Raw genomic sequence first — 72,089 nt, 5'->3', positions numbered from 1 at the left:
AAGAACAGGCCATATACTACCTTAGCAAGAAATTCATAGCTTATGAGGTTAAGTATACTCATCTGGAAAAGACATGTTGCGCCCTAACGTGGGTAGCTCAGAAGTTGAAACACTATTTGTCGTCCTACACTACTTACCTCATTTCGCGTTTGGATCCGTTGAAATATATTTTTCAAAAGCCTATGCCAACGGGAAGACTTGCAAAGTGGCAGATATTGCTCACAGAATTTGACATCATCTATGTGACTCGGACTGCAATGAAAGCCCAAGCACTGGCCGGTCATTTAGCCGAAAACCCGGTCGATGAGGAATACGAGCCATTGAAAACCTATTTTCCTAATGAAGAAATAATGCATATCGATGAGACGGAGCAAATTGAAAAACCTGGTTGGAAACTTTTCTTTGATGGGGCCGCTAACATGAAAGGAGTCGGGATAGGAGCTGTAACCATTTCTGAAACAGGGCATCACTATCCTATTACGGCTCAACTATGATTTTATTGCACCAATAATATGGCTGAATATGAAGCTTGTATTTTGGGGTTAAGGCTAGCCGCAGACATGGTTATCCAGGAAATCTTAGTCATGGGAGATTCGGATCTTCTGGTACATCAAATTCAAGGAGAATGGGAAACACGCGACTTGAAGCTCATACCATACCGACAATGTCTACATGATCTTGTCAGCAGTTTCGGTTAGTGGAGTTTTGGCATATTCCAAGGATCCATAATGAGGTTGCCGATGCATTGGCTACCCTGGCATCAATGTTGCACCATCCGGACAAAGCTTATGTAGATCCACTACATATTCAAGTCCACGATCAGCACGCTTATTGCAATATGGTTGAAGAGGAATTTGACGGTGAACCGTGGTTCCACGACATCAAGGAGTATATCAGGATGGGGATATATCCAGCACAAGCCACATGGGGATCAAAAGAGAACCATTAGGCGATTGGAAAATGGATTCTTCTTGAGCGGAGGAGTTTTATATAGAAGAACACCAGACCTTGGATTGTTAAGATGCATAGATGCCCGACAAGCTACGGCTGTCATGTCGGAAGTACATTCGGGAGTTTGCAGACCCTACATGAGCGGATATGTGTTGGCAAAGAAAATCCTCCGAGCTGGTTATTACTGGCTTACCATGGAGCGAGATTGTATCAGTTTTGTGCGCAAGTGTTATCAATGCCAGATACACGGAGATTTGATTCATTCTCCACCATCCGAGTTGCACACAATGTCAGCACCATGGCCCTTCGTCGCCTGGGGCATGGATGTGATTGGACCAATTGAGCCGGCAGCATCCAATGGGCACAGGTTCATTCTGGTAGCCATTGATTATTTTACCAAATGGGTTGAGGCCAAAACATTCAAATCAGTGACCAAGAAAGCTGTGGTCGATTTTGTCCACTCAAATATCATATGTCGATTCGGAATCCCAAAGGTGATCATCACAGATAACGGTGCTAATCTTAACAGTAACTTAATGAAGGAAGTATGTCAACAGTTTAAGATTACACATTGCAACTCTACCCCATATCGGCCCAAGGCGAATGGAGCAGTCGAGGCAGCCAACAAAAACATAAAGAAGATACTTCGGAAAATGGTAGAAGGATCAAGACAATGGCACGAAAAATTACCATTTGCGTTATTGGGATATCGCACTACTGTTCGCACTTCAGTAGGAGCAACTCCTTATCTGTTGGTATATGGCACTGAGGCAGTAATTCCTGCAGAAGTTGAAATTCCTTCCCTTCGGATCATCGCCGAAGCTAAGATTGATGATGATGAATGGGTAAAAACCCGTCTGGAACAGTTAAACTTGATTGATGAAAAACGATTGGCAGCAGTATGTCATGGCCAATTATATCAAAGAAGAATAGCAAGGGCATACAACAAAAAGGTGCGTCCCCGGAAGTTTGAAGTGGGTCAACATGTGCTGAAGCGTATTCTTCCACATCAGGTTGAGGCAAAAGGCAAATTTGCCCCGAATTGGCAAGGACCATTCATTATGACCAGAGTATTATTGAATGGTGCACTATGTTTAACAGATATCGAAGGAAAATGCATAGACATGGCTATCAATTCTGATGCGGTAAAAAGATATTATGCATAAATGTTTGTATTCGGCATTATTTCGAAGATTGGAATGACAAAGGCAATTTATTCTGCTATCCAAACATTATACCCTTTGCTTCCCCTTTGAACCACCTTTGTTTCTTTCCTACCCTCTCTTGGAATCAATGAAAATCAAATATGAACAATATAATTTTAAAAAAAAAACATTAAAAAAAATCACTATTATTGTAGTGAACTACGTTTGACCTGATTCCTCAAAGAAGGATACGTAGGCGCCTCACGGCTCGGTCATAAGGTGCACGATATGCATAATGTTCACAAAAAGAAACATCAAGAGACCCCAATCAAGAAACTGGGGCAGGAATTGTATTAGAAATAAGAAAAAGATTCCAAGAGTTGTAATTTTAAACCCATATCAAAACTATTTAACTTTTTGATACCTTTCCATTTCCAACCACATACCAAAAAGACCTTTCGATCAATCTTAGAAAAATGCTGAGTCAAGCAAATGAAAATGGTTCATAACACTCTGGTCCAAACAAGAAAAGAAAGTAAAAATGAGAGAGTCTTATAGGTGAAAACCCACACGGGCACCGTAAAACAACGGAAGATGAGAGAAAGTAAAATGAGAGAGTCTTATTGGTGAAAACCTTCGCAGGCACCATAAGGCGAAAAGGAATTAAGAAATGAACAAATAAGGAAGGTTTGTCGGTGAAAACTCTTTAAGATATTGCAAGTCAAACAGGTCTGTAAAATGAAAAGATGAAGTTGGGTTATGGAAATTTTGGGAAAACAAAATGAGACAATTGAAAGGAGATTGATTAAAAGACTGGGTTGATTAATCCAAAATGCATACCATGATCATTGGCGCCAGTGACTCCAATCAGATAAGTCATTTATTCCTTCTCCAGCAATCATCCAAATTTGGATTTTTCTTTTCATTTTAGATTGTCGAAATCGTCATGTTTTCGTCACTAATAATCTTACTCTTCTAAAAGCTTTTGAGATGAGTTTTATTCCAAACAAATAAGAAGGAATGTCAAGGTATACTACCAAAATTCAAGGTTGCATAGGACAAAAATACGGCCATGATGGGCAGGAGGTAATAAAAAATAATAAGATATGGGTGTAAGAAAAGTGGAATCAAAAGCGGATCAGCAATGTCAGGAGAGACATATGATTACGGTTAAAAAGGTTTGAAGGAAAACATACAGTTGGGGATCCTATAGTTAAGGATCAATTACAAGGACAGAACAGTCTTTTCAACCATTCCAAGGCAATAAAACAAGACGAAGAGAAGCCCCACCGTCGGCAAGAATGCCCCAGTTAACCACCCTGTTTTAAACTAACGAAGTTTTCTTTGATTTGAAACAGGGGCAAAAACAACATTGGTGTCAAGAAACACCCGATGAAGAATTGAAGAAGAAGTCAGGCGTCCACCTGGAGAATGAGGATATAGAATTTAAGAAGAAGTCAGGCGTCCACCTGGAGAATGAGGATGAAGAATTTAAGAAGAAGTCAGGCGTCCACCTGGAGAATGAGGATGAAGAATTGAAGAAGAAATCAGGCGTCCACCTGGAGAATGAGGATGAAGAATTGAAGAAGAAATCAGGCGTCCACCTGGAGAATGAGGATAAAGAATTTAAGAAGAAGTCAGGCGTCCACCTGGAGAATGAGGATGAAGAATTTTAAGAAGAAGTCAGGCGTCCACCTGGAGAATGAGGATGAAGAATTGAAGAAGAAATCAGGCGTCCACCTGGAGAATGAGGATGAAGAATTAAAGGAGAAATCAGGCGCCCACCTGGAGAATGAGGATGAAGAATTGAAGAAGAAATCAGGCGTCCACCTGGAGAATGAGGATGAAGAATTAAAGGAGAAATCAGGCGTCCACCTGGAGAATGAGGATGAAAAATTAAAGAAGATATCAGGCGTCCACCTGGAGCATGAGGATGAAGAATTTAAGAAGAAATCAGGCGTCCACCTGGAGAATGAGGATGAAGAATTAAAGGAGAAATCAGGCGTCCACCTGGAGAATGAGGATGAAGAATTGAAGAAGAAATCAGGCGTCCACCTGGAGAATGAGGATAAAGAATTTAAGAAGAAGTCAGGCATCCACCTGGAGAATGAGGATGAGAAATAAAAAAAGAAATCAGGCATCCACCTGGAGAATGAGGATGAAGAATTGAAGAAGAAATCAGGCGTCCACCTGGAGAATGAGGATGAAGAATTAAAGGAGAAATCAGGCGTCCACCTGGAGAATGAGGATGAAAAATTTAAGAAGAAATCAGGCGTCCACCTGGAGAATGAGGATAAGAGATAAAAAAGAAGTCAGGCGTCCACCTGGAGAATGAGGATGAAGAATTAAAAAGAAGTCAGGCGTCCACCTGGAGAATGAGGATGAAGAATTAAAGAAGAAATCAGGCGTCCACCTGGAGAATGAGGATGAAGAATTAAAGGAGAAATCAGGCGTCCACCTGGAGAATGAGGATTAAGAATTAAAGGAGAATCAGGCGTCCACCTGGAGAATGAGGATGAAGAATTGAAGAAGAAATCAGGCGTCCACCTGGAGAATGAGGATGAAGAATTAAAGGAGAAATCAGGCGTCCACCTGGAGAATGAGGATGAAGAATTGAAGAAGAAATCAGGCGTCCACCTGGAGAATGAGGATGAAGAATTAAAGGATAAATCAGGCGTCCACCTAGAGAATGAGGATGAGAGAAAAAAAAAGTCAGGCGTCCACCTGGAGAATGAGGATGAAAAATTAAAAAGAAGTCAGGCGTCCACCTGGAGAATGAGGATGAAGAATTAAAGAAGAAATCAGGCATCCACCTGGAGAATGAGGATGAAGAATTGAAGAAGAAATCAGGCGTCCACCTGGAGAATGAGGATAAAGAATTAAAGGAGAAATCAGGCGTCCACCTGGAGAATGAGGATGAAGAATTAAAGGAGAAATCAGGCGTCCACCTGGAGAATGAGGATGAAAAATTAATGAAGAAATCAGGCGTCCACCTGGAGAATGAGGATGAAGAATTTAAGAAGAAGTCAGGCGTCCACCTGGAGAATGAGGATGAAGAAATAAAGAAGAAATCAGGCGTCCACCTGGAGAATGAGGATGAAAAAAAATTAAGAAGAAGTCAGGCGTCCACCTGGATAACAAGGATGAAGGATCGAAAAGGCAATCAGGCATCCACCTGGAGAATAAGGAAATACAATTGAAGGATCAGCAGTCAGGCGCCCACCTGAAGAACAGAATGGCAATATAGTTTGACATCACGGGTAAAGTCAAAAGCCCGCCCATGTGAGAAAGGAGCACACGTAAAGTCAATAAAGTAGAGGATTCCAACCAAATCCCCAGCAAGAACAACAATAAGTCCCAAACAAATAAAGGAAATACGGGACACAATGAAAGGAAATGCAGAACAAGTCAGAAGCAAAAGATGTCCAAAAGTTACCAAGACATCAAGACAACAAGAAACGCAAGGGCATGATCTAGATAAGATTTTGTAATTCATATACCATAGTCTAGTTTAGATTTTGTTTTACCTTTGAAGCAAGGTGTAATAAGGAGGTCAGCAAGCAGTAGAAGCAGCACAAAACAACAGTAACTTCACAGTCCCATGGTAGTCCCAGCTACCCAAAATTTCCCGAACTACAGTGACCTGATTCCTTTATAGCCAAGGATATGTAGGAAACCTTTGAAGCAAAGGTTCGGTCAAATCTTTCAAAAAATGCTTCCCACGGAGTATTTGAACAGGTAAAAATCGCTCGTATCCGCTCACTTTATCTTTGCACGAAAACTCTTCGAGTTTCCGCACAAAGAGGGGCAGCTGTGAGCACGTAATTTTTGCCTCACGAAAATTACTCCAAAACAAAATAAAAAAAAGTAATGATAAAACAATCTTTTGCTTAGTGTGCAATTTTTAGAATTTGAGTGGCATTTATTAAATATTTGTGTTATGTCCGTAAATGTCTACTTTGTTTGTTAAAATGAAAAATAAAATAAAAAACACATGTTGCATGCATAATTAGAATTTAATTATGCATTTAAGAGTTAATTAAAATAAAATCAAAAAAAATACGCATTTATTCTATTTTAAATGTTTCACTGTGTGATTAATATTTTGTCTATGTGTTAATAGTTGTTAAAAGTAATTAATATTTTGTAAGAGTAATTTTGTTTTTATAATTTTAATTAGGATTTTAATAATTAAAGAATAAAATTGGAAATTGAAAAGAGTTGATTAAAATGTAAAGAAAAACGGACTGGGCCATTTATTTGACAAAACAATTCAGGCCCAAAACAATACATTTTACCCAGCCCAAGTCAGTCAACCCAAAAATCATCAAACGACGTAGTATAGGGAAAATACTACGCCGTTTGATGATGCCCGGTCATTTAATTACAAATGCAAACCATACGGCGTCGTATGGTTGCAATAGATCGGGGCCGTTCATTACTTCTGATCCAAGGGCTCCCAGGATTTTGACCTAACCCGTGATCCCTACCCGATCCAGTACCCGGGCCGACCCATTCCCCAACTAAACCAAAACGACGCCGTTCATGTAAGCATATAGATCCTGGCCATCCATTCTGCCTGATCTAACGGCCAGTATCAATCCACCCCATCCCTATATAAATCCAAATCCCTACCTCGGTCCCCTAACTAAACACCCCCCCCCCCCTCTTCACTATTCATCATCCTCTCCGAAAGCACACCCCTAACCCTAGCCGCCCTCATTCTCCATCGCCTGAAACCCGGCGGCAACAACGCCGCCGGTCACCACCTTAACACCCCAGAACCCCCTGACCATCCTCTATCCAAATATGTTAGCCACTTGGCTCGAATCCTCCTGAAGGTTCTCGAATCTTCATTTGAAGATTCGAGCCAAACTCATATCTAAACCAACCAGCACCAAATTAACACCATAGCTTCCCCTAACTACCCTCGTTGTGGATCTGGTGTTGGTTTGGTTCGAATCACCTCAGAACTCTTCGAATCTTCTTTTGAAGGTTCGAGCCAAATATGAACTCACTCAGATTCCTTCCAAACTAACACAAAATGACCCCTAGGCCTCCCTCACCCTTGTGTCATCTTTGGTTCCCTTCGAATCTGCCCAGAAGTGTTCGAATTTAAGATCCAAGAATCAGAAACCCTAAAAAATTCAAAAACATGGAATTTGCCCAAATTAAATAGAAGATTGGGGTCTAATCGACCTTAGTCAAAGTATTTTCAGTTGAAAATACTTCGACTAAGGTCTGTTTGATTTCAAAAAAGGTCCGAATTCAAAGTCAAGTTTGGGTCCACATAATTTAAAGATTCCGAGGTATTTTTTCCTATTTTTCTTTTTGTTTACTACATATATTGTTGCCTATTTTAGTTGTCTGTGTAATTTTTCATATTTTTGTTTGTTTAATTCTGTGATTTTGTCTCATACCCGTCTACTTGATCAAAATATGAATTGTTTCTGTTGGTTGCGATTATTTACAATGTGTGTAATCGACTCGATTAAGTTCGTCGATTAGTTATATTATGAATTCTCGTTTATGATAATACTGATTGAAACAATCTGTTTCTATCTTTATGGACTGTTTGTTGACAATCATTGTAGATAGTCAGTTGATTAGTATCGTAAATTAAATCATGTTTGTTTGCAAATCAGTAAGTTCATCAAATAGGTGTTATGTATGTTGATTTCTGAGCATTAAGTTCAGGGCAGTGTCAATACTGACAATGCCTGCATTTGTTGCTCTTTGTTCAGTTTTGAATTTCAGTTGAAATGTTCTGTTGAGTTCTGTATATTGTTAATATGTTTTATGCAAGATCAGTGTTCAATCTGAATTTAGCTTTTATCCAGTAGCTATTAGACATTGGGTTTGTTAGATTAATTAGCTATCAGTGAAAAGACAGAATGTTTGTTTGATTTAGGAATTGGTTATTAGCTGCTAAACAGTTTAATTCAGATAATTTTGTTAAGGTTTAGGCAGTTTTGGTCTGGGGCAATAATAACAGTAATATTAAGGGATTTTTCAGGGGTATTTCTGGAATGAAACAGTGAGGGTAATATGATAATAGTAGTGTGCTGATAGTGGAGTGTTAATGGCTTTTAATTTAATGAAATAATGGGAAACAAAGGGTAATGGGAATGCTGGAAATCGGGAAAAGTTCACTTAATGGGATTTAAAGTAGTAAAAGCAGAATTTTAGTGGGATTTTCTGATTTTTAAAAAAGAAAGAAGGGGGTCCAGACAGTAGGCTGCAAAAAGAGAGGCAGACCTGTATAAGATAGAGGGGATTGGGACTGATTTAGAGAGAGATTTTGTAAACACAGAAGAGAGACATTAAGAGAAAAGAGAGAGAAAAAAAAATCTGGAGGAATACACAGAACCATATAGGAGAAAATCTGGACAGAAATTAAGAAAGGAAAACTGAACAGAAAAATCAGAAATAGGAATCTGAAACAGATAGAAGAAAGAAACTGAAATCTGAAACAGATAGAAGAAAGAAACTGAAATCTGAAATGTTATTTTTCTAGAATCTATCCGTTGTTTGTTTGTGGATATTGTTCGGTTTAAATCTGAAATTTTTCTCAAATTTCTGTCACTGTTCATCTGGGTTAACGGGTCTTGTTCAGACCTGCTGTGTTATTGGTATATTCTGCCGGTGTTTTGTTGCTGCTATTACTGCTGAAATTTACTCCTTCTACCTTCATTTCCAGGTACATATCTTTTAAACTCATGTTGTTTGGGCATGAACGTTTCTTTTAATTTGGCCCAAAATTGGCCAGCCCTTTGCCTCTCACTTGATTTCCTTCCTTGTGTTTTTTTATTTCATTTTATCTATTTATTTTCCACTTTGTAATTTTGTAATTATTTTTTCTGATTTTATAGAATTGCAACAATTAAAATAAAATCCTAATATACTTCAAAAACCAAAACTGATTAATGCCTAAAATTGTTTAAAAACTATTTCATGACAAATTCATAATAAAAATCATTAAAATGCGAAAGTGAACTAATTTTTGTGATTTTCATGTTTTGTTTTAAAACAAATTAACCCTTAATTGATACTAAAACCTAAACGCAACAATGCATATTTTTGTATTTTATAGAATTAACATGCGCAAATAGAATGCCACAATTATCAGAAAATGACACCAAAATGAAGGAAAATTATTTTGTTTGGGATTTTGGGAATAATCATATTTAGGGCAAAAATCACGTGCTCACAGGGCTGTCTACTAAATCTCAAAGCAAAGTACGAGGACACATACGTGGGATTTTGTAATCATGTGCAAGGACCCTCTGTGGGCTTTTGTAATCATCATTTATTAATACAAAATGCTTCTTCAATTTGCCTCTGATTTGTGCTGAATTTCCCTTTATTTACGTTTACGAAGAATCTGAGCACATGACTCTACCGATCGGCTCGAATATCGGGCCCGGGGCATAGGTATTCCCTTGGTTCCTAATGGATTAGTATGATATTCCCTAGAACACTTTACCGTTCCTCCAACTGAGCCCGGATTGAATTGATGCAAACTTAGGCCGTCGGGACCCCCGAATTCGGATTGAGTGAGAATAGGGATTCAAATTTTAGAACGAAACTTAGCCTTTTAGGCCCTGTTAATAGTCATCGAGGGGGAAATTGCTCAAATGCCTAAGAATAAAGATATCCCTAAGACTTTCATAGATAGTCCCCCAGTGAGAGTTAGCTCGAGCTCGGGCGGCCTAAAAAACTTGATTTGAACTTAGAGTGAAGATAGCCCTAAGGCATTATTGACAGACCCCAGATGAGGATATGCCTGGACCCAGGTGGCCCCTGGACTAAAGTAATCGAGAGGATGTTTGACTTGATCTGAAGGCGAAAATAGTTCTAAGGCTTTACTTGTGATTCTCGAGTGAGAACTGGCTGGGGCTCAGGTAGCTCGAGGGCCAAAGAATCGGGTGAATGATCCCCGCTCGTGGTAGTAGAAACCATCGAGATAGGGTACCACCTCGGGGTTAGGCTTATACGGATAGCTCCTTAGAGCTTATTTTTTGTTTTGACAGAGATCCTCGAGATCGGGCACCATCTCGAGGCTTAGAATGATTTCGATGGCTCCTTAGAGCCTACTTTTATTTTGATAGAGATCCTCAAGATCGGGCAGCATCTCGGGGTTTAGAATGACGTTGATGGCTCCTTAGAGCCTATTTTCATTTTGATAGAAATCCTCGATATCGGGCACCATCTCGAGGTTTAGAATAACGTTGATGGCTCCTTAGAGCCTATTTTCATTCTGACAGAAATCCTCAAGATCGGGCACCATCTCGAGGTTTAGAATGATATTGATGGCCTCTTAGAGTCTGTTTTCATTTTTGATAGAAATCATCGAGATCGGTCACCATCTCGAGGTTTAGAATGATATTGATGGCCCCTAAGAGCTTGTTTTCATTTTGACAGAAATCCTCGAGATCGGGCACCATCTCGAGGTTTAGAATGATGTGGGGGATTTTTTATCCCTCGAACGCTATACATCAGTGCTTATCGTATGAAATGACCGAGGTGATCCTGCCGGTACATCTCTCTGGACGTAATAATGGCCTAGTTGGAATTAATTAGCCTTGTAGGGTAGGTGGACAGTCGCCGCTTGCTCTATATATTAGTTTATTTCCTTCTATTCTGAGGATTTCACTATTTTGATCCGCTATCTCTTTTCATAGAGTTCTTCTTCCTTGTGTCAACTTTTTCATCATTTTAATTCAAAGTTTTCACCTAAGATTTCATTTTCCTTATCTTGTTTTATTATAGCCATAGCTGCTACGCCTAGATCCACTCACCAAGAAGAGGAGGGTTCCACTTCTTCTTCCCGCTCAATCAGTGGTACATCGCCGGCGTCTGGTGAGTCAATCTCAAGACGCTTTGTCTCGAGGAGGGACCTTTCGCTAGAGAGGCCTCCCAGTGTCTAGGGTCATTGGGATCATGCATCAAGGTTTATTTCATCAATAGGAGAAGAACACCTCGAGGCAGTGAGGAGAGACTGCGGATGGGAAAAAAAGGTGGCACTACAGGTACCCTCCCCAGAAAAGAACATTACGGCTTACACAGAGGGGTTTTTACACATATACATGTACCCCTTCACATTGGGTCCTATCTATAGAGTCGTGCTTGACTTATGTCGAAGATATCGGGCTACCCTGGCACAGGTTCACCCGTCGCTCTGGAGGATAGTGCTGATGATGTGGTTCTTCGCGGAAGAAGCGGGCTCAAGTTCACCCTTAGCCATCTCATCAAATTGTACCGACCCTTTCATTGTCGGGGCTTGATAGATTTGTGATGCCGATCTACTAGGCCCTTCGTTGTTGATGATGAAGAAAACACGAACCGAGGATGGATTAATTGATTCATCCGAGTAAGGATTGTCGATGTTATCCCCGTGGAGTTCCTGCCATTTCCTAAGGAATGGAATGTTACACGTAAGTGATACACTTGTGTTTTTGACGTTTTTTGCTTGTGATGGAGATGGATTCTGTAGAGACGCTTTCTTTTTTCCCCTTTTATAGTGGCCCCATAGATGATATACGAGGTTCCCGACTTGGCAGATTGGGCTTGGAAGCTAGCAGCCCATTCGACCTATAACGAGCGTAAATGGCGAGACCTATCCAAGGGTAGATGGGAAGCAAAACACCGCGGTATTGGCTTTATTTGGAGGATACTATGTATGTACTAACCTCGTTACCGCAGGTATCGGATAATTTCCTGAGGTGAGATTGTTCTCCCTCAGTGAGGAGGAGGGGTCGTCGGCTTCAGGACTGAGGAATAACAACAAACGGAAGGAACCCTCGTAGGGTGAAGGTCCTCATAGCGAGACAAGTCCTGCCTGGAGGCACAGAGAATATATCTCGATCGAGGCTGCAAAACTCGAGGTGTCCGGCCTTGGAAAAAAGGTCCCTTCTTTGATATCGTCTTTTTTTCCCATCGAAGGCACTTCGAGGAAAAAGGATTCTTTGCTGCCATCTTCTCTTCCCGTCGAAGGTACTTCGAGGGGTGTTCGAGGCAAGGGGCCACCTGGCTCAAGTGATGTCTAGAATGATCACATTCCTATTGGAAATAGTTCTGCTGGGGACGATGAAACCAAGCCGGTAAATGCGTGTTCAACCATTGAGGAGGCCCAACGGCTCTGTTCCGTGGTGAGTTTTGGCCAATTGTATTAGTTTTTCAATTTTGCACTTCCACTCTCTTATTGAGCTCCTTTTTTTGTAGGCCTTTGACAAGCTCAAGTCTGAGCTGCTCCGCTGTGAAGGTAGGTTGAGGAAAGCCTTGGATAAGGAGAAATCCCTTAAGCTTCTTTGTGATAAGAGGGGAAATGAGTTGGTATACCTGTGGTATAAGGCGAACCGGAGCCTGAACTACGAAAGCCACCTTGAGCGGCAGGTAACCTTTGTTCCGAGGGAATGCATGCTTTTTCTTCTAATCTCAGGGATTAATGTTTTGATCCCTTAGTTGCAGAGCAAGATAGAGGATTTGGAACGCCTTTGGGGCGAGGTCGTCAGGCCAAGCACGAGTGTAGCGAGCTAAGAGATCAGATAAATGCCTATGATACGGCCGAGAAGAATGCTCTAGCCAAGGTTTTTACACTCGAGGTGCAGCTTTGGAATGCCCGTGAGAACAGCTCGGTTCAGATGAGCAAGATTGCAAGGCTCAAGTCCGACCTTTTAGAGATGAAGGTTGAGGTCGTGGATGCCCGGGTTGAAGCTGAAGGGATTTAGGCTAAGGCCGACAAGAAAGTGGTCGTTTACTTAAAAGACGTTGCTGGTGTTCGAGCAAAGTTGAGAGATGCTTACAATCGAGAGAGCAGAAATAATGAGTATGCCCGGTGTAAATCTCGGAGGGAAACCCTTGAAGAGATTCATGCCAGGGGGTTCGATCTCTCGGAAGAGATAGCGCAGGCCAAGGCGAATGAATATGACGCCAAATTCCTCTTATGTGATGCCGAAGATAGTGGAGAAGAGGCTGGTGGGGCCGCAATCCCCGAGGGGAAAATAGACTAGGCTTTTTTCTATTTGATTCTTTGTACAGTATTCTTAGAGAACTTTGTAAAAGTAGCCTTGCATTGTTTTATACGTGCATATATGTAACGAAATCTTTCGGTTTTATCCTTTCATGGATCTCTATTTGCTCATGTATGTCTTTCTTTGTCCGAGTTTTGATGTTTTTTGTCAATGACTAGCCAGATGAATTGGCCTTTGCGAAAAAACTCTTGGGTTTGTAACTCGGACCCGAGCCTTGTCGGGGTGGCTCGTAGGCTCTCATGTGTTGGGTCAGTACGATCTTTTAATATAGGCTGGCGACAGTGGCTCTTACGCATTTGCCCTTAGGTGTTTTTAGTTTAACTATTTCGGGCTCAGTCTCCGAGTCGGATTTCAACTCAAGCTCATTGGCCCTTAAGTTTTTAAGCTGGCCTTAGGCTCTTACGCGTTGGGTCGGTACGACCTCTTAGTATATGCTGGCGATAGTGGATCTTACGCATTCGGTCAGTACGACCTTTAATTTTAAGTTGGCGACAGTGGCTCTTACGCATTAGGTCGGTACGACCTCTTATGTAGGCTTTATTTTCCCTCGCTAAAGACTTTTTGAAGTATTTGTGTTTGCCCGACTCTTCAACGGTTTGATAAGAACCTCGATTGTGAGCCGTTAGGTAGCGATAATTGAGTACTCAGGAGGATTCGCTCAACGGCTGAATCATTTTGAAGCCTATTATTTGGGGCTGATATAATTGAAGCTCTTTTGCTTATGCCGAGGGTAGCCTGATTAACCGGTTCTTTTTGAAGTTTTTTCGAAGCAGTTGAAGGCCTGTGATTTTATAGCGACGGTCGGGCATCCCTGAATCGCGTTAGTTTGGCTGGTACAGCCTTGTGACCATAGTCATTGTGTTTGGCCGGAGCCTTTCAATCGTTGAGTGAAGTAGTTTCGGCGTCTATATCGAGGGTATGCCTTTTTAGGGGTCTTATAAGTTCGTATATATAGCCTTAACTTTAAGTTCGGATTTATGCCTTTTGTAAGGTCTTATAAATTTTTAACATGCCTTGCTTGAGGTCTTATAGATTTGGTTACTTGATACAAGTATGATTCATGCCTTACTTGAGGTCTTACAGATTTGGTTACTTGGTACAAGTATGATTCATGTCTTGCTTGAGGTCTTACAGATTTTGTTTTGCCTTATGAAGGCCTTATGAGCTCGGGGTTGCCCGCATGGGGTCTTATAGCCTCAACTTTTAAAATCGAAGGGGCGACAGTCCCCGAGATATTGAGTGCTTTTCGGCTCTGGAGTCATTTTTTATAAACTTGGTGTTGCCGCATCGAGGGCTTATGAATTCGAAGTTTCCTGACCCGAAGGTCGAGTTCCTGACGCCAGTCCCCGAGTGTTCGAGAAATATTTGGTTTTGGATCCATTTGAAAGCATCAAACTTCTTTGAAACGTAAAGCGTTTTGATGGGGGAGGAAATATTCTTTGATTACCTGGCACAAGTATACATGTTTTTTCCATCAAGGGCTCAATTATTCTATGCGGACACGGTTCATTCAACCATTTGGCCCGGTACATCATTTTTCTATTGAGACCCTTTTTGTCTTATCTTGACTTCTCTAAGAAGGTGATCATCTAGGGGGGATGCCCCCCAGTGTTTGAGGTTGATTGAAGAAGCCTTGAATACTTGTTAGGTTCTCCTTAGGTAGCATGTAGATGTTGCCTCATTAAAAACCTTTTTCGGTAAAACCCTTCTTGGGATAAAACCCGATCGAAGGAAAAAAGATCAACGTATGCTTTTGAAACCTTAAGTTCTTCGAGCTGGAGAGAACTTGGCTGTTTTGATCGGACATCTGCGCAAAGGTTAGTGTGAGATATAAATAAAAAGGGGGACGCGGCACGGTCCTTTACTTGTTTTATTTGGGTATAGCCGAGAACGTGTCCCGTTAGTGCTATTTCACGATTTGCTTATCTCGTGGCTCCTTCGATGTCGAAGGCATCGATGCTGGTGCTACATCGTGTACTACGAACATCTCTCTTGCTGTGTGTTGTTCTCCATACACGGTTTTTACTCCGTCCTCTGTCGAAAACTTTATCATTTGATGAAGGGTTTATGGTACTTCTCTCATGTCGTGTATCCATGGCCTTCCGAACAAGGCGTTGTACCTCATGTCTCCTTCGATGACATGGAATTTGACATTTCAGGTCATGCCAGCCACGTTGACCGGGAGGGTGATTTCCCTTTTCGTTGTTACACTCGCCATGTTGAATCCATTAAGGACTCAAGAGGCGGGCACGATCTGGTCGAGCAGTCCGAGCTGCTCCACGACCCTTGACCTGATAATATTGGTCGAGCTGCCTGGATCCACAAGTACACGTTTAATTTGAAATGTATTTACAAGAAAAGAAATTACCAATGTGTTGTCATGAGGTTGAGATAAGGTCTCGATGTCCTCATCGTTGAATGTGAGAGCGTCCTCAGGTATGTAACCTCGAGTTTGCTTTTCCCTGTGATGGATATTTTTGTTCTTCTGATAGTGGGTTCCTGTGGGATGTCAACTCCTTCCATGATCATGTGGATGACATGTTGTGGCTCATCTGCTTCATTTTTCCTGTTCGCCTCTTTTTCCCGGAACTTATTTTTGGCCCAGTAGCTAAGGAACTCCCGGAGGTGCCCTTTGTTGAGTATTCGGGCTACTTCTTCTCAGAGTTGTCTTCAATCTTCGGTCTTGTGACCATATGTGCCGTGAAATTCACACACTAAGTAGGGGTTCCTCTGCGACAGATCTGATAGTATAGGTCTTGGCCACATGGTGTCTCTGATTTTACTGATGGCAGATACAATGTCTGAAACGTCAACGTTGAAGTTGTATTCCGATAGGCGATGTGCCTCCGTCGGTCCTGTGTGCCTATTGAATTCGACTCTGTTCATGAGTCCTCGAAGGTTCTGACCTCGGTCTGTCCTTCGATCATTTCGGGGTATGTTACGCCTTGGGGCGTTTCTCCTATCTTCGGTGTATGATTGGTATCTTTTCTTATTTGGCTTTGGCTCCTTTGCCAGGAGTCTGGTTGAGTATACCGAGACTGAGGGGGCTCCCAGTTGGTTATCCTCGACCCTAATCTTTGACTGATATCAGTTGTGAACATTCGACCACTTCACGGCGGCGTATTCAACCAAATTCTGCTTCAGTTGCTTCGAAGCCACCGAGCTTCGCTCATTCAAGCCTTGGGTGAAGGCCTGTACTGCCCAGTCATCAGAGACTAGTGGTAATTCCATTCGCTCCATTTGAAAGCGAGATACGAACTCCCGCAACATTTCGTTTTCTCTTTGTTTGATTTTGAAGACGTCAGATTTCCTCGTAGCCACCTTGATGGCACCGGCATGTGCCTTTATGAAAGAATCTGCCAGCATGACAAATGAGTCTATTGAATTCGGAGCTAAGTTGTGATACCACATCATGGCCCCTTTCGAGAGTGTATCCCCGAACTTCTTTAGCAGGACGGATTCGATCTCATTGTCTCTCAGGTCATTGCCCTTCACAGCACAAGTGTAAGCAGTGACGTGCTCATTGGGGTCCGAGGTTCCGTTATACTTTGGTAGATCGTGCATTTTGAATTTCTTCGGTATGGGCTTTGGAGAGGCATCTGGGACAGAAATGGTTTTTGTACGAACTTCTTTGAATCAACACCTTTCAGAATCGGGGGTGCGCCCGGGATCTGGTCGACCCTCGAGTTGTAAGTCTCTACCTTTTTGTCGTTGGCTTCTATCATCTTTTCGCCCGACTCAATGCTCTTTGTGAGGTCTTCAAGCATCTTCATGATAGCGGGGTCGGCTGCTGACCCGTTGTTCCTCGACCTTTCGGGTACCTGTTCGGTTCGAGGGGCCGTTTTCGGGGCCGCTGTACTTGGGGTTTTTTGGTGGCTTTGCAGTTGAGCAATTGCCAATTGTTGTGCCTGCAACATCTCAAAATAACGTGAAGGATAACCTCTTGTTCTTCTCGAGCTGGGGTTTCTGAGCTTCTTGTTGGTCTCCTTGGCGTACGCTCCTATTAGTGTGGGAGCTTATATCGACGTGTTGGGCATCGTGTGAGACCACATCTGCGGGGATTGACTCTGGTGCGCCCTCAGGGTTTAGTGGTGGCGCACCAATACCTGAAACAGCTACACCATTCTCTCCATGGTCCTCAAGACCGTTGTTTTCATATGCATTCACTGAATTAGACATTTTGACCTGAAATTAAAGATTCTTGGACAAGAAAAAGCGTGAAAGATAACTTGCGTTATGTAGTAAACCAGCAAGAAAATGATCACTATTATTTTTAGCCCCACGGTGGGCGCCAAACTGTTTACCTTGAAAATGATAATTACAATTAAATTTGATTTTGTGATTCTAAAAATATGTGATCTGTTTTTATGCTAGTTGTTAGGCAATAGATGCTAAATGTGAGACTAGAAAATAAGATAAGAACTTGAAAATAATATGTTTAAGCAAATCGAGTGACTGAGAATCGGAGCCTCGAGCCTGACTATACGGGGCCTCGAGGTCGAGCTTGATGCTGAATTATGAATGGCCGATGAAGGGCTAACAATATTAAGAGCTTTGATGAAGGCTCTTTATGGTTAATAAAGAGCAATGGATTAAGAACAATAGATAGTGCACAATGAATATAAGCAATAAATGTAAGTAATGAAACTAAGAGAATATGTTTAAGTTAGAGACAGAGAATGTTCTTGTTTTGAATGTTGTGAGTAGTATGTTCTCTCTACAAAATGACAATGGTCCATTTATATATATGGGGGAATCTCAACATAGTACAAGTATATTTATTACAAGGATATATGGCTGGTACAGCCATTTAATACCACGGTACGGGCTTGAACTAGCCTAATAGACTTGATCAACTTTAATCATGTGCCTTGGGAATCTCCCACTCGTTCATCGTAACCATCAATTTACTCTGCCCCGAGGTCGAGCATATAGGATCCTCGAGTTCGAACCTCGAACCGGACTCGAGCCTTTTGAAAATGGGTCGTGGGATATCATAATAATCCTAAAATCAGGCCCTCCGATTTTAACCGTATACAAAGTATCCATTTTTAAGTGGATAATATGAATCTTATCCTTATTTGACCCATTTTTAAAAAGTTAATTATCCAACCCATTTTTTAGTGGATAATATAGATGAATATTTTTTTTAATCCACTTTGCTGCCACTAGGTAATACAAAGAACTTGTACTTAATTACCTTACAAGTACGCTCATTGCGTAAATAATATAAATTATTCTTTAATGCAAAGCACCCAAAACTCGAAAAGCAAGGACAAGATGTAGGAAGATGGGAGTAAGAAATTGGTTGGCTGGGAACTCTTCCATTTTATCTAACTGACGTGACGTCACCACAATGTATCTAGTGGTAGTACGATACTGAACTCAAACGCTACGATCAAATCCAATCATCTCGTTCTTTTCCAACAGTTACATTTAAAGCTGTCAGTTCCATGATATTTTGGAAATAGAGCTCCCCAAATACGGAGAAGTTTTATTTTGTGTCTCATACAACTTACGCTAGTTATATGAGGCTCCTTTTTATCTCACAAATTTGTGGACTCCACTCTTATATTTCTGGGCACACAGAAATTTGCATCCGCAAAACTGTGAGACAAAAAAATTGTCTCATACGACTAGTGTCAGTTGTATGAGACACAAAATAAAATTTTCCCCAAATATGTAAGCTATTGAATGCTTCCTACTAAAGTTTGCGTTTATATTATACTAATAATGTCAGGGCGTCATGCTAGGCACTGCACAATTTGAAGATATCAAAACAACTGGGAAGGGCGCCTTGATGTAACTGGTTACTGCCATATGATCAGGAGATTATGAATTCGAGCCGTGAAAATAATATCTTGAAAAAATGTAGCATAAAATTGCATACAATAAATGTGTTTCTTTTCCTTCCTTAGCCGTATACGAGTTAGCATTATGTTATATTTCTACAAGTGATGATTGCTATGTACGAACTTAAAGATCAAATATAATATGTTTCTTTTCCTTCCTTGTGAACCAATTTTTGCTTCAAAAACTTCTCAGTTTATCAACTTGTTTTCACAAACCAAAAGGCTACTCTTTCAACTTATTTTAATAAAGAGAACACTGCCTTAAATGTTGTAACTCATTTTTAACAATCCCTATTACAGCTCACTTCTGAAAGATAACATTAGATGTGCTATGAATTGAAAGAAATTAGGAGAAATATCACAATACATGTTTGCCTGTCAATGGAATCAAAATTTGTAAATACATGTTTGCCTGTCAATGTAGTCAAAATTTGTAATTTGCCAATCAACTCACATAACAGGATCAAATCACATCATAGAATCTGCAAGTCCCGAGCAAAATAACTCCTAAATATCAGCTAAGTATACATGATATGAACTTTCATATCGAGGCTACAGAAATCAAGAACCAGCACCATATACAAGAATGAACTACAAACCATGCTTCCAATCTCCATAACAAGACACCATACACAACCGGGAAAAAATTCAAGATACTTACACTCAAAAAGAGTACTACTACTGTCCCAGAACAGTTCTTGCTAGATGCAAAAGTGGCTCTTAAGCACGAACAAAATACAATGCCAAATATCTTAAGGAATGTGGCACAAACCTAGAATCAGCAGAAGCTGTAGTAATTACCTCCAAATGACTTCCCCTACCAAGCATAAGTTATATCCATTGGACCATCTGCTACGGCAACGTAAGGATCTGATAAATGCATGCAGCATATGTTCCAGAACTCATGCTCCATGGAATTCAGATGATTATAGTGGAACCCATCGAGCAGTGCATAGTGATAGGAAACTTTACACGCCAAAGTTGCTCCAACAATTAGTGAAGAACAAAAATTTACTAACTGGATTTTATGGTAATATATAGCTCTGTGCCTTCAAGATTGACTGACATAGAGTACTGGGACAAGGCCAGCCATTTTCCCATCTCTGCCAGGACGTTTTTTCTTGACCTGAAACAAGTGCGCACCATATGTCACCAAATAATCATCGGATATAACACTTTCTACAAAGTTCCTTCTTCCCTAGAAGGCAAAGAGAACATAGTAAAAGGAATTCTAGGGAAAGAGTGCAGAGTCAACTTTCACAGTAAACCCAGTAAAAACATGGTTGAACTAAGTAATCAGATAATCTTTACCAAAGGAATCTTTCCAAGAACATGCTTATTACACATTCAAGCTGCCATCAGAGTCTCCTTGAATTTACTCGGTGAAATGCTTAAGAAAGAACAAACAACTATGGTTCAGGGGTACCAGTTGGTCAGTGAAATTCTCCACAAAACTTTTTTTTTTAAAATTTATTACTCCCTCCTTCCTACTTGTTTTCATTGATTGACTAGAAAAGGAGGTTAAGAAAGAGATAGACTTTTGACACAAACGAAATATGCATAGATTAGCAAAAGTACTCTTGTACGAAAGAATTTGTTTTTAAGTCCAGTGGTGCCTATAACAAGTCATATCAATGGCATGGTGGAAATGTAAAAATAACCGAGCTTTAAATATAGAAAAGTGCCTAGGGATAGACAAAAAAGGATAGGGTTCCAAACAAATTGAAATGGAGCAAATAATAGAAAATAGTGGGAGGGGAAGAAGGATTACATGATTGGATTCAAACCTTCCACCTGTTAAATTATCTTTCGATTGATAATAGAGGAAGACTGCAAAGGATATGGAGCCTATCTTGTAGTTTAAATTTATAGACCTGATACTATTTGGCAAAATCACCTTAACTTTAACCACTCCCTTTAGTTATCAGACATGTAAAATATAAACATAAGCTCTAAGAGATCAAAGTATTACATATCTTTTTTTTGTTAAAAAGTATCATAGTTTTAGATATCTAGCACAGCATTCTCAACAAATGACGACATAATCAATATGTGAGAGACAAATAATACAACTTCAGTGATCAGGAGAAGATTAATGCAGTGACTTAGTTATCACATTACCAGTTATAAAGCAACAGTTATATACCTTCATACATCTTAGGATTTAAGTATTTAACATACATTGCCAAAAAAGAAAAGAGTATGGGAGATTGGAAATAAAGAAAGACAAAGTGGAAATAACTACCCATTTTATAAAGTGACAATTACACTTCTTACTTCTCTTAAATAAATAAAAAATACTTCTCTTGCTTTTGGGGTATCACACGAAGTAAAATGGGACAGGTGTTACACCAGCCTTGTTCTTCCTTAACCAGTATTACAGATACTCCACACAAAGGTTCTTTGGTTAGAAAGAATAGAGTGATTGGCATTCGGAAAGGGACGATCCGGATCAGTGTCACGCTTGAAGGAAGATATCTGGTCTAAAGTATCTTCCCCATTTAAAGAAATTGGAAAGTGTGCATATGAATAAATACTACTCCCTCGGTTCCAATTTATGTAAACCTGTTTGACTGGGCACGGAGTTTAAGAAAAAGTGAAGACTTTTGAAATTTGTGGTTCTAAACAAGTCAAAAAGGGGCCCAGAGTATTTTTGTGGTTATAAACGCTTCTCATTAAGGATAGAATTGTAAGTTTAAGCTAAATTGTTACCAAATTTAGAAAGGGGTAATTCTTTTTGGAACGGACTAAAAAAGAAATAGGTTCACATAAACTGGAACAGAGGGAGTAAGATACAAGTAAGCTGAGTCAGATTAGATGCATGATTAGCAATGAAGAGTGGCTCCACAAAACATTCCACGGGAATTACTTACATAGAACCAGCCATCTACTTCATACTCAATTTCCACTTCTTCCCCCGCTATCAAATTCAGCTGCAGATTAGAAAATCGAAAACTTAATTAACCTTTGCAACTCCAGTAAGCCACTAAGAACTAAGATACATTTAGGTAGAATTTGGACATAATTCAAAATGTCAAAACCAGAGTGCAACGTGTTAAATGGGACAATTTTGTAGCAAGCAAGAACATTATATATGGTATCATCATTAACCAGTCTTTCCGGGAAGAAAATCTAGTAGTCACTAATAGGCCTACCTCATCATCTCCACCAGCAGTGAAGTCGTAAAGTGCTGTACCAGACTGTGGGTTGCCTGAAGAGACTCGCTCTTCTTCATGGGATCCAAAACTGTGAGAACCAGAGCCAGCCAAGGGATTCTCAAACGACTCGTATCTTTCTCTAATAGGTGATGAATATGGTGGAGGTTCTTCTCTTATCTGCAAATTCCTTCAATAAAAGACTTGCATCTCACATGACAAAAGATATGAAATTGACTGGCTAGGAGGCCTTACCGGGGATCCCAGACCATCGTATGAGGAGCCACTGTAGGAATTATTCTTATATCGGCTCCCACCAGATTTCCCCTGTCATAGGCAACAATGACCCATTTTACATACTAATACAGGCAGAAAAGAAAGGAACCCAAAATGAAATACAACGATTGAACCGCTGCTCAGCACTAGAAGCAATGCAATTCGAGTATCACGGAATTTTTCTTTCTTTTTTAAGGTATCAAGGAGAAAATATGGCTTGTAACACGGAAGACTATTTCATTAAAAAACATTTTAAGATAGTTTCAACCTCATAGTAGAGTGCATTCCTAGTTATATGTGTTACTTGAGACTACACTCAGATATAAACAAGGGTATTGAAACAATTAATAGAACTTCCATTCTGATCCAGATTTTTCACCACTAACTAGAGTGTATTATCTCATTTCATAACACAGTTTAAGCAAGTTCGCTAATCATGTATACTCGAACGTGTTGACCAGGTCCCCTGATCCTCACAGACTTGTTGTCATTGTAATAAGAGACAAAACATCAGGATTCAGCAATTGCATTTAGTTTGGTAACTAAGACTGAACCAATCTCACTACACAAGTTTACCAGGTTTACCAATATGGTATAGATCAGTTTTTTCCTATGAGGAAGAAGATTGATACACTTGATCAAAAGCAGAATATGGCAATTTAGTTATTTACGTTCTCAAGAAAATTTTAAGGAAGCTGAGCTGCTCTCAGTACAGTGGTTAAGCAAGTGTTCAAACAGTGGTAATAAAGAGATTCGAAGTTCAAGCAACAGAAATGATAGCTAAAAGTAGGTGCAAATTGTACACGAGGAATGAAAGGATGCAGTGACTTCAATTATCGCATGGCATGATGAAACACAAAATTATCCATTATCTTCACCTAATACCACCCTTTTAGAACATTGTTTGGCTGGAAAGAGTAGATCTGTCCCCCCTGATATAAAGCAAAGTCAGTCTTAAATACTAAAATAGCATGCTTTGCAATGTAAACAATCAGGGTTGGTTGGATTTCTAAATGCAGTCTTTTGGAACTAAATAGACTAAAAACTCAAATTTTCTGATCTTTTCCCTCAATTAAAAATGTTTATTATCACCAGAGAATGGGTTCCCAAATGATGTAAACAGTGACAAGTTTGGATATGTCATTCTTAAACCTAGAGGTATTCAAAACTTCCTGCAGCGTTACATAATATCTGGTTCTATTTGTTAAGTCTCCAATCCTAAGTTAAAACATTCTTGCCTTTTAACTCTGATATATCCTCTCTTCCACTTGAAGATTACTTTACAAACAAAATAAGAAAGTGAATCCAGACATATCGCATCCATCACTTGATGCTTTCCTCATTTTAAATCATGAGAGAGAGACCAAAGTTCTGCAGTCTCAGGAAGGTAACTTTCTATAGTGATCCAAAAGCAGGTTGAACATAAGCAACTTTGGTGCTTCTACATAAAACATTTTAGCTACATTTATACAAACAATTTGCACACCTCTGTCATAATTACTGGTTAGCACACAACATTCTATCTATATTTCTTAATAGATGACAATATAAAAGCAGTTGAAAAAGAAATAGAAAAATAGAAGTACAGCAGGATGTCAATAAACGTCAAACTTTTCCAAAATATACCAGTGAGCTCCCATTTTCTTAGGAAGATTTCACCATTTGGCAAGTGAAGCTTAATAGAACATAAGCCAATTGATAAATACTTTATCTTTTGTGTGTTGGGGAAGCGGGATTTTTGGGGGTGGAATAAGGGAATGAATATGACAGGAACTGTGAACATACATATGCTACAAACATGAATGGCAAATCGGTGAGAGCAACATAATCCTGGACAAATACAGATACCTCTATCTATGAGGTTTTGGTTTATGCATAATCATGAAAGCGGTTGTCCGTTGGGTTGTATACCATTACATAACAGAGGTCAAGTACATCATTAAACAATATGGTTCTTCATCAAATGTCAAATTTCCAGGCAAATGTTTCTTCATTTGGGATAAGCTAAATGAGAAAAAAATTAATTGGATATAGTCGTCCACATCAGCAGCTATAATATGAAGCTCCTTCAAGCATACCATAATTATTCTCAATGCATTAAATTTAAAGCAGATTTTAAATGCTAACTACCTACCTTGGATTGTGAAGTCCCATAAGTAGATGGCTTAGAACTGAATAACGATGGATAGTTCATTCCACCAAAGTGCGATGATATGGATGTCTCAACTGACCCTACTGAGTCTGGGGAGGAAGATCCCGATGATCGTCCATCGTCTTCCTGCAGCCGCCAGTTGTATATATTTAATCATTTGCACCATGTTGGAGTAAAAGAAAGCAGCATAGATTCAAAAATTACTACCTCCATCTCCGAAGATTCTAGGAGAGTCTTTGCCCACATATCATCATAACTCATGGAGGGTCTAGAAATAATGTTCTCCTCCTCAACATCAGGAGCATCAGTACCAGCACCAGCAAGAAACTCATTAACCTAGGGATGAAAGAACTCCATAACAAGCATGAAAAAATTGGTACAGCAGCGGTTAATCTATTTAACGGTACATAATGCTACACTATGTTTCTGCACTAAAGAGATAGATAGTGTTACATCAAACAAATTCAGATACAATTCAATACATACTTGAGACACATACAGAGAACACATTTTCGAAAATAATGTAAATGAAACCGAGACAGTAAAAAGCATTTTCGCTATCCAACATGTTCTCCTGGCTATCCAACGTGTTATATCAGCTCTATGTCCACAGCAACCTTTTATAAGTTGTCCAGGGTACATATGACATAGAATAAAGAAGTTGCATGCAATTTTCTTTTGTTTTATTCACTACGATATACAATTTGACCACCAGAACAGAAAGGTGACGGTGTCAGTTTTCAGGTTTGATACATCACTCAAATACTTACCCTGTTAATTGCAGGTGCATTATTTAAGCTATCATCACCCAGATTTGCAGCCCAGAAGTTCACAAGGTCATCATCAATTGTTTCAGGCTCAGCAGCTTGTGCTTTGGTAGTTTCATACATAAGATCGGAGATACCCGTGGCTACAGCGGGATCGCTGAGTCCAGTTGACGCACTTATATTATGCCGAGTGCGGTAGACATCGATTAGCTTTGCGCTGTTCAATAAATATAACTTTATTCAATACACTACATTATAGAAAACTTAAAAGAGTCTAAGCACACTAACCATCATATTAGCATGTATAAGATGAAAAATACTGGTGAAGATCTGGACAAAGACAACGCAACACCAAAAAATGGGAATAATTGGGTGAAATGCTAGCAAAGCTGGGTTTAAAACCTATTGGGGATCATGATTAAATATCTAGTCTTTTATTACTAAGCCTTCAGTTTCCATGTTACTTTTACTAACTGCTCTAGCCAAGAGTCAGTTGGTATGATGTCAATTTCCCCATTAAGTTAAAAAATCAGAAGTATGTGTAGGGTAGTTTCAGAAAGCCCACTGAAATTAGATGACTATGAACAGTTTCAGAAAGCCCACTGAAATTAGATGACTATGAATTATCAAGTGGTTTTAAGGACTCATGTCTTGCCATTGTGAAGTCATATCCCCAAAGATTTGCAATTTCTAAGAGAAGCTTTACTTTTCCTTGCAAGAATGCTAAGGCTCCAACATTGTTGTCAGGAACAGAAGGCAACTATGGTAGTAAGGTTGCTCCTAAGTTGTATAATGATATATTTCTTTTAGATTATCTTCCCCCACAATGATCTGCTCTTTAACAAGGTAAAATTGGGAATCCCAGGATGTGAATCAGGCTCTAGAGGCCACAAGGTTACCATGGGGGAAAGAGTACCAAGCTTCTGTGGTCACACGTCCCATGCACGCATTACAACCTCGATGTTAGTTCATTACACGCCATGCATTTTCTTAAATCTAATTACTGGTATTTGACTACAACCTATATAATATGTGTTTTCTAGAATTTAGAATTTGGTTCCTTTACTTAATACATGTAAATATTCTATCATGCAAGATATTTAAATACATTTCTGACATTTGAGTTTTAATCAATTTTGATATATCCACAGCTTCTATAATTACATCTATTTTAAATTTTATTTCATTTTTACGCCCCGTGTCATGGAACTAATGTCCCATCCCATGAGAGATAAAATGTGCAGACCTTCGTCTCCACTTCCTAAAACACTGTTAGCAAGTGAATTGATGTTGTCTGAACAGAAGATCAAGATGAACTGTATATTTTTTTGTTTCACATTTGGTGTAAAGAAGCTCTCGTAGAAGATGTAGAGTCCATAGTGGACATCATTGGGGCCTTGTAACTACCACAAGACTAGGTTTTTGTTTCTTTGGGGGGTCTTTGTAACTTTCTGTAATCTCTTTAACACAATCTTTGTGATAAGGGTTAACTTTATCTTATATATAAAATATGTTACCTTCTCAACAAAAAAAGTGAATTGATGTTGTCGCTCTCTCACTTCTACGTGAAACTAACGAAAATTCATTTCTTGTATGCTCAAACAACAATGCCAAGGGGAACTTAAGAATAACGTACCTCGTTGGCCCTAAAGGAAGATACTTTGATCTTGGAACATAACAAAACAGAGAAACGAGATCCAAGAGCCTCTCATGAGTTTCATACAATTTCTTTAGCTCCTCGTCAGTCCATTCTTTTTTTGCATTATCATGGTTACGCATCTCTCTACATATTCAAGCAGAGTGTTAACAAGGGACTACGTGTCACACCTTACAAATGGTTAATTAGTGCTCAGATGAGCCAGAAAATAGTCTTACACTTACTTTATCAATTCATCCTGCGCAGAATACATTTCATCAAGGACCTTCAACATAGGGCTGATTAAAGATCCAAGGCCAGTGCCACTGGCTCCCTGGTCCTCTCCATTGCTTATATGCATGTCTGAGAATTGAGACTGTACACCACCCTGGGCTAAGGCATGTAAAAATTCATAGATCTGTAACCTATAAGGCTCACCAGATCGAATTGCAATAGTTGTAAGAGCCTGGGCAGCAATTATGCGAACCTGAAATTTAAAAGTAGTAAGAAGGGAAACCACGGAACACTTAATAATATACATTTTTTAAATATAAAACACTCAATGATGTATATTGACAATAACAAGAAGCATTTTAGTTGGATTACAACTAGAACTTCCCTATACTCATATATTCGTACCATACGTTAGCAAGAAATAAAAGATGAGTAAACGCCTCCACCTACTGCAGGAGAAAGGACTGCCCCAAGAGGTATTTACGGACGCATATACGGGTTTAGAGCACCTTCAAGAGGGAAGACTACACTTTTTCAGGGAGACAAGACCTGAACCGGACCGGACCGGGCCCGCGGTCCTAACGGGCCTAACGGGCCTGTCCTGATGGGCCGGTCTTAACGGTTCTTTAAAGCCCGTGGCGGGCCGGTTCTTCCTAGAAAGCACACGAGCCCGGGACCGGCTGGCAGGCCTGGGCCGGGCCTAACGGCTAGTTTTTATCCAACGGTCAAAATTTAAAAAGTAGCCGTTTGGGCTGCAATTTTGACCGTTTGGATGTTTAGAAAATAGTCATTTGGCCCCCAAACTTTATTTTAACCCCAAACTTTATATAATTACACTTTTTCCCAATTCTCAACTATAAATACCCCCTCATTCTTTCATTTTTACTCACCAATTCATCAATCTCTCTCAATCTCTCTGCTATAATTGCTTATTTTATTGTTGAAATTTCGTGAAAAATTGTGAAGTTGGTGAATTGAAGTATTCAAGTCTTCAATGATTTTCAATTTTCAAGAAGTTGTTCGGCAATTCGGTAAACGCGTTCCAACTCTTAAGTTTTACTATTATAGTTTTGTTAGTTTTATTTAGTATAATTATAATTAATATGGCATTTTCTTTGAAAAATATTTTTGGTGGTAAGGGTAAAGCTAAAATTGGTGAAAGTAGTGGCCAACCTACTACCCTTCCCCCGGCTCCCCGACCCAGACCTGGTAGACGTCCTGCTGCTCTTATTATTCTTGATAGTGATAACCCCTGTTTTCAATTTTCCGATAGTCAATTTTGTCATAATGTTGCACCAGGTCAAAATTTAGATGATGAAACTATGAATGCTCTTAATCCTAATGAAACTATCTTTGAAAATGATGAGGAAAATGAGGATGAAGATGAAACCCAACCGGATTTAGATGATACACCTACTAGTCCTGTTAATAACCCAACTGATGTACCGTCTGACCCACCTGTAGAAACCCCTAGTTTTAATAGACAACCTTCTAAATGCCTAGAAACATCATTAGTTTGGAATTTTTTTACTTTAAGTAAGAGAACAAAATAAGGCTAAGTGTAAAACAAGTGGGAAATTACTGGCGCATAAATATACTGGAGACCGTAGCGGCACGGGTAGTTTGACTAGGCACATAAAAACACACCCTAGAGATAAAGCTAGATATTTACAAATGAAAGCGCAGCTAGAGGGAACACATGTAGATTCTGATGTTAACCCTAGTACAGGTTCAAATCTAGTTCAACCAGGAATTAACATTGTGACCGGAGGTATTTTATATTACGATCCAAATAGAGATCGTGAAGAATTAGCAAAGATGGTTACCGTTATGTGCTTACCCTATTCTTTTCCCTCTAATCCTAATTGGGTGCATTATATTAGAAGAGTTTTTAATCCTACTTATAAAGGTTGGCCTCGCGCAACAGTTAAGAACGATATTTATAAATATAAACATGAATATGAACAATATTTGCGGTATTTATTTACTCATATAAGTAATCGGATTTCTATTACTACTGATATTGGTAGAAGTGGTAATGATTGTGATTATCTAATTGTTACAAGTCATTGGATAGATGAGGAGTAGACAATGCAAAAACGCATTATTGCGTATAGAATAATTAATTCATGTCACACAGGTAAGTTTATAGCTAACACTGTTGCAGATATTTGTAGATATTTTTGCTTTAGAGATAAAATAAAGTCAATTTCTATGGATAATGCTTCTAGTAACACTAGTGCTATAGGCATACTTACAACAACACTAAATCCCGCATTTAGAAATATATTCCATGTTAGATGTATTTGTCATATTTATCATTTAATTGTCGGTGATGGTATGCGAATTTTAAATTTAGAAATTGAAAAGGTTAGAATGGCTCTTAATTGGCTTTTTTATTCAAACCGTAGAAGTAGACTAAGAGAATATTTTAAAAAATGTGATGAATATGGCCTTAGAGAAAGAAAGGTTCCTAAAGCTTGCCCGACTAGATGGAATTATATGTACGAAAGTTTAGTAGTTGCATATGAATATAGAAACCCAATTAATGCAACGTTTAATGCTCGGGTAGGTGGTGAGGATGATGATGAAATGCTTACTACTCAAGATTGGACGAATGTTAAAAGCACTTAAATCTTGGACGGAGTTCAGGGGTTCTCAAGGTGATAATTATGATGAAACTTCACATCTAAATGAGCTTCAAGTTTATTTGTAGCAGGGACTTGAAAAGGAAAATCCAGACGGCACTTTTGATCTTTTGGAATGGTGGAAGGCAAGGGAAAAACATTTTCCGGTTCTTGCAAGGATGGCTCGGGATATTTTATCTATTCAAGCTTCAACTGTTACATCAGAGAGCGCTTTCAGTCAAGCAAGACTTCAAATAGGTGATCATAGAGCGTCAATGAGGGAGAGCTTGGAAAAATATGTACTGTTCAAAGATTGGATCCGCTCGGAAAGAAGAAACTTTGGAATTGCGGAATCACAACCGGCGATAGATGAAGCTTATGAAGAAATGATAGCGGAACTTGCGGAGGATGCTGCTTCGCCCGGAAGTGGTGATGAACAAGCTTCTTTTCCACCACCACCAACGCAACCGCCTCCGAACCTTGAAGGATTTATAAAATTTGTTAGAGATACAATGTAGATTATGGTGTAACTTGTACTTTGGCATATCTTCTTTTAGTTTTTTCCCTTTTAATGGTGGTATTAGTACCTTGTTGTGCTCATTCCATTGGGGGGAGGAAGACTAAGAAAGATATGCCATTTTTGGTAATAAAAATTATAATACATGCCCTTGAATATCTTTTTGCAATATTTTTTTGTCTTTAACTTGCAATTATTTATAAGCTATAATATATATACATAACATACAATATATACTACAAGAAAATCTATATATATATATATATATATACTACAAAACATTATAAGAAATTATATTTGGAAATATATATACATAACATACTATATATAGTATACTATACTAGTATACTATATATACTACAAAATAAGATATTTCTATATATATATATATACTATACTAGTATACTATATATACTACAAAACAAGATTTTTCAAAATTCAAAATGAGGGCCCCACCCCCAATGACCACCAACGGCCATATTGCACAAATAACCGGGTTTTTTTTTAATTTACAAAACTAACCTTCTCTAACACTATAAATACCCCCTCCCTCTTCTTCATTTCAATACTCAATACTCATTTCTCAATCTAAATTTCTCTCAATCTCTAATTTTCAAGACTTCAAGTCTCAATCTTAATTTTCAAGTTACATCATGCCTCGTTCGGAAAGAGTGCGCTTATTTGTTTCGCACTACTATGAACTGCTTGAAGAAAATGAAGAATGCCAAATATTAAAATGCAAGAACTGTGGAAGAGTCTTAAATTTTCGTTCAGGGTGTACCACAGGCATTTTAAGGAGGCATATAACGTATTGTGTTAGATGGTATTTATCCGCAAATTCGTCTTTAAGATATTTCAACAATTTGTGTTATTTTAAAATTATTAGACGTATTTATGCTTCATGTTGTACTTTCTTATTAATTTATTATGCATGGCAATTTAGTTTTACTATTGTTTTGTTATTTTACTTTTTCGTCAAGCACTTTAATAATTAGATTTCTACATATATATTACATATATATTTTTTATATAGCCATGATATGGTTTACAAGAAATTGCCTTAAACAAAAAAAATTAAAAAAAAAAAACCCCGGAAATAAAAAAGCCCGTTAGGCCCGCTAAGCCCACGAGCCCGACCCGTTTAGCCCAGGACCATATGGGCTTAGGCCCGTCACGGGCTGGTTCCACCCGTTGAGCCCACGAAGCCCGGGACCGTGAGGCCCGGGACCGCCAGAGCCCAGGCCCGTTAAACCCTGCCCGTTTGGCCCATTTAGGCCCGGGCCCGGGCCAGAATACAGCACTATTTTAGGATGGATTTGCTCCAGAACACTGCCAAAAGTGTAAAACAGAAAGGCAGCGTATATTTTCATCGTCGGCAACAGACACACACTCCAGCTACTTGCCATTTGTAATATCATAAATAAAGTAAATCTTAATTTTTGCGAGAGCAGTCTGTTTGATCTGGTTATTATTTAGAAACTCAACAAATTCGTCATTGATCATGATTTGTTCAATTTTTTCTTTTTTCTAGCAACTATTTTCCATGTACTCTCTAAATCCATAATTTTATAGTTTACAAAATAAATCATCAATGTTAGACAAGAAGCGATCGACTCAACCCTTGTAAAAAAAATTGGGAAGGGAGAAATATAGGTTCTCGTACCTTTCATGTTCACAACTAGTAAGCAATTATAACCAATAACCAAATGCATAAATCATGTATGAAATAAATCAAAGCTTGCCAAAAAATTTGTTCGCAAAAGGAACGATTAAAGAGCTTAAAACTTCTACCTCCCAGCTACCATTAAAAGCACACCGTTGAAGTCGAGTCAGAGCACCAGAGAGAGTAGGATTACGAGAACTGGCAGCAGCAACCATTTTATCTGCATCTAACATCATCAATGCTGTGCCTGGAGGGGTAGCTGACTCCCAAGCATACTCAGAGGCAGCATAATTTGCATTTTCTCCAAGGAACCAGACCTTCAAAAGTATGTCATAACCCATTCATAAAAATAAAAGAAGCCATCACAGATACTTGGTAGTTATCTGGTAGCTCAGTTATCAATAAATTAATTTGTAGATGAGATTCTTACTGCTGCTTGGACCATTCTCTGCAATGCCAGGGCTGATTTTGGATCGGAGGCAGATACGCTATCAACTGAGGTAAGTCCAGACAGTGAGCCAGGTTGTGGAGGAGGCAAATCCAGAACTATAGTGACTGCTTCCAATGCAGTGTGTTTTCCATCAGGACCAGCTCCAACTAGACAAGTCTATATATTATATCACTATAGATTAGCATGCATGTCTACTACACGAATGGAAAAACTTAAAATGACAAAGGAAACATAGGGAAATGTATGAAATGGAATTTTACAAGGTAAGGCAAAAATGAGAGGTCAAAATTTCACAGAGCACTATATCTTAGATCTAACAAGAAAATCAAGTTAATGTAGCAAGACAGAAAACAGGATGTGAATTAGCAAACAATGTCAAAGCTCCAACGAAGTTGCTCAACATTCAACTAAGTGGAAGAAAAATTCTGCAAATCATACTGCACTGGCCGATGAAAGTAGCGTCCCTGAGAGTACCTACAGATAGATCAATTAGAATGTCCCACTGTAGTTGAGAGAACGGACTGACATTATAACCTACAACCATTACACAACCATGAGGGACATGTATTTTCTGACACCCTTCTGCACATTTAACCTTGTCTTAGGATTACACGTGGATTGAAAAGAAAAAAGCGATTTTTGATTTAAAACACTGAATCTAACACCCCCCGGCACACCAAGATTTAGACATCTGGAGCATGGACTTAATGACATGAGGACTGAACACTAAGCAAATCAAGAATAGGAAACCTCTGTTTGGCTCTAATACCATGTTAAGAAAAAAATGGACCTGGTGCTTAACTCAATCCCGAAAGCTAGTTCACGAGGTGAGGACTGCCAAAAACCATTTAAGGAGACAACAGCCTATTCCCTAATAAATTAATAAGATGCACTAAAAAATGTATCCATGTGAGATGAATAGACTGTTCGCAATCGCACTATTCTTCATTTAAGAATTATTTGTTAAAGAAAGAAATCTGGGAGGACCCAAGATCGTAATCCACCCTCACTATCTACTTGATCAAGCATATGATGGTGGAAAGAAAAAAGGAAATGAGAGTAGAAAGAACATCAGGTTATGAAGTGCAGCCAGATGATAAAATACTTAATCACACTATGCGTATAAGTATTTACAGATACAGAATTTGCAAAAATTTATCAATTCAATTTTGTCAGACAATGTCCCATTTAAGGGCACCAAGGTTGATAGACACTATGCAGGACTTAGGTTATTAAAAGAATCATCATAATACTCCAGTTTAGTACACAAAAAGTAGATAAAGTATGTATAAACAGACCTTGGTCAGCATTATATGTTATCAACATCTGTCAGTCTATGTGGTAATTAGGGAAACTACAATCTGCTACACATGCAACTTTGTTTTAAACTATTCATTACGAACAGCAAACTCAAATTGGAAACTAATAACTACAGAGAAGTTATAGACATAATCGCCAGCACAAGATTAACTGAAACATAAATGAGATCAACTTTAAAGAAAGAACAGAAGCATTAATTAAGGAAGAAAAATCAACTTTACATTATGTTATGACAGTGAGCTTACTTTCCATAGCAGTTGTAGCACATCTGCATCTATCTTTCCAGGAACTTTGGTGGCAAAAATTCTTGCTATCTCTAGAAGGGTTACTGCCATATCAGGAGTAGCCTAACAATCACACAGCAAAAGAAAGTAGGGCATGTGAGCTCTGGGGATTATGCCAATTATCTAACGATACAGAATTTTCACACGTCTATTAACCGTAGCATGGAAAAATCGTGAGCCTAAGCTTGCATTCACCCATCTCTGTCTCTTTTATTGGTGTCATGGACACAGATCTCAAGATTAAGATTAAAAGATATGAATCTTGATTAGGTGAGCATAAAAATACATCAAGTTTGTAGGTTTGAAAGTGAAAGGCATAATTGTCTGAGAAGATCAAGGGCCATGAGGGGGTTCTCAGATGTCATTCAAGATCTTTGCTTATTAGACTTACCATTGCAGGGAGCTCAATTCACCTGGTCCAGAGGAGAAGAGAATATCCGAGCATCAAAAATAGATAGATTCCTTGTGTCATCAGAACGGAATGATACTTTTCAAAAAATGAGCCAAGTTGCGCTTCCCAAAGTCATCTCAGATCATTCTCGTATCATGTTGGAAAGTGGGGACTGGGATTCAAATCCATCCTACTTTAAATTTGAAAACATGTGGTTAAACACGGAAGGCTTTCAAGATAGGATCAAGTCATGGTGGCAAAGTTATGAAGTCAATGGCACTCCTGACTTTGTACTGGTGAATAAATTGAAGCTACTAAAAAAAGATCTCACAACTTGGAACATAGAGGAATATGGCAGAACTGCAGCTAGGAGGGGAAGAGCCCTAGAGGAGCTTTTCTTTTTGCAACAACAAACTGAAGGCAGAACTCTTTCTCAAGAAGAAAAATCCAGCATGATGAGACTTCAAATGGAAATTCAGCAGCTGGCCAAAGCAGAAGAAGTTTCCTGGAGGCAAAAATCAAGATGTTTGTGGCTCAAAGAAGGGGATAAAAACACCAAGTTCTTTCAGAAAGTTGCCAATTCCAACTGGAGAAATAATTGTATTGACAGACTCAAAATTGAGGATGATTTCATTGAAGACAAGGCTTTAATCAAAGGTGAGATTTTAGACTTCTATCAGAAGTTGTACACAGAAAATGAAAGATAGAGACCTTCAGCAAGGCTAGAAGATGTAGCAACTTTATCTTCAGAAGGGAAAGAGTTGCTGGAAAGACCATTTGAAGAGGCAGAAGTTCTGGACATTATCAAAGCTTGTGCACCTGATAAAGCTCCAGGTCCAGATGGTTACACCATGGCATTTTACCAGAAATCATGGGCAGTAGTAAAGAATGATATCATGGGTGCACTTCATTATTTTCACCAGAATGGCAACTTAGTCAGGTCTTGTAATGCCTCGTTCATAGCTCTAATCACTAAGAAGAAAGGAGCCACTGAATTGAGGGACTACAGACCAATCAGCTTGATTGACAGTGTTTATAAAATAGCCTCCAAGATCATAGCAGAGAGGTTGAAAGGGGTGGTAGGGAAGCTAGTTTTAGGACATCAAAATGCTTTCATCAAATCAAGGCAGATCACTGATGCAGCTCTAATAGCCAATAAAATATTAGATTGGAAGATGAAGTCTGAGCAACCTGGTCTACTTTTCAAACTTGACATTGAAAAGGCATTTGACCAACTCAATTGGGCGTACTTGATTAATATACTCAGGTAGATGGGATTTGGAGAACGCTGGATTAGATGGATTAAATTTTGTATTACCATAGTGAAGTACTCAATTTTAATCAATGGTGGATCTGTTGGGTTTTTCTCTCCCCAAAAAGGCCTCAGACAGGGAGATCCACTGTCACCTTTTTTGTTCATTCTTGCTATGGAAGGCCTAAGCAAAATGTTAGACAAAGCTAACCAGCTCCATTGGCTAGAGGGTTTTAAGGTGGGCAATGAAGAGGGCAATTTTGTGATAGTGTCGCATCTGCTATATGCAGACGACACTCTGATTTTTTCCGGAGCTGAAAAATCACAAGTTCTATATCTTAATCTCACGCTGATGATCTTTGAAGCTATTTCAGGCCTACACATGGACATGATGAAAAGTACCATCTATCTGGTTAACACAGTCCCAAATCTGGATGAGCTTGCAAAGGTTATGTGATGTAAAGTGGGATCTTTCCCTACATCATATCTGGGGCTCCCATTGGGAGCTAGATACAAGTCTCAAGGCGTCTGGAATGGAGTGATTGAAAAATTTGAAAGGAAACTGGCTTCCTGGAAAATGCAATACCGATCCTTTGGAGGCAGACTAACACTCATCAATAGTGTGCTAGATAGCATACCAACATATTTCATGTCCTTATTCCCAATCCCAGCTAAGGTACAAAGGAGACTTGATCAATTAAGGTGGAATTTTTACGGGAAGGCAACAGTGACACTCACAAGTTCCATCTAGTTAAATGGCCAAGAGTTATTCTTCCTAAGAACCATGGAGGGCTACGGATAAAGGATCTTGCCTTGCATAACAAAAGTTTATTGATGAAATGGCATTGGAGGTACAACATGGAAAGTTCAGGGCTATGGAAAACAGCAATTCAAGCAAAGTATGGGGTGGCAAACAACTGGTGCACTAAGCAGGGGAGAGCTCCACATGGTTCAGGCCCCTGGAAACACATTTCAAAGCTTTGGGGAGAATTCAAGCTCAAGTCATCACTCAAGCTAGGGAACGGGGGTCATATATCTTTCTGGAAAGATAAATGGCTAGGAACAGAGACCCTGAAAGATGAATTTCCAGCTTTATTTTTACTTGCTAGTAATAAAGATGCAACTATCTCACATGTTTGGCAAAATAGTGCTTGGGCTCCACATTTCAGAAGGGACATCCAAGATTGGGAGTTGGATGATCTGTTGGGTTTGCGGGTTTGCTCAATAAATTATCAGGTGACTTTTGGACCTTTGAGCCAAAATCTCCGGATTCTACAAGCAATTATTTCTGTGATCAGAACATATGAACCATCTAAACTTAGTGCCACTGCCACCCCTGCTGGCCCTGATAGTTCACTTAGCAATAATGTAACTTGCTTTGTTCTTATATTATACTTGAAAAATCTCCCTGTTGTATCTCCACTTTGAAGGATCAAATTTATGTCTCTGTCAAAATGGCTCTCAAATTGCGAGGACTCTTTGGTATGGAAGGGGTCAAGCACCAGTTATTTCTCGGTGAATTCTGCTTACAAAAGCCTAATGGGAAATGCTCATTCTGATAGGAGTTGGCCTTGGAAACAAATTTGGAAGGTAAATGCACCCACAAAGATGCTATGCTTTGTATGGTTGGTGGCCAGAAAAGCTTGTTTGACTAATGAAAAACTTAAGAGAAGGGGATATCAACTGACCTCCAGATGCTATCTCTGTGGAAGGGAAGCAGAAGACAACTCCCACCTGTTTCTTCACTGTGTTGTTACCTCTCAACTGTGGCACATGTTTCTAAGTATTGTCAGAATGAACTGGGTCATGCCAAAAGATACATCCGACCTCTTGAGATGCTGGGCTGGTGTGACAGGTGGAGTCAGACAGAAGAAATGGTGGCAGAAGATCCCAGCCTACATTTGGTGGTCAGTCTGGAACGAGAGGAACTCCAGATGTTTTGAGGATGTTAGCAACTCCATTCAGAAAATCAAAATGAACTTTTTAGTACTTTTTCTTTTTTGGTGTAAAGATTGCCCTGTAAATGATAGTGACTCCATACTTGATATCATAGAGTCCTTGTAAGTTTTTGTAGTGGGGGATTCTTTTACTTTGTGGGGATGTATTCTGTCACTTTTAGTAGCACATACTTTGTGCTGATTTATATTTATAAAATGTTATCATTCTCAAAAAAAATGGCAAAAGTTTCAATCTTTAGTCATGAGGTATATAAGATGTAAGTTCATAATGAAATTTGAGTTTCATGTCTCATAGTTAACAAGTCACTTACCCCTGTTCTAGCGGCGTAGCCAGGAATTTCGTCAAGAGTGTTCAAACTTGAAATAAATCAATAAATTTTTTTGTCCATGAATGTGTACCAAGATTTTTATATCAAACTACGCAATATTTAGCTAAACAATAAAAAACATAGAACTATGATTTTGTAAATCAAAAGATAGGTTGGAATGGGGTGAATCAAAAGAGAGAGCCTATACTGTCAAAAGAGGATATGACAATCTATGCTCCAACAAGGAATTGATCGACAAATGGCCTTGGAAGCTTATATAGAAAACCAAACTACCTACAAAAGTAGCTAGCTTTATGTGGACAACATTGTATGAAGCTTGTCTTACTCAAGACAATCTTAGCAGAAGGAGCATACCGACTGTGAATAGATGTTATATGTGCCAGATGGAATCTGAGAGTGTGAGGCATCTTTTTTTGCATTGTTCAGTAGCAGCTGATATTTGGAGTATGTTTTTATCAGTTTTTGGACTTGCCTGGGTTATGCCAAACAGTATCAAGGAAGCTTATGAGAGTTGGTGTTCCTGGAGAGTTGGAAAATCCATCAAAAAGACTTGGTCAATGGTACCTGGTGCTATTTTTTGGAGTATTTGGAATGAAAGGAACCGTAGATGTTTTGATGGGATTTCAACTCCCAACCACACTCTTAAAGCCACTTGTTTAATTAACTTATTTAGTTGGTTCAATCAGGCCCCTGTAACTAGTGTTGAACTATTTCTGGATTTTGTCTGCTCCTTAGTTGTCCCGTAAGTTATTGTACATGAGCAGACAATACCTTTATGTTGTAATTTTTGCTATGCATCTTCTTGATGACATTTAATGAAATTCCCTTACTTCATCAAAAAAAATACTTCAAGCTAAAATGAAGTGACAATAAGGCATACTTAACTATAGTTGAATAGCTTGAATCAACTAAAGCTCTCTCAACAAATGGCTGGACAAATTAACACCTCTCTACCAACCACAATATCATAGGAAAACATTACAGGAGAAAATGATCTTACAATTCCACAAAAGAACAATGAGCATCTCAATATACAAAACTTCCAATGTAGAACAAACATATGTTCTTAAGCATCTTTTATCTAGTTCTTGCATCAATATTTCTTTTATCATGGGACAAAACGATAAACTCTTTATCTTTTCACATGGTGGTGAAAAAGAAAAACATTATGATGGAAAAGAAAGGGGCAGAAACAGAAAATTCAATGTCCATTGAACAAGTATAAAGTTTTCTCTCTCTACTGTCAAGCTCTCAGGCACACTCCCCGAGGAGCCTGGGAACAAGGAATCTTAGGTTTCCATGAACACCATTAGAAAGCCCCCAAAATTCCGACCACTCCACTGAAATTTTTCCGACGAAGAAGCTGCCACGCGCCACCACGTGCAGCACCTACCGGCGACCTAATCGCCACGCGCCGGGCGCGTGAGCCCTTTTCCGGCAGGGTTTCAAAAAATTTCTTTTGGACAGCTTCCTCTACTGATAATTCCGACCAGATCTGTACAATTTTTTCAGATTTCCGACGACTTTTATTTTTTCCGGGGAGCGGGGAACCTCTGTTTAGTCCAGATTTCAGTATCTTTTACATCAACAGCTCAACTGTGATTACCATCAAACACTCCTTATAATTTACATAACCTGAGCAGCTGGGTGGTACGATATGGGAGACAACCGGATTTATTTCAACGCAGGATTCAAATCTTTTGACATCACCAGATGGAATTCCAACAAAGATGTATGGTTCAAATGGGTGGAGAGAAGTTGCAGCATGATGAGACGTTCATCCATGGGCAGAAAGGCAATGGAATGGATTTGTTTTGTACTTAAAGAAGCATCGACAAATCAAATGAATTTAGTGAAGCGATGGAAGTACAAGGAACATATGACAGAACATTTCTGTACCAGGAAATTCAACGTTCATGGAAGATACATGAGCATTCTGTCACTGAAGGGAGAAGGGAGATCTGTTATTATAATTCCAGAGTTAGCTTTGAATGCAGGTTGGAAAGACATAGCAGCTAAGATAGAAAGATTCATACATCAGACCCCCAAAATGAATCCCACGGCCCCACCTAGAATCACTGTGGACAACTACCCTTATGTCAAAGCAATCAAAGAGAGTAAATGGCAATCCAATACCCTTCGAGAGGCAAAGGTCAGCATAAACAATGGAGATATCTCTGTTGTGGAACCGACAGGTAGCGAGAATTCTGGTCTACTAAAAAGATGCATTGTCGGGTTTTTTGGGAAAGAAATCAACGAGAGACCCACTTTAGCAGACATAAGGCGATGGGCTAGTGCGTCATGGAACAAAGCATATGGAGTAAACATGTATGAAATGACAGGCAACATGTTTCTTTTTGAATTTCCAAACAGATTCATGGCGGAGCAGATTATGCAAGGAGAATGGAGTTGGAAAAAGTTCAAGCTTCATCTGGAATGGTGGAGTCATACTGCTGGATGCATTCCAAACTCACAAATTGAGGAAACATGCTGGATTAGAGCCATGGGGATTCCTTTACATCTATGGTCACAAAAGATCTTCAAAGAAATAGGAGAACTCTGTGGGGATGGATAGCTACTGAAGAAGAAACTGATCTCAAAAATCATCCTAAGTGGGCAAGAATTAAAATTGTTGGTGATGGCAGAAAGACTCCCAATGAGGTTGGGATTGAAAGAGACGGTATCAAATTTTTCATCCCAATCTGGGCTGAAAGACAGACAAGATATGAGCTGAAGATGCAAGAAAACGAACAATGTTTTGAAATAGAGAGATATTTGAACAATCTAGTGGGGTGCACCATATTGCAAAACACTGATAAAGGAAAGGCAAATGTGCAACTTACAGAAGGTTCGAGTTCGATGAATCAGAGCAGTAAAGCGACAAACAACGAGCTGAAATCCTATGACTCCGACTTGGCTGCACAAGTCATTTTTAATGATCTCTCGTGTGAGTTTTCTGATGATATTAGGCTGAAGCCTTGTTTTGAGGAAATGGGAGGACCTTCTTACCTGAGGGCAAAAGAGTCCACTCCAGGGGACTCAATCCCCAATGAAAACCTTGAAAGTATGCCAAAGGCAACACTTAACAGTTGCAGTCAGCCAGAAGGTGGAGCAGAGATAGCAAGATTGGAACAGAAGGCAGGGGAGCAGAGCACAAACACAAAAATGGGGGAAGATCAAGTTAGAAGTGCCTTTGGAACAACTAAAGCACTTTAGCTCTATCCAAGATTGGGAAATCGAGGAGGTGATTCCTATAGCAGTTCAGCAACACAATCCATTAATGGATAAAGACATGGATGCAACACTATAGGTCCATCAAAATATGATCAAATTGGGGAAAATGTTTGGAGTAGATTTTCAAGGCCATGAAGAAGAAGCATTGGAGTTGTTAATGCAAATTGACAGTTTTAGACAGGTTAGAAGGGTGGAGACAGAGTTGGCGGTGAAGAAACAAAGATTCAAAGGATCACTGGAATTAAAAGGTTTAACTTCGTTTGATGTCAAATTCAAGAGTGACGGGAAAAGGAGTAGGGAAGAGATCTATCAATCATTTCAATATGAAGATCAAAGTAATTTCCTGGAATGTAAGGGGATTAAACGACAAGAAGAAAAGGGAGATCATAAAAAGTCAAGTGCAGAACTGGAGGGCAGACATTATATGCATGCAAGAGACAAAAGTGGAGGGGGATATTAAGGAAATAGTCAGTCAAATATGGGGTGGTAGATGGGTGAGGTATGCAAGTTTAGAAGCTAGCGGCACGAGAGGGGGGATTTTGTTATTATGGGATTGCAGAGTATGGAAAGGGGAGGTGTTACAGACTGGTGCATACACTTTGACTTGCAAGTTCGAGGCTCTTTTACAGAATTTTCAATGTCACATAACATGAGTGTATGCTCCAAATTGTAGAATAGAAAGGAAAATAGTATGGAGAGAAATTGGTGCAGTGAGGGGATTGATGGAAGGTCCTTGGGCGGTTTGTGGCGATTTTAACGTTACAAGGTACCCTTCTGAAAAACGGGAATGTTCAAGGAGGTCCAAAGCGATGGTGGAATTCTCGGATTTTATAGAAGATATGGAGTTGATAGATCTACGACTTGAAGGAGGCTACTATACTTGGTTCAAAGGGGACAATCATACAGCCGCTTCAAGAATCGATAGATTTCTCATTTCAGAAGAATGGGATGAAAGCTTCAGAAACATCAAGCAAACTATCCAACAAAGGTTGATTTCGGACCATTCACCTGTGGCTCTATACTGTGGTGCGTGGGAACAAGCTAAATCATACTTTAAGTTTGAAAACTGGTGGTTGAATGTGGAAGGTTTTGATGACAGAATTAGAGACTGGTGGACATCTTTTGAATTCTCAGGAAGACCAGATTACATTTTAGCTTGCAAGTTAAAAGCTCTCAAGGGCAAGCTAAAAGAATGGAGCAGAGTTTATGAAGGTAATTTGGGACTGCAAAAATCAAAATTGCTAAGTCAACTAGCAGGTTTTGAGACAACACAACAACTAAGAGCGCTGACAGAGGAGGAATCAGTGAGGAAAGCAGCTACTCTAATGGAGATTGAGGAACAACTCAAGAATGAAGAAATTGTATGGAGACAAAAACCAAGAGCTCTGTGGCTCAAAGAAGGGGACAGGAATACAAAATTTTTCCATCGTACTGCAAATGCACACAAGAGAAACAACAACATTGATCAACTAATGATTCGACAGGAAGTAGTCGAGGATCCAGACAGAATAGAGATTGAGATAACTGAATTCTACAAGGAGTTATACAAAGAACCTGAAGAGTGGAGACCAACGGTCAATTTCGAAAATAGCTCAAGAATTTCTGAATCAGAAAGGGAGTTTTTACAGAGTAACTTTGAGGAACAAGAAGTTTTGACCTGTCTGAAGATGTGTGCAAGTGACAAGGCCCCAGGTCCGGATGGATACACAATGGGTTTTTTCAGAAAGTGTTGGGACATTTTAAAGGAAGACATCATGGCGGCCTTCAACAACTTCTATTCTCAGGAGATGTTTGAGAAAGGCTTCAATGCAACATATATAGCTTTGATTCCAAAGAAGACAGGTGCGAAAGAATTGAGAGATTTCAGACCGATCAGTCTGATAGGGAGCTTCTACAAATTGCTCTCAAAAGTCTTAACCGAAAGACTTGGTAGGGAAAATTGTCGATGCTCAACAAATGGCTTTCATCAAAGGAAGACAAATAATAGATGTTGTGTTGATTGCCAACAAAGCTGTGGATTCAAGAATAAAAAAGAAGGAACCTGGAATCTTATGCAAATTAGATATTGAGAAGGCCTATGATCATGTAAATTGGAGCTTTCTACTCAGAATGTTAGAACTAATGGGTTTTGGGCAGAAATGGAATAGATGGATGAAATTTTGCATATCTACTGTAAAATTCTCCATTCTCATAAATGGATCTCCTAAAGGTTTTTTCCATTCACACAGAGGTCTAAGACAAGGTGATCCTTTATCTCCCTTTCTATTCATTATAGCCATGGAAGGATTGAACAACATGATCAAAACGGCTAAAGTCAGTGGATGGGTTAAAGGTTTTGAGGTAAACAGGAGTGGGGCAAACAATCTAAAGATCACACATCTCCAATATGCTGCTGATACTCTAGTCTTCTGTGATGCCGAAAAGGACCAACTTAGATTCCTAAGAATCATTTTGGTCTTATTTGAGGGAGTCTCAGTATTACATATCAACTGGAGAAAGAGCAATATTTTTCCCATTAATTAATGAAGTTAACAACATGAAGCAACTGACACAGATATTGGGAGGAGAAGTTGGGTCCCTACCAATTGTTTACCTTGGGATGCCTCTTGGTGCAAGATCCAAATCAAAAGAAATATGGAATTCAGTCATAAAAAAGTGTGAGAAGAAGTTGTCAAGATGGAAATCACAATACCTATCTTTGGGGGGCAGGCTAGTTCTAATCAACTCAGTATTAGACTCACTCCCTACTTATATGATGTCTTTGTTCACAATTCCAGCAGGCATTTTACAGAGATTAGACAAACTCCGAAGATCATTCCTTTGGCAAGGTAATAAGGAGAAAAAGGTCTTCCATTTAGTTAAATGGAACACTCACAATGGATAAAAAACAAGGTGGTTTAGGAATAAGGAATTTGAAGAATCATAGCAAGGCTCTTAGAATGAAATGGTTATGGAAGTACTCTCAAGAACCCCAATCTTTATGGGGCAAAGTGATCAAAGCAAAGTATGGTGAGGAAAATAATTGGGTGTTAAAAAAAGTCAGAACATCATATGGAGTAAGTGTGGAAATCCATCAGAGAACTTTGGCCTATAATGAAGAATCACTCCTCCATAAGAGTGAACAACGGAAGGAACACATCATTCTGGAATGATAATTGGTTAGGAAACGGAAGCTTAAAGGAAAGATACCCCGATATGTTTGGTTTAGCACAAAACCAGCATAAGACAGTAGCTGATATGAGGAGTCATCAAGGATGGGAAATCGCTCTAAGAAGACAGTTGAATGACTGGGAGATAACAAGATTAGCTGACCTTTACAAAGAGCTGGAAGCATTTAAAGGATTACAGGAAGGTTTTGATTCACTTTGGTGGAAGAGGCACAACAGAGGGGTTTACCGAGTGAAGGATGCATATAAGATTTTGAATCATAATAATCAACAGGTGGACCCATGGCCTTGGAAACATATATGGAAAACAAAGATTTCATACAAGGTAGCTTGCTTCACTTGGCTACTAGCAAAGGAGGCGGTATTAACCCAGGATAATCTCATAAAAAGGGGAATTTCTCAGTGATCAAGATGTTTTCTGTGCGGGGAAAATGCTGAAACTGTCACACATTTGTTTCTACATTGCAAGATTACAGACCAACTATGGAAAATCTTTATTAGTCTTAGGGGTATTTCATGGTCAATGCCATACAGGCTTAAAGATGTCCTTTATAGCTGGGAAGAAGCTGGAGCTGAAGCAACTAGTAGAGATAGATGGAGGACTGTCCCGGCTTGTATCTGGTAGACAGTTTGGAGGGAAAGGAACAATAGATGTTTTGAAGATAGAAGCAATCCAGTGCAGAAGATAAAACTCAATTGTATTCTTCTTTTTTGTTTTTGGTGCAAACACATTTACATAGAAGATATATTGACAATCATAGACATACTAGGATCTTGCTAGGTCTCGAATTAGAACATCTACTAATCCTCTCCATGTAAATCTGGTTTTCAGTGCAACCTATGTACTGATGTTTTTAATATATACAATAGTTACCAATTCAAAAAACAAAAAAGAAAGGGGCAGAAACTGTAAAAACTTTCAAGGATGTCTACATATATCACAAGAAGAAACTAAAAAGTACAAAGCTCCAAAAGTGAAATAGAGTCACTATGTAAAGACAAGATATGTTGAGGATGATCACTTAATTGTTTACCATACAAAACCTAGACAACAATGCAAAGATAATGCCTTTACCCGGCTCTAAGTACCTTGAAACGAGCATGAAGTGTTAACAATATATCATTCACTAACGGTGCTGGCCAAGCTGGGTCTGACAGTTCTGAAGCGATGATGGATTCCAATTCATCAAAAGACTCGTGAGGGCTTTGCATCCATATCAGTGCTTTTATTACCATTGCACGAACATAAACACATTCACATGCAACAGTTGTCCGCACCACCTCCATTAATGATGCCAATAAACTTGCAATTGTGTCCTTGGCACCAGTGGCATTAGATATCGAGGAAACTCGGCGTATGCCTAACCAAGGACAAGAAAATCAAAAAAAAGAGATGGAAGAATCAGGAGGAGTGACAATTCCGGATCCAACAAAGAGAACACAAAGACCATTGAAGAATTGAGGCCAGACTCCAATTATAATATGAGAGAAAACTGAGTTACTCCAACTAAATAAAGCCAACAAGTAAGCTATTCTTTACAGGACATAAAAGCAGCAGGTAATTCACAAAGAAAAATTACCTTAAGAGATGCAAAATCTATAAGTAAAAACGATGCGGGAAAAGACTGATATAATTAGTAATAGCATAAGAAAAATAATTCAACTTTTTTGAGAAAGGTAACAATATTACATATCTTTAGCACAAAGGCTGTGCTAAGAGCCATACTTACAGGTCATAGCAAGCAAAAGTATGTCCTTGTTCTTCTTGCAAAGACTATGATGTCTAACCACGGATCACATGACCTACAAATTCTTCTTTACACCAAAAGTAAAACAAGAGTAAACAATCCGTCTTGATTTATATATAGGGCTGCTAGATCCATCAAAACACCTTGTATTTCTCTCCCTCCACACAGTCCACCATATGATGGAATGGTTTTCCACCATTTGTTCTGTCTAACCAAACCTTGGAGCTGGTCCAGTATGCTCGTAACACCCTGTTTGTTTTAAGGATGGTCCATTGCAGTCCTTTCATGCTTCAGGAAAAGTTGCCAGAGTAGATCAGTTACTTCACAATGCGCAAAGAAAAAATAAAGATGACTATTGCTCTCTGCTTCCTTTCCACATACAGTGGCGGAGCCACCTTTGTCCAAGGAGTGTCAATTGACACCCTTTCGCCTGAAACTTACAATGTGTAGCTAGGTAAAATCTTTTTTTATGTATATATACTATATGTTAAATCCTCTTGACTTCTTCATGTGTTGTCTTCTTTATATTTTGCACTCCCTTAGTGAAAATCCTAGGTTCCGCCACTGTCCATAGGTAACATCTTGAGCAAAGCTGCAATCCCTCTCTTCAAATTCTCTTGAGTCAAATGAGCATCCTTGACAACTAGCCACACAACGTGATACATTAAATGGTATTTCAGCTTCTGAACAGATTTCCAATGCCAATTGTAAAACTGCTGTCCTGTAATACTACTTCATTTTGCTCATCCTATTTTAGTTACATGTGCTACATATTCATCTATCATGTCATTTCATGAAATTGTGAGCCCTGATATCTAAAATGTCTGTACTTAGGCACTGCAATCCGTCTAATCGCCTTAACTTCATTCTTCGTGTGTCCGCCAGTCGTGTATATACTATATCTTACCTTTACTTATCCTCAACCAGTCGTGTATATACTATATCTTACCTTTACTTATCCTCAACCCTTACTCTCTAGTCTAGACTAATTCTGCATAGTTCAAGCTTTTAGTTGACTCCCTCGCTGGTTTCATCCATTTAACACAATATCTTTTGCAAATAACACACCATGAACTCTATCCTGTATTATATTGGTTAGCTCATCCAGAACTACAGTAAGTAAGTATAAGGCTCAAGGCAAATAGCTAATGTGAACCCACGATTATGGGAAACTTCTTTATATCTCCTCTCACAGTCCACAAATTTTGTGATGGCTCCTATGTATATATCTTAGGTGCTCTCCAAAACTGGAAACTCTCTACATCTCATGCTTATTCTCTCTCTATGACCCAAAACTGCAAATTCCTTATATAGCCCATCTGTTACTCTATTTTAAGACCTTGAGAAAGATCATTTGCACCACATACAAGCAATTAATGAATTCTTCAACCGGTATGGCTTTTACAAACCATTCCATATCACAAAGAGAGAGAGAGAGGGGGGGGGAGAGGGAGAGACCACGAATTATGGCTAAAATGCATATTCATTTTCATTACCTTCAGGGTGAGAAGTTTCATTATGATCTTGATCATATGAGTCGTTATTCTCAGGAAAGGTGTTAACATAAGCTCCTTCGTCAATATCTTGTAAGCCCAAAGCAAAAGCTGCAGCACGACTTTTACCCATTTCTTGCACCACCCGTGCTGCTGCATGAAGTACAGGCCGAGAGAAACTGCGAAAAGAACTCTCCAATCTGCCAAAATGAAGGGTGTTATCTTACCAATTCAGAACGAAAAAGTTGAACCTATGGGTTAGGAGGGGGCAGAGAGCAATAGAACAAGCTTGAGAACCTCCTCATCACAAGTTTGATCAAAGGTTGAGGACGCCTTGTCTTTGAAGACTTATCTTTGGAGGACTTTGACGGAGCTGCATCCTTTGATTCAGAATTTGAGTCTTTAGCTGATGGTGCTTCTGGAAGCTTAAGAATTTCTCTGGTCAGTCTATACCACCCAGCGGCTCGTTCCTCAGTCCTACAGAGTCCAGAAGTCCACAGAAGATCAAGTATTCATCAATCTTACAAATTAGGCAGTCTACAACATTAGGAAAAGAAAAGTTCTGTAGAAGGAGCTACCTCTCAGCATTATCAACTTTACCCAGCACACAAAGGATTGCCTCAAAACAAACTCTTTCACTAGGATCAAGAAGTAGCTGATAGAGCACTGAATTGAACTGAGTCTTAATGTCTGGCCTTTCTGCATATGCAATATGGAGTTCGCCAAGCAATCAGCCATTTTATCTACTCCCAGTCTCCAAACAGAAAAGGAACTTGCTTGCTCAGAATACATTTCAAATAGACATACCATCTAATGACCGAGCTCTGGATATACTGTGGCACAACCTAGCAAGTGCAACTCTAGCAAGAACATCATGCATATGGAGTACATCCTGTAGAGCCCCTGATTCAAACAAATTCTGATAGTATTAGTGGCTAATAAATGACTGGGAACTCAGAGAGTTAATATTAACTTACCACCAGGCTGCACAAGTTTCCCTGCAAAAAGACAAAAAAGCTATAGTCAAAAACCAACTCTAGACCATCAATCAAATACATCAACAAAGAAATTCTACACAATGATTTCATGAAAATCACTAAAAGTATTCTTTCTGTAGGTCTTAGCATAAGACACCACAGCATCATGATCTCAGTAACAAACATTAAGACATTGCTACTTGTCAAGTGAAAACCCACAAGAAAACAAATACAGAGTTATTTATCTAAAAGGAATACGAATGCAGATAGGAAATGAAGTCCTCCTTAAAGAGTCCACACCCTGATCGCTATAAACTCATGATAGTTTGAAGAATATCCCAGAAGTCCAGAACTTCGGCACTTGTAGGTCCTTTCCTCAGCTTATTCTTCACTTCTTTACTAATTGAACTGTGCTTCGTTTACAAAACACACTGTTCATTCTACTGTTTAAGGTGTTCCTTCTCTTCCCTCTAACTGTTAAAGTGAGGATTCTCAAGTTTCTATATCTTTCCACGACAGAGCACTTCAACAATTTATCAAGAAATATATTTCTTTTTCATATTTAGGGATGTGCGGACCTCGATAGAATTCAAATTTTTCAAAGGAGAAAAACCGAAACTATGGAACCTTTGCACTGCCCAACTGTTCCTATTTACTTAACACAACTGCACTATTTATTTAGCACCACTTCCCTCCTCGTTGGCTTTTATGTTCTTGATCAACAGATAGCACTATTTCTTCAAACACAATGAACTCCAAAGCGCTCCCTCCATAGCACTATTTCTTCAAACACAATGAACTCCAAAGCGCTCCCTCCAATAAGTCTCGAACAACTGGCTATAATCAGATTTCGCTTGTTTTGTTATTTCTTTAGAATATGGACTATAGAAACCTGAGAAATTAAACAATGAAAGAGCTATAGTGTCTCTATCTTGTGAAGATTCTTGAAGCAAAGCATTAACCCTCAATGATTGGACTTACTAAGCCTCTAGGGGAATTAATGTTCTTCAGGGAATCGATAGAGTAGATATCACAATTAAGTCAATTACATGAGGCAAGGAAAAGAACAGAAACAGGACACGAAATGAAACATCCTTTTCAGTCTTTTGGGAACTGCTAAATAAAGGATCTCTCTTCAATGCATCTATGATACTTCAAGGCTTTTTCCATTCAACAGGTTTTTACCCTTTGCCAGTTATCTCTATCCTCCATATTTTTAGTTCAGACACTTGACTGAAAATAATTCTGCTTTTGGTAAAAATGGTGTGGTAAAGTGCTCTTTAAACCACCTTTTCTTTTGTAACTTTTTTCTTTTGGGAGGACAGCAAATGCTCCTGCACGCGCACCTACAGAGCTACAATTTAGGTGAAAAAATTTGCCAGTGTTCATTAACATAAAACAAGAATCAGCATCGTAATGCACAGTATTGTAAGTTAACACAAAATAGAAATTGGAGTACAGAAACTGAAGTTCTTCAAACTATTAAAGCAAAAGAAACAATTGCCAAAAGCTTAAACACCTTATTGAGAATATTACCTAATCCCATTGCAACTCCATATGGATCACTTGTGGCTAAGTCAGAGAGAATTTCTAAAGAATGCCGCACAGCAACTGGATCAGCAAATGAGACACTGTATCACCATATAAAATGCCTTAAATTTGGCTGTTCGGCAATGCAAATAAAATTTAAACAAACTTAAATGTATTTTTTAACAAAACAGAATACTAAATTATTTTAGTAGACTAGTAATAGTTTGAAACACTGTTGCAGATGCAACACTGTATGACTTTTCTGCTCATTAAATAGAAGAGATCAGGTAATAGCTTATCAAGCCATGCTGAATTTCTGAAAGGCAAGAGCATATTTAATGGCCCAGGCCCCTTAGGCCGAAGACAATGCTCTTGGTAAACTTGAAAACCGGGGGCATGATTTTCACCTCTTGACGTTAAACCACTTTGTAGCAGACATCTCCAGGATTTATTAGGCAATCAATTTACCATATCCTCCATAATATGCCAGAAGAACATGGTTGGACCATACTTCATATGGTAAAAGTTACACTAGTAGTTATACCAGCATTGGTTAATTAAGCAGAGTTTAGACGCATGTAAACCAAGAATAAGACAATTTTTTGTTTCAGCAGATTTAGTGTCTCTGATTACGACAATAGACCACTAATGAAATTGGATATACCACAATTAAATAGCAAAATGAGAAAAAATAATCAAAATCTTTGTCCATTGATTAGAAAAATATCAACACTAGGGAGCAAACAAACCCTTGCACAGCACGATGATGGAAAGCTGGATTTCCTGGATCCAAGGGAAGTCTTCTCAACGCACTCAATGCAGCATATTGCAAATTACCCCGAATAATAGACTGAAAAATGAAGAAGGGGAGAAACAGTAAGTCGACAGCTTCCAAGCAGAACCATGAGATTGGTGAAAACTTGTAGCATCCAGCCGTGTGATATCTATTTGTCCAACAGCCCTTACCCCACCCAACTACAAAAAGAAAGAGAATAATTGCATTCGCACTTCAACTTAAATCAAAACCACTTAAAGCAAGGCTCAGTTACTCAAAAACGCCATGAGTCGACTCATTCAGCAACTACATTTAGATGATAGTGAAACAGTCTAGAACAAGTCTGTAAACAGTAGAAAACCATATTGCAAAAGGTAATTATTATACAACAGATGGATCTCCAAGATAAAACACGGATGTTATTTCAGAATTTCAAGGAACCATTATATACCCGAAATTGGCTCGTGATAACTGTTACGTATCACCACTTCATCAGTGTATAGAACTTCATGCAGTTGAACTATGTGAACCGTCTTGTCTAAACATTAAGATTATTTTTATTCTAATAAGTATTGTCATAGTGGATAGAACTATAAAGAGTAAAAACCTACAAAAGAATATGATTCTCTACAATAATAATCTCATAGGTGCACCCAAAATTAACTAAAAACAAAAGATGGGCACTCATTATAGCAAATCATTTTTCACACCTTCATATATTCTCTTGTTCTTTTTTTTATTTTTATTTTTTTGACGATGGTGTTTGGGCCGCTTGGCGTACTGACTATTTCACCGCGCACCTGCTCCCACCGACACAGGTATTGAGTAACTCTGCCCAACAAGGCGAAGGAAGATGTGATAAATCATTTAGTGCTTTTTGCCTCCGGTGGGATTTGAACCTGAGACCTCATGGTTCTCCTCTCACTTCATTGACCACTAGGGCACACCCTTGGGTGCTAAAAGAGTTCTCTTGTTTCCTCCACCCACAAAGTATCTGTGTAATAGCCAAAGGACCTAAATCCCATGCATTACAGCTTCTTTTCCTCCTGCAGAAAACTTAGTGAACGTTACATTCTTAACTGTAGCCGACATCCTAAAGTTTAAAGTGTTAGAGATCGTGCATTTTTATTTAATTTTGTTCGGTCTTAAATAGCCCCTTCACGTGCATTTAAAGCCCCTCAAGATCCTCCTGCCACAGCTCTATCCATTTTTACTCATCAATTCTCATATCAGGATCTCGATGTTCTTTAGAGTTTGCCCTTAATCTGTTGGAAGCCACTTCAAACCACATCAAAAAGTTCTTCAAACTATTGAGTTGGGCCATCTCAGAATCATACAGCATCAAAGTATCATTCGTCCACCAATAGCAAATGAAATAAACTATAAGCTATTGATCTTTCCTCTCCTAGCTGTGAATCCCTTCAAATACACTAATGTCACTGCTCTATCCATTGTATTTGTTGAGTTCCTCGGTAACTATAATGAATTGCATGGTTGATAGAGGATCCTCTTGTCTCAATGTCATCGACTCCAGAAGAAGCTTAAGAGAGTCTAATCATGATTAAGAACATTACCGACTCATTAGTGATAGAGTGGATAGAAAAAAGGAATGTAGATTTGTTCTTCTTTTTCTTTCTTTTTTCTTTTTTTTTTTTTTGGGGTTTAGAATTATTATTTTCTTTACCATTTCATACAAGATACATCCCTTGGTCTAGATACGTAAATATTATTCTATCCTAGCATATGCCATCTAAGTAAAGATGTATTTGCAATTATTAGTATTTTAGAGTTCCAAGTCTAACAAAAAGATTGTAAAAGACATACTACCAACTCTTCTTTGAGATTCTGTAAAAATAATTTATCAACTAAAATTTGCACTCAGTTAACTTAGATCTAAGAGAGAGAGGACACATCTTCAAACTACAAAAATCCATTCACATGTACATTGGCCCAAAGATTTCAGGTCATAGAGAAGAAATTTTGTGTTCCTGTTTGTTGGAAAAATCTCCTTTCCTCGCTAGTTTGTAATATAAGAAATTATACCCAAGGAAAGAATAAAATAATTTGCAAACAAAATTTTTGATTTATTACTGTGATTTGATGAATGTACCTCCTTATCACCTCCTTTCGTCCCAAGGATGCCCTTCTTGCGTTTTTGTGGTGTATCAGCAACCTAACAATTGGAAGTCATCAATAAACAACTTGAGCCAAACTTTTTCAATGATTGAAGTAGATAAAGTCATTAAAGAACCTTATCCAAAAAGAAAGCTACTCAAGAAAAACGTTTACAGTTGTTTATCTAACAAAATTTATGTGACACTATTTCCTTAATAGTCCGTTCCAAAAAAGAACGACGTATTTCTATATTTGGTAACAATTGACTTTACCCTTCTCATCTAGAAGAAGCTTTTATAGCCACACAAATGTTATGCATGTTCAAGGGTACAAGTTTCAAATGTTTTATAGCCCCACTAATGTTATGGGCATATTTAAAATCACAAATTTCAAAAGTTTTCATTTTTTACTTAAACCCCGTCAGATTCAAACTATTTCACATAAACTAGAATGGAGGGAGTAGTAGTTGTGTTTATTTGAGGCAAAAACTCTTAGTTACTAGAAAGCATATTTATGATTTTTCTAGCATACTAGAATCAACAAACATAGTACCTGTGGTATAGATGTACTATTTGTTCTCATAAACCAAAAACAGAAATGTTCTTTTTTGACAAAGGTAACAAATTCAAAAAATAGAAATATTTTAATAAGCCACAACCACAAAATGCTATAAAGCACACTTTACATCTTGGAAAGAAAGACAATCTGGCAAAAGATTAATTTTATGTGTTAGTGATAGTGGTGCAGAAACAACATACAAGTAACTGGCAGGGACCTAAGTAGTTGACAATGGCGTCGTTCCTTTTCAAACTACCTTCCAAAGCCTCTTAGCTTTTTATTACCTCTCTGTAAGGACTTTCATTCGCTTTGGCCACAAGTATCATTATCAACTTTTCTTAATTTTTTTGGGATAAACCACATGAGTTCATACTTCACCAACAAGTAAATCATACTCATACAGTCAAAAGCATTAGGAATTTAGGAATTAAACAGCGTAAGGATTCCCAAGCACTTCAGTTGACAGATGGCGAATTAGTGTCACCAAAGAAGATAAGAATATTGAGGGCAGGAAATTTAAAAATTTCAGGTCAAGAAAATTTGCCAAAAGAGGAAGCAAAATTTTTAAAAGCAGGAAATTTATGCAAAAAAAATAGGATTAGCTTCACCATGAGGAATCTGAATTTTCCTGGCAAAACTAGGACCAAAAATTGGGTAAGACCTGCTCTTAACATGTCCAATTTCACCGGTTCCCCGAATACTACAATAAGAATTCACATGTGAACTTCAAAACATAATAGAAGCTCCAACAACTACTCCACTCATCCCGATTTATAAGACATTTTTTCATTTTGGATGTCTCAAAATTTGACACCATCGCATTTTTATGACTTTTACCACTTTCAAGAATTTAAAATTCATAGAACTTTAAATATTTTGATCATTGAGGTGATGTTATCCCTAGTAAAAGAGTTTTTCAGAACTTATTTTAAAATATTATTATGTTGCCACTAATATAATATATGAGTCAAATTAACATCTTAAACTCTATATCCAATTAAATGCCATCATATAAAATAGGTTGGAGAAAGTAATAATATGCCCATTTAAAGAATTATAATCAGTGATTTATACGAATTTTACATTTGATGAATCAAAACACCGATGTGTAAAGATTATTCTTTTTTTATATTTTTGATAAGGTACTGTGTAATGATTAACCTCTCTTGATAAAAATTGAACGTTCTCAATAATTTCTTTGGACCGACTCTGTCCTTTGCTTTCTTTTAAGTAATACGGAGTAGTATTTTTTTTGATAAATCAATTTTTAAGGTTAGTAATTAGTATGTAGACACCTCCTGCATAAAATGTTTATTACTTTAAATTGCATTTTGCAGCATGCCTTTATCCCTTAGGGTAAATACAGCTAAATACCTTATAATCTGATTTTGATGCGTTTAATTAAAAATGAAAAACATCTTTACTTCCAGCAGGAAAGTGACCCATCCCTCCTACTACTCCTTTATAGGAAGGAAAGAGATAACATCATAACAGGGAAAATAAATTGGCTTTACTTATCAGGAAAAGAGGACCAGAACAAAGTGGAGAGAGAAAGCATATGCTTCATATGTACCACAACAACTCAACCACATTAATAATGAAAATGCAAAGTCATATGATATAGTATGTAAAGAGAAGCTATCTGTACAAAGGGATGGATTTTTTAACGCAAGTGTAAGAATATGTGGACGGTAAGATATATGTGTGGACAAACCTTATCTAGAATGCCAAAAACAATTTCGTATAACTTCTGCGAAATCTCAGAGCTGCTAGAAGGTGCATATGTAAGAGCCTTTAAAGCTTGAAGACGCCGTGCATGAACTTCAAAAACAAAAAGAAGCATCAGCAACTTCATCAACCGTATGAAACAAATTTTCTATTTAATAAAGAAGCTCTGCTTGTACTGACGCTAAGTATGATATGTAGAAGTTAACAAACATCATGTGTAAGAAATTTCTGTCGACCCACTGAATCTTAGAGAATGAATCGATTCATAATTTCCCTCTAGTCTGCTCTAATAGCAGCAAAATTCAAACAAAATAATGCCATGGACAAATTGAAGTGCATGGACAAAAACTTTGAGATTAAGATGACAGCAGAGCAACTATTTTTCTGGTGGGTAGGAATTCAGGTTACAAGAATTCACCCACAGCCTATACATTAATCTTGAGGAGGATTCAAAAGGTTGCATTCAAGCAATGCTCAAGAGGTCAAACATCAACAACAATAACATACCCAGTATAATCCCACAAGTGCGGTCTGGAGGTCGAACATCAAGAAGGAAAAAAGGTTACTTCTTACATCCCCATTGTGGCATCATAATTATCCCACAAAAAAAGGAAAAAAATAGGTTGGCTTCACAATTCAAACTTTGGATGGGTCATGGTTTTCCTGATGCAAGAAAACTTTGATATTCACTGATCTTTTGTCAAAAGACATGCAAGAGCCATGACTTTTACGGGCATAAACCAACTCTGTAGGTCAATCCAAAAAGCATTTGACAATTTGACTAGAGAGGATTTTAACAACAACAACGACCTAGTGAAATCCCAGTACTGGGGTCTAGGGAGGGTAGTGTGTACGCAGACCTTACCCCTACCCCGAGGGATAGAGAGGCTGTTTCCGAAAGAAACTCGGCTCAAGAAGACGAAAAGAAGACGAAAAGAGGCAATATATCAGTACCATCAATAAAAATCATAGAAAACTAGAGAGGATTTTAAGTGTTTTCTTAAAAGCTGCTTCCATGTGCTTCTATACAGTCATTTCGTTACCTTTTCTAATAGGTGACAATCGTACAGTTATTTGGTTACTTCTAAGTTATATCTCGTTCTCTGGCATGATTTTTTTTTTTTTAAAAAAAAAAAAGAATGATAATACATGGATATTGCAGCTAAAAGGGTGAATAATAGTAGTAGACTTTACATTCAACATCTTCATTTAAGGCCTCTGATGTTAACCGATCTACTATTCTAGGTACCACATCAGCTCTTGTCACTCCTCCAACTGCATCAATATCAGCTAAAGCATCCCAGTTTGGTGTAGGAATCCCACCACCTGAACTTACACCTTGCGAACCACTATCTGAGAGAATCCGGGCCAGGTAATAATAGACATAACGTAGAACAGTCCGGTCTTCACACTGTTGATCAAGCTGTAATGTAACAAAAGAAAGAAGAGTTGGCCAAGAAAATCACAGTTTATCATAAAGCTTAAACGAAATTGAAAAGTTCATTGCGTCCAGCATAAGAGTAATATAAGGAAAAACCAAAAGGTCGCTCCTGGCATATAAGCATAAAACAATTTTCACTAATTCAGAGTTTCCTTAAGGAAGCTATAAGATATTTTAACAAAATCACTTCTTTTGCTAAGTAGAATAATTCACAATCTCCTCCAAATAAAAGGAAAAGAACACTAGCAATAGCAAACTCCAGCAACTACCAAATCCTTCACCATACTTCTTGTATCAAAGGAAATGCTAAAGAAACAAGAAAAATACGATTACTTGTCAAAATGCACGCATTCAAGCTATAAACACTTACCATCAGCTGGGCTGTAATTGAACACCATTTCATGCAAATAAAGGTCACAAACGCTCAATGTATGCTTTTTTGGTATTATTCTCTACTCTTGCAAGCTAAAAGTTCTTTCTAGAGCTTCTTTTTATCTCTGGGAAGAAATAGCCAATGAAATGCAGAAACAAGATTATAGAAGTTGTAAGCCATACCATAAGAAGAGATGGCGCTAAAGAAGGGTCAACAGAATTGTATACGGCCAGTTTGGGGAACACATGATGAACCAATTGCCTCTGAGAACTTTTCTGCAAGTAATCACAAACAAAAAGTGAACATTTTAAAGAAAGAAATTTATCCAGTGGAAAGTACAATGTAAGAACACCAATGTACCTGATCAGACGTTGCTGCTAGCTCGTGGATACTCCTTGCAAGTTGCGCATAAGAAACTGGCTGTACAAAAACGTCAAGCAAACTGAGACAGGTACACTAGAAAGGCACACTAGAGACGAGATCAGAAAGATTCAACCAATGTTTAGTCAAAGACGAAAAGTCCCATTGCCTTAAAAACATACACCATTTAGGTTAGCTAGGTATAGTCCTATAATATGAATCCCTAAAGCTGGCAGAGACATATTTCCTTCTATAACACCTACAAAAGGGTGGAAGAGTTATATGAGTATACTCGCAATAAACTTGTGCATTGTGCACAGCCTTTACAAGAACATTTATGCACGAGAATGAAGTACGCAAAATTAGAGATGATTGGGTGTATTCAGTAAGCAACCATATTTGTATGGGTTCTCTGCTTTCTAATATATTATGTACTGGAGCTTTTCCCAAATCAACTAAACACAAGCATACACTGGGGCTTCCAAGCAACCCCGCATTGTTATGTGTCAAAACGCACATTCAACATAGTGTTCAAACTCATGTGCCTTCCAAAACAACGGGTGTCCGAGCCTACTGCATAGAATTAGCCAGCCTTGTGGCGGCAAAAGGATTAGACCTTCCCCCATGATTGAAGCATGGAAATGAGACAAACTCAAGGCCCTTCTTGCTCTAATACTATGTTGTATGACCACCTCATTTAAAAATTTAAACTATTAGAGATGTGACATTTTAATTTATTTCTTTTAGATCTGCAACAGCAGACATTGTTAGTGCATAGGCTCCGGAATTAGGATTAGATGACGAAAAACAAAATTAATTATGAGACCCTACTTTGAAGAAAAACAAAATGATATCAAATAAGTCATAAAACAATTACGAATCAACACCTAAAAATTGCAAACTAATTATGAGCTCCAGATCACTTCAATAAGAGTGATACATAATAACAACCACTACTATGCCTCAATTCAACAGCAGTCGGGTCAACTATATTCTTTTATGACCAGAAATCCATTGTTTTTAACTTCGACACTCAGGGATACAATGGGCCTGCTACTCTAATCTTCTATTGGACCTGTAAAAGAATAGTATTATTTAAAAAGTTACCTTTTTCTTTTGTTTCTGAGGCATAATGTTGGCACGAACAGCCTTAGCAGCAGAAATGGTATCACTTTGGATCTGCATCAGTGTGCCCTTCTTCTTCCGATCCGTCGATGCAGAAGCCGCCACAGTCGCCGTCTGTGAAGGTAGTGAGGGTGGTGGTGCAGCAGGTGTCGACTGTGATGAAGTGGAGGAGGTGGATGATGGGTCTGATGTTATCAGATCCATTAACGTCGTACCAGTCGAATCCTGCATCATAACAAAACCACAAAATTAATTTAGAAAAACACAAATCAATATGAAATTTAGGTAAATTTGTTATCATCTTTTTGAGTATTTGATGGGAGATGAAATGCAGAATGGGAGAGTGAGCTTGGTAGGAAATTTACTGCCATGATTGGGTTTGATTGGTTGGTATTGTTGAAGTGAATGGAGCAGAGAGACCAAAATTATGAAATGCACATTGATGGAGAGAAAACTGTGTAAATTCTTTGTTTGTTTGTTTGAAGAAGACGAGTTTCTGCTGGGCGGTTAAACGGGTCGGACTCTTTCCATTTGCTTTCGGTTCTATTAGGGAAGTTACACCTACATCCCTCCTTTATGATTATACAGCACTCAAAGTTGGCACTAAATACCAATTAGACCCTTTAAATATTTTTGTGACAGGATAGATACAGTTACTTAGCACAACTGCACCCCCGAATCCAGCAGATCTCATGTGTGAGTTTCAATCTTCATAACATGCAGAACTAACAAATTAATAAATGACACGTATAATTAAAAAAAGTTAAAAATACCTTTTTACGAGGTAAAATAATTTTGTTAAAGCAGCAAGCTGCATGAGCAAAATACAAAGAAAATGATTGTGTCTGCTTATTTACAAAATGCTAAGCCAATACAAAAATACAAAAGAGTGACTAGAAGTTGAGATTTCATCAACATATATGCAATTCTTTTATATCTAAATGTACAAAAAATACAAGCATACACCATTTTTTAGATCTTCTTGACGGATTTTATCAACTTTCCAAGGGCACCAGTGCTCATATGCTTTCTTAGTGTTGATAGGCATGACCTAAGCTAGTCCAAACTTTAAAAATAACTTACTCCAGAGATCGATTATTGCTAAATAGTGATGAAGCTGGTGATTCACACTCTCATATTCCTTTTGTTAACTAGAGCTAATGAACCAAGATGATAAGTTAATTGTAGTTAACTATGTAACTATAGTTAGAAGTTAGTTAGTACAGTAATTAGGAGTTAGTTATACTGTAGAAGTATAAATACATTATACACTCTGTAAAAACACATGCTTGTATCATTTCCTTCTTCTTCTAAATACAGAAAGTTGTTTCTTTTGAGTGTGTCCTTCATCTGCACGTCTTCTTCCTCAAGCTCGATCTCCAGATTTATGGCAGCTAACATGGTACCAGAGCCACCGGAGTGAATCGAAGACATCTCTCAAGCTAGTCCTTCCTCTCTTTACTTCAATTCACAATTATGTGGTAAACTATCCAATTGTAGCGTGTAGCTGAAAGCCTAGGGTTTACTCTTGAAGAAGCAGCTAAAAATGGCGATTGGAGAAGAAACTTCACTTCCAGCAACTACAATTCCCGGTATTGTCAATAATGCAGCCGACACAAACTGTGTTTCCTTAAATTGACCACAATCATCCACTCTTCCTTCAACCAACAGACACTCCAGGTAGTACTCTGATTTCTCTTCAACTTACCGGTTCAGATAACTACGCAATATGGAGTAGGTCTATAAGGATTTGTCTGTTAGGGAAGAGTAAGTTAGGCTTTGTAGATGATCGATTTCTTAAGTTTAAATTTGAACCTGAACTTCATGATCAATGGGAGAAAGTAAATGATGTAGTTCTCTCATGGATAATGAATGTTGAAAAGTCAGGTTTACTTAGTAGTGAGTATATGCTTCTAATGCTCAAAAGGTTTGGGAAGACTTAAAGGAGAGATTTAACAAGGTAAATGGATCTAGGATTTTGTATCTTCATAGAGAAATTCATAACCTCAGTCAAGGTAACATGTCTGTTACTGACTACTTCTTCAAGCTGAGAGACTTTTGGGATGAGTTTGATGCATTAATGCCCTGTCATGGTTGTCTTTGTTCTGAATCAAAGAAATATGCCCAACACTTTGAGTATCACAGGCTACTACAGTTTCTGATAGGATTGAATGAGTCCTACTCAAAGTCAAGGAGTCAGATCATGATGATATATCCAATTCCTAGCATCAACAAAGCCTACTCACTACTGATTGATCAAGAGAGCCAAAGGAGTCTGGCTAATTTCACTCAGACTAATCACACTACTGAAGGCATAGAAGGAGTTGTGTTCTATCGTAGTAAAAACTCAACAAGTACAGGTGGATACTTCAAGTTTATAAAGAATCAAGTGCAATGTGAATTTTGTCATTACAAGGGGCACATAAAGGAGAATCGCTACAAACTTCATGGCTATCCATCAGACTCCAAGGGAAAGAAGAAAGGGCAGAACTCTGGAGTGTATACAAATAATGTGAGTGGTTTAGTGTTTCCAAATGCTGATGAAACTGGCAATCAACAAGGTTCTTATGGAACTCAATCAGGAATACAGCAGGTTCAGCATGCCTACATGCCTCAGTTTGCTCAGACCACTCCTAACAATAGTCCTGCTGCTCCTTTCTTCACCAAAGAGCAGTATCAACAAATACTTCAGATGCTAGCCAAAGAGAATGAAGAGGGTCCAGAATCATCCAGCAAGTTAGCTGCTGCAGGTACTCTAATTACTCTAATATCCAACTTTCTCAAGCAAAACTGGATTATAGACACAGGAGCCTCAAATCATATGACTTCTCAACTTGATGCTCTTACTTCTTGTCAGTCCATTCCTAGTTCAGAGAAGTGCAAAGTCCAATTACCTACTGGCAATGTAGTATATGTATCACATAAAGGAACCTCCTCAGTACTTAGAAATAACAACATTTCTAATGTGCTGCGCATTCCAGATTTTAAATACAACCTACTCTCAGTATCTCAACTCACCAAAGAACTTCAATGCATGGCTGCCTTCCCTGACTTCTGTATTTTCTAGGATCTCTACAGTGGTCAGGTGAATGGGATTGGTAAGGAGGAGCATGGCTTATACATACTTCAAGGAGGACTATCACAGAATTCTACAGCAACACCAATCAATAAGTATGTTCACACAACCATCTTAACTGATTCTAAAGTAGTATGACATAGGAGGCTAGGACATACTCCTATTGATATAATAAGGAAGTTATATGCTCTTAGTTCCCTAAAGAAAGGAACTCAATATTGTCCTGTATGTCTAGTTGCTAAACAGTCTAAACTATCTTTCCCTTTAAGTATCTTAGTGTCTAAATCTGCATTTGACTTAGTGCATTGTGATATCTGGAGGCCATATAGGGTTCCCTCACATAGTGGTAAGAGGTACTTTGTTACGGTAGTTGATGACTATACCAAATACACTTGTATTTTTTTGCTCAACTTCAAGTCAGAAGTTATAGTTGTACTAAGAGACTTTCCAACTCAAATAAAGAAAATTTTTCAGCTCCTATAAAAGTCTTAAGGACTGATAATGGTAATGAGTTTAAACAATTTCTTTCCAATCTCGATATATTTCATCAGAGTTCATGTGTCTACACATCTCAACAAAATAGAATTGTTGAGAGAAAACACAGAACAATTCTAGACATGGCCAGGTCTCTCAGATTTCAAGGAGCTATACCTCTAAGGTTTTGGGGTGAATATGTTATCACAACAGTCTACCTCATCAACAGACTACCCTCTAGAACACTTGGATACAAATCACTATTTGAGTTGCTTTACTTACATCCTCCTTCTCTACAACACTTGAAGGTTTTTGGTTGTTTGTGTTATGCAGCATGCCCTAGCATTGTTGACAAGTTCTCATCAAGAGCTATTTCTGCTGCCTTCCTTGGCTACTCTTCTTCTCAAAAGGGATATGTTTTGTATGACTTGAATGTTAAGTCTTTCTTTGTTAACAAAAATGTTATTTTTCAGGAAGGCATTTTTCTTTTCAAGCATGTGTCATCTTCAGGTAGCACTATTTTTCCTATATTGTATCTACTATCACCAACTAGTGCATATCCTAGGATCTCTGCTGCATATTTCTCACCTGAAGTTGGTGTTCCTTCACATGAGTCTAGTTCTACATCTTAGAAGAAGCCTTCTCATGTGTCCACTCCTTACTACCATCCAAATCCTGAAGGTGATATCACAGATAATGCAGTTCCTGGTGATACTCCCCTTAAGGCTGATCTTGATGCTGCAACACCTAGTGCAGTGGCTACCTTACCTGATGTTGTTCCTATTCAGGTCAGAAAACCATCCAGGACCAGCAAACCTCCCATCTGGATGCAAGATTATGTGGTGCAATCCCAAGCTGCTCAGTGTTCCTTTCCATCTCTACTTATGTTAGCTATTCCCACATCACTCCCTCATATAGTAGAGTTTTGGTAGCTCATTCAGCTGGTTCTGAACCTCAGTCCTTTAATAAGGCAGTCACTAATCCTCAATGGGTAGAGGCTATGATGTTGGAGATTGCAACCCTAGAGGAAAACAAAACCTGGAGCACATCCTAGCAAAACTCCTATAGGTTGCAGGTGGATATTCAAAATTAAGTACAAGGCTTCAGAAGTAGTTGAAAGATACAAGGCCAGACTGGTTGCCAAAGGCTACAGTCAAAAGGAAGGTTTAGACTATAGTGAAACCTTCTCCCCTGTGGCTAAAATGGTTACAGTTAGGTCCATTGTGGCTCTTGCTGCATCTCAGCATTGGATGATTTACCAGATGGATGTTCATAATGCATTCCTAAATGGTGATTTGGTTGAAGAAGTGTATATGCACATTCCATAAGGTTTGCAAGCCAGGGGAGACTAAGAAGGTTTTCAAATTTCACAAGTCATTATAGGGTCTTAAACAAGCACCAAGACAGTGGAACATGAAGTTGATAAAGGTGCTTCTGCAGATGGGGTTCAAACAAAGTCATTATGACTATTCATTGTTCATTGGAAAAGCCAATGGTGACACAGTTATCATTTTGTGTATGTGGATGACTTGATAATCACATGGAACAATGATAAGTCACTTTATGACACCAGCGCAAAGTTTCAGAAGAAGTTCAAGATGAAGGACTTATGGGAGTTGAAATTCTTCCTTGGAATTGAGTTTGCCAGATCAAAGGAAAGAATTCTTATGTGTCAAAGAAAGTATGCACTTGAGTTGATATCTGAAACAGGTTTAGGTGGAGCAAAGCCTTCTGGTACACCATTGGAGTTGAATCAAAAATTCACATCTGTAAAGTATGACAAGTGCATTCAGAACTTCAAACAAGAAGGTGATCAGGAGCTCAAAAATCCTAGTTGTTACCAAAGGCTTGTTGGAAGGTTGTTATATCTTACCATGACCAGACCAGACATTGCTTTTGCAGTGCAGGTTCTAAGTCAGTATATGCATTGTCCCAAGGTGTCACACATGGAAGCTGCTCTCAAAGTAGTCAGATACATCGCACCAGGCCTGGGGCTACTTATGCCTGCAGAAAGTATAGACAAGCTGATTGCTTACTGTGACTCTAATTGGGGGTCTTTTAGAGTCAAGGAGATCAGTAACTGGGTACTTGGTCAAATTTGGAAATGCATTGGTGTCTTGAAAGTCAAAGAAACAAATGATTGTGTCCGGAAGTTCAGCTGAGGCTGAGTTTAGGAGTATGGATTCATGTGCAACAAAAGTCACCTGGATGATAGGGATATTCAAGGAACTTGGAGTGAAGATTCAATAGCCTATAAGTTTGATATGTGACAGCAAGGCTGCTATACAAATAGCATCCAACCCTATCTTCCATGAAAGTACTAAACATATTGACATTGATTGTCATTTTGTTAGAGAAAAAGTATGTAAAGGCAGAGTACGTGCATACTAAAGACCAACTACCAGATCTACTTACAAATAGTTTGGAGAAGTTTCAACATGATCAACTGCTGAACAAATTAGGAGTGAAGAATGTGTATAAACCATCAGCTTGAGGGGGAGTGTTAACTAGAGCTAATGAACCAAGCAGATAAGTTAATTGTAGTTAACTATGTAAGTATAGTTAGAAGTTAGTTAGTACAGTAATTAGGAGTTAGTTATACTGTAGAAGTATAAATACACTCTACACTTTGTAAAAACACATGCTTGTATCATTTTGTGATGACCCAAAAGGTCATCACTTGTTTTAGAAATAAATTCTGTGTTTCAAGGTCTTAAAATCCTCTTTTTGTCTCACCTCGATTTGCGTCCGTAGTCCGGCCGCGTATCTGGAAAGCCATTATGTGAAAATCTATGAAAAATGATAAATTTTGCTTTTAAAATGAAATTAAGTTGACTTCGGTCAATATTTTGGGTAAACGGACTCGGGCCCATGATTTGACGGTCCCGGAGGGTCCGTAGGAAAATATAGGACTTGGGCATATGCCCAAAATCGAATTCTGAGGTCCCAAGCACGAGAAATGAATTTTTAAAGAAAATTATTTTCTGGAAGATATATGAGTTTTTGGAAATAAAATATGTTTGAATTTGATGGTATCGGGCTCATATTTTGGTTCCAGAGCCCGGTACAAGTCTTATATGTGATTTAAGTTAAGCCTGTGAAATTTGGTAAGAAACGGAGGTCATATGACGTGATTCAGAACCTTAGTTGTAAAATTTGAAAGTTCTTGAGTTTTTTTTTTTATTTTGATGATAAATTCATAGTTGTTAATGTTATTTTGATGATTTGATTGCACAAGCAAGTCTGTATGATATATTTAGGTTAGTGTGCATATTTGCTTTGGAGCCCCGAGGGCTCGGGTGAGTTTTGGATAGGCAACGGAGTGTAATTTGGACTTAGGAAATTGTTGGTATGTTGCAGGTCTACAGGTTTTTCATTTGCTAAGCCTGACTCACAAATGCGAGAAATTATCGCAAATGTGAAAGCTGACTTGGGCTGCCTTGGTCGCAAATGCGACTTTTTCATCGCAAATGCGATATCGCATTTGCGAAGGGTCCCTCGCAAATGCGAAGGTGACTGGAATTGCACTGGGTCGTAAATGTGACAAAATCTTCACATTTGCGAAGTTAGCAGGTTTTGAAGGGATTCGCAATTGCGAACCCTGGTCGCAATTGTGACATCTGCGACCTGCAAATTCATAACTTAGCCGAAAATCTTTCATTTTCAAACCTTTTCAAAACCTAAACACCTTTGGGCAATTTTTCAAAGACAAATACTCTTCCAAATCAATTGTAAGTCATTTCTAACTCGTTTTTATTAATCTCTAACATCTTTTCACATGATTTCAACTCAAAATCAAGGGTTTTCATGGGGAAATTGGGTGTTTTGGGTAGAACCTAGATTTTTTCAGATTTGGGGATTTGGACATCGATTTGAGGTCCGATTTCAAAATAAATTATATATTTGGGTTCGTGGGTGAATGAGTAATTGGGTTTTGGTTTGAACCTTAGGTTTTGACCATGTGGGCCCGGGGTCAATTTTTGACTTTTTGAGAAAAACTTTAGAAAACCTATTTTCATGCATTAGAATTGATTTATTTAGCATTTATTGATATAGTTAAGTAACTTGTGGCTAGATACAAGCGAATTGGTGGTGAAATCAAGAGGTAAAGCGATAGTTGAGGTTTGAATTGTGTTCGTGGCATCGAGGTAAGTGTTTGATCTAACTTAGCTTGAGGGATTAGGAGTTGTGTCCTATTTGCTATATGTTAGTTGTGAGTACGATGTATAGGCATGGTGACGATTATATATACGTTGGTGTCAAGCGTGCCCGTGAGTCTTATACTATGATTAATGTGACTCCGTTTGTATTGTTCATACCTTATGTGATGATTTATATTGTTGAGCAAGGCTTGTGGAAGTAATATTGGTATTTGAACATTGATGAGCATTGGGTCAAGTTGTAAAACGATTTGTTGAAGTATAAATTAGCAATTGAACCTTATAGAGCATTGGATCAAATTGTGAATTGAGTTGTGAAGTAAATGTGAAAAAGAAAAGAGGATTATGATATTGTCTCCCTTGCCGGGATATTGTTATTTTAATGTTAACTCCCTTGCCGGGATGTTATTGTTTTGATATTTTTTCTTTGCCGGGATATGATTGTTGTACTATTGTTCCCTTGCCGGTATTTTATTGTGAATTTGTTGATTCCCTTGCCCTTGTTGCTTTGTGATTGTTGTTTGGGTGAGTAAGAGTGTTAAAGCACGAAGGGTAATGCCGTGTATGATTTTTGTGAGGAAGAGTGTAAAGCACGAAGGGTGATGTCGTGTATGATATTTGTGAGAGAGTGTTAAAGTATGAAGGGTGATGTCGTGCCGCACGATGTACAATTCTGTGCCATGATATGAGTGTTAATGCACGAAGGATCATTCCGTGCCATGATTATGTGAGGTAAAAGCATGAAGGGTGATGCTGTGCCGATTTTATTGATTTTATGGTGAGGACGAGAGTAAAAGCACGAAGGGTGATGTCGTGCACTTGTATTTGATTTTCCTGATTTCTATTGATAATTGAGTTACGGTGTTCTTTACATTTAACTGTTGGTTTCTATTGCTATTTGTTATCCCCCACAGCATGATTCCCCATTCCTATCTTTAATTATCAAGTTTTGCTTTTATTTTCCACTGTATATGATTTAATTGCATAGGTTTATTTGGTAGTCCGGTCCTAGCATCGTCACTACTTCACCGAGGTTCGGCTAGGCACTTACCAACACATGGGGTCGGTTGTGCTGATACTATACTCTGCACTGTGTGCAGATCTCAGTACCAGAGCATACAGACCTTAGCTTTGGGTTGCTGCCTTCAGTCCATTTGGAGATCTGAGGTAGTCCTGCAGGCGTCAGCAGACCTTGGTGTCTCTTTCTATCCTTTCATCCTGTTTCATTTATGTATTTCCGAGACAGTATTGTATTTATTTTTCGGACCTTTATTTGTAGTATTCTTAGACCGTCTGTGAAATTGTGACACTAGTTTTGGGTAGTTTATGTATGGATTGGTATTGGCATCTTTATTAAAATATTACATTTTAGTCTTCCGCTTATTAAATTCCGATGTTTATCTAATGTTGGTTATTAATTGTTAAAGGATTAAAATGGGAAAAAGGTAAATTATTCAAATGGCCGGCTTGCCTAGCTTTCACTAGTAGGCGCCATCACGACTCCCGAGGGTGGGAAATTCGGGTTGTGACAAGTTGGTATCAGAGCTCTTGGTTACATAGGTCTCACAATTCACGGACAAGCTTAGTAATGTTTGAGGAATCGGTACAGAGACGTCTGTATTTATCCCCTAGAGGCTACAGAGTTAGGAAAAACTTCACATCTATTCTTTCATGTCGTGCGGTTTGGTTTCTCAATGCTAATTGAATTTCTACTCTGTTCTTTTGCAGATGGCGAGAACACGCGCTTCCTCATCCAGTGATCAGCAGCCTGAGCCCCCAGTAGCAGCTCCCACGAGGGGCAGAGGGAGAGGCCGAGGTAAGGAAAGAGCTCAGCCCAAAGCAGCAGCACCAGTGGCATAGCCTCAAGTTGAGTTTGATGATGAGGTTCCGTCCCAGGCAGTTCCGGTGGGCCCAACTCAGGTCCCAAAGGGGTTCATTGCTGCCCTAGTACTCCAGGATGCTCTGGTCCGTCTAGTAGGCCTTATGGATAGTGTCACCTGGCCAGGCTTACTTCCTATAGCACCAGCCGTCTCTTAGGTTGGATGATGAGCCCAAACTCCTGCTACCCGCACTCATGAGCAGATGGCTCCCAGTTTCAGACTCCAGCAGCTCAACTAGTTAGAGCAGTTTAGCCGGGTATGGTAGCTTAGACCGGTGATGGAGCAGCTATGTCTGCTAATGCCTTGTGGAGATTGGACAGGTTCACCATGCTCTTCACTACCACTTTCAGCGGTGCATCTTCTGAGAATCCCCATGATTATTTAGATAACTGTCATGAGGTTCTCAGGAACATTGAGATAGTGGAGACCAATGAGGTCAATTTTGTTGTTTTTTGCTTATCTGGATCCGCCAAGACTTGGTGGAGAGATTATTGTTTGGCTAGACCAGCCGGGTCACCTGCTTTGACTTGGGAGCAATTTTCTCAGCTATTTTTGGAGAAGTTTCTCCCTATCATTCAGAGGGAGACCTATCGGAGGCAGTTTAAGCGTCTCCAGCAGGGTTCTATGACTGTTACTCAGTACGAGACCAGGTTTATTGATTTGGCCAGTCATGCTCTTCTTATACTTCCCACTGAGAGAGATAGAGAGAGGAGGTTCATTGAGGGACTTATTTAGCCTATTCGACTTTAGATGGCTAAGGAGATGGGGAGCAAGATTTCCTTTTAGGATGCGGCCAATGTGGCCAGGAGGGTTGAGATGGTTCTATCATAGAGGGGTAGTCAGGGGTATGACAAGAGGCCTCGTCATTCAGGAAGATTTAGTGGCGCCTCGTCTGGAGGCAGGGATTCGTATGGTAGAGGCCATCCTTCTAGGCCTTTTCAGTCAGCACTTCAGGTTTCTCACGGTGCTTCAGGTGGCCGTGGTTCTCATATGCAGTATTCTGATCAGCAGTCCTACAGTGCACCACCAGCTCCTATCAATGCACCGCTGCTCCAGAGTGTTCGGGGTGGTTATTCAGGTCATCAGGGTCAGCAGTCTCAACAGCCGATGGCTTGTTATACTTGTGGTGATATGGGCCATATTACTAGATTTTGCCCTTGAGCATCGAGCAGCTCTCAGCATTAGGGTTTCCATGCCATGGTCAGGCACCGAGTGTTCCACAACCCACTCAGCCAGCTAGAGGTGGAGGTAGAGGTGCTAGAGGTGGAGGTAGAGGTATTAGAGGTAGAGGTCAGGCCGCTAGAGGTGGAGGCCAACCAGCAGCAGGCCATCCTAGAGATGTAGTTCAGAGTGGTGGGCCCCAACCCCGATGTTATGCTCTTCCAGCCAGGCCTGAGGCTGAGGCTTCCGATGCAGTTATCACAGGTACTATTCTGGTTTATAGTAGAGATGCTTCAGTTCTATTTGATCCAGGATTTACGTACTCCTATGTATCATCTTTTTTTGCATCGTATCTGGTCATGCCTAGTGATTCTTTGAGTGCTCTTGTATATATGTCTACATCGGTGGGTGATTCTACTATGGTAGATCATGTCCATCGTTCATGTATAGTTGTGATTGGGGGTCTTGAGACTCGAGTAGATTTGTTACCTCTTGGCATGGTTGATTTTGATGTCATATTGGGGATGAACTAGTTATCACCTTACCACACTATCTTGGATTGTCATGCAAAGACTGTGACCTTAGCCTTGCTGGGGTTGCCTCGTTTAGAGTAGAGAGGGACTCCTAGTCATTCTACCCGTAGTGTTATCTCATATATGAAGGCTTGGCGTATGGTCGAGAAGGGGTGTTTGGCCTATTTGGCATATTTTCGTAATTCTAGCGCTGAGGCTCCTTCTATGAATTCTGTGCCTGTTGTTTGTGAGTTTCCTGAGGTATTTTCTTCAGACCTGCTGAGGATGCCACCCGACAGGGATATTGACTTCTGCATTGATTTGGCCCCGGGCACCCAGCCCATTTCTATCTTGCTGTATCGTATGGCCCCGCCTGAGTTGAAAGAGTTGATGTAGCAGTTGCAAGACTTGCTTGATAAGTGCTTCATTAGGCCTAGTGTCTCGCCTTTGGGTGCGCCGGTGTTGTTTGTCAAGAAGAAGGATGGATCGATGAGGATGTGTATAGATTACCGGCAGTTGAACAAGATTACAATCAAAAATAAGTATCCATTGCCGACGATTGATGATTTGTTGATCAACTTCAGGGTGCCAAGGTATTTTCGAAGATTGACTTGAGATCTGGCTACCATCAATTGAGGATTAGGGCATCCGATGTCCCTAAGACAGCTTTTCGCACTCGGTACGGGCATTATGAGTTCTTGGTGATGTCATTCGGGTTGACAAATGCCCAAACAGCTTTTTTGGATTTTATGAACCAAGTGTTCAAGCCTTACTTGGATTCATTTGTGATAGTCTTCATTGATGATATTTTGATCTATTCCCGCAGCCGGGAGGAGCATGAGCAGTATCTGAGAGTGGTTATCCAGACTTTGAGAGATAGTCAGTTGTATGTTAAGTTTTCGAAGTGTTAGTTCTGGTTGGGTTCAATTGCTTTCTTAGGTCATGTTGTTCAGTAGAGGGTATTCAGGTAGATCCAAAGAAGATAGAGGCAGTCAAGGACTGGCCTAGACCCGTATCGGCTACAGAGATCCGGAGTTTCTTGGGTTTGGCAGGCTGTTATCATCGGTTTGTGGATGGGTTTTCATCTATTGCAGCCCCGATGACCTGGTTGACCCAGAAGGGTGCCCAGTTCAAGTGGTCGAACGAGTATGAGGTGAGCTTTCAGAAGCTCAAGACAGCTTTGACTACAGCGCCAGTGTTTGTTTTGCCTACAGGTTCAGGGCCACATACAGTTTATTGTGATGCATCTCGTATTGTACTTGGTACGGTGTTGATGCAGGATGGCAAGGTCATTTCTTATGCTTCACGGCAGTTGAAGATTCATGAGAAGAATTATCCAGTTCATGATTTGGAGTTAGTAGCCATTGTTCACGCGTTGAAGATTTGGAGGAATTATCTATATGGCATGTCATGTGAGGTGTTCACAGATCACAAAAGTCTGCAGTACTTGTTCAAGCAGAAGGAGCTAAATTTGAGGCAGAGAAGGTGGTTGGAGCTGTTGAAAGACTATGATATCACCATCTTATATCATCCGGGAAAGGCCAATGTGGTGGCCAATGCTTTGAGTAGGAAGTCAGCTAGTATGGGCAGTCTTGCTTATATTCCGGTTGGTGAGAGACCGCTTGATTTAGATGTTCAGGCTTTGGCCAATCAGTTCGTGAGGTTGGATATTTCTGAGCCCAGCCGTGTATTAGCTTGCATAGTCGCTCGTTCTTCTTTATTGGAGCGTATCCGAGATCGACAGTATGATGACCCTCATTTGTGTCCTTAGGTACACGGTGCAGCAGGGAGGTGCCAAGCAGGTTACATTAGGAGATGATGGAGTTTTGAGGTTGCAGGGTCGAATTTGTGTGCCTAATGTGGATGGACTTCGAGAGTTGATTCTAGAGGAGGTCCATAGTTCCCGGTACTCTATTCATCCGGGCGCCGCTAAGATGTATCAGGATTTGCGGCAACATTATTGGTGGAGGAGGATGAAGAAGGACATTATTGCATATGTGGCTTTGTGTTTGAATTGTCAGTAGGTTAAGTACGAGCATCAGAGACCTTGTGGTTTGTTCCAGAAGATTGAGATTCCTGAGTGGAAGTGGGAGCATATCACTATGGACTTCATTGTTGGACTCCCGCAGACTCAGAGGAAGTTCGATGCAGTGTGGGTTATTGTTGATAGGCTGACCAAGTTAGCACATTTCATTCCGGTGGCAGTCTC

The 72,089-nt window shown here is 39.0% G+C and overlaps 2 protein-coding genes across 3 annotated transcripts; one reads left to right on the top strand and one right to left on the bottom strand.

The window, feature by feature from the left end:
- Nucleotides 1–19,351: 19,351 nt before the first annotated feature.
- LOC107760880 (uncharacterized) lies at nucleotides 19,352–59,216 on the bottom strand. 2 transcript variants are annotated; one of them, XM_075225449.1, is made up of 27 exons: nucleotides 58,983–59,216; nucleotides 58,600–58,842; nucleotides 57,493–57,552; nucleotides 57,315–57,407; nucleotides 56,513–56,741; nucleotides 55,305–55,411; nucleotides 53,028–53,090; nucleotides 50,892–50,992; nucleotides 50,149–50,243; nucleotides 48,613–48,633; nucleotides 48,443–48,538; nucleotides 48,214–48,334; nucleotides 47,933–48,112; nucleotides 47,639–47,835; nucleotides 45,484–45,755; nucleotides 34,025–34,126; nucleotides 32,439–32,615; nucleotides 32,137–32,325; nucleotides 27,213–27,454; nucleotides 26,968–27,114; nucleotides 25,335–25,548; nucleotides 24,772–24,900; nucleotides 24,547–24,690; nucleotides 22,392–22,463; nucleotides 22,137–22,316; nucleotides 21,855–21,914; nucleotides 19,352–20,107 (listed from the first exon to the last, which is right to left on the bottom strand). In XM_075225449.1, the coding sequence occupies exons 1-27, from the start codon at nucleotides 58,986–58,988 to the stop codon at nucleotides 20,033–20,035; spliced, it is 3,615 nt and encodes a 1,204-aa protein (XP_075081550.1). In that variant the 5' UTR covers nucleotides 58,989–59,216; the 3' UTR covers nucleotides 19,352–20,032. The 2 variants fall into 2 exon arrangements, with proteins under 2 accessions (XP_075081550.1, XP_075081551.1); XM_075225450.1 differs by lacking the exon at nucleotides 58,983–59,216 and having other exon boundaries at nucleotides 58,600–58,848.
- Nucleotides 59,217–60,637: 1,421 nt separating this feature from the next.
- LOC142165993 (uncharacterized) lies at nucleotides 60,638–64,661 on the top strand. Its single transcript, XM_075224392.1, has 9 exons — nucleotides 60,638–61,555; nucleotides 61,685–61,822; nucleotides 61,995–62,046; nucleotides 62,501–62,588; nucleotides 62,641–62,677; nucleotides 62,800–62,955; nucleotides 63,193–63,476; nucleotides 63,672–64,243; nucleotides 64,522–64,661. Exons 1-9 carry the CDS (start codon nucleotides 60,638–60,640, stop codon nucleotides 64,659–64,661), a joined length of 2,385 nt encoding a protein of 794 aa, XP_075080493.1.
- The last annotated feature ends 7,428 nt before the right edge of the window (nucleotides 64,662–72,089 follow it).

The sequence above is a fragment of the Nicotiana tabacum genome, chromosome 11, assembly GCF_000715075.1.
Source record: "Nicotiana tabacum cultivar K326 chromosome 11, ASM71507v2, whole genome shotgun sequence".
NCBI lineage: Eukaryota > Viridiplantae > Streptophyta > Magnoliopsida > Solanales > Solanaceae > Nicotiana > Nicotiana tabacum.
The sequence above is the reverse complement of the archived record's forward strand: the minus strand, read 5'-3'. Positions and strand labels throughout refer to the sequence as shown.

Bases quoted from the DNA above. Each gene is read 5' to 3' on its own strand.
- LOC107760880 (XM_075225449.1), bottom strand. The intron at 50,244-50,891 runs GTTTGTTTGCTC...ATGGTGATACAG, and splicing joins CATCATCGTGCTGTGCAAGG to TGTCTCATTTGCTGATCCAG. The intron at 34,127-45,483 runs GTACTTAGAGCC...TGTGATTGTTAG, and splicing joins CACTTCATGCTCGTTTCAAG to GCTACTCCTGATATGGCAGT.
- LOC142165993 (XM_075224392.1), top strand. From the start codon at position 60,638: ATGTCTGTTACTGACTACTTCTTCAAGCTGAGAGACTTTTGGGATGAG. The intron at 61,556-61,684 runs GTACTTAGAAAT...TGTATTTTCTAG, and splicing joins CACATAAAGGAACCTCCTCA to GATCTCTACAGTGGTCAGGT. The intron at 64,244-64,521 runs GTAACTGGGTAC...TCATTTTGTTAG, and splicing joins TTTTAGAGTCAAGGAGATCA to AGAAAAAGTATGTAAAGGCA.